The 72,089-nt window shown below is 37.9% G+C and overlaps 3 protein-coding genes across 4 annotated transcripts; 1 reads left to right on the forward strand and 2 right to left on the reverse strand.

Moving 5' to 3' along the window:
- Positions 1-1,295: 1,295 nt before the first annotated feature.
- Positions 1,296-4,703, reverse strand: LOC131661767 (triose phosphate/phosphate translocator, non-green plastid, chloroplastic-like). 2 transcript variants are annotated; one of them, XR_009301251.1, is made up of 10 exons: positions 4,128-4,703; positions 3,881-4,003; positions 3,634-3,786; positions 3,106-3,191; positions 2,914-2,998; positions 2,688-2,807; positions 2,509-2,577; positions 2,229-2,358; positions 1,993-2,143; positions 1,296-1,561 (listed from the first exon to the last, which is right to left on the reverse strand). XR_009301251.1 is itself a non-coding variant. In XM_058931383.1 (10 exons), the coding sequence occupies exons 1-9, from the start codon at positions 4,500-4,502 to the stop codon at positions 2,067-2,069; spliced, it is 1,218 nt and encodes a 405-aa protein (XP_058787366.1). In that variant the 5' UTR covers positions 4,503-4,702; the 3' UTR covers positions 1,296-1,561; positions 2,056-2,066. The 2 variants fall into 2 exon arrangements, 1 of the variants encoding a protein (XP_058787366.1); XM_058931383.1 differs by having other exon boundaries at positions 2,056-2,143; positions 4,128-4,702.
- A 16,974-nt stretch (positions 4,704-21,677) lies between these two features.
- LOC131661769 (uncharacterized) lies at positions 21,678-24,795 on the forward strand. Its single transcript, XM_058931385.1, has 8 exons — positions 21,678-22,523; positions 23,019-23,052; positions 23,140-23,376; positions 23,534-23,623; positions 23,711-23,776; positions 23,866-23,957; positions 24,060-24,107; positions 24,223-24,795. The coding sequence occupies exons 1-8, from the start codon at positions 22,138-22,140 to the stop codon at positions 24,338-24,340; spliced, it is 1,071 nt and encodes a 356-aa protein (XP_058787368.1). The 5' UTR covers positions 21,678-22,137; the 3' UTR covers positions 24,341-24,795.
- Positions 24,796-24,999: 204 nt separating this feature from the next.
- On the reverse strand, positions 25,000-32,189 carry LOC131661768 (uncharacterized). The gene is made up of 5 exons (XM_058931384.1): positions 30,753-32,189; positions 29,179-30,168; positions 28,334-28,559; positions 26,228-26,370; positions 25,000-25,458 (listed from the first exon to the last, which is right to left on the reverse strand). Exons 1-5 carry the CDS (start codon positions 31,941-31,943, stop codon positions 25,177-25,179), a joined length of 2,832 nt encoding a protein of 943 aa, XP_058787367.1. The 5' UTR covers positions 31,944-32,189; the 3' UTR covers positions 25,000-25,176.
- Between the last annotated feature and the right edge of the window lie 39,900 nt (positions 32,190-72,089).

Raw genomic sequence — 72,089 nt, forward strand, 5'->3', positions numbered from 1 at the left:
AGGTTTTCCTCATGCATTCTTTAAAACACAAACCACACTCTTTGATTTTCTTTTCTTAAGAGCTTGTTATTTCCGCTCCATTCCCAAGCATAAGTCTCCAAAGGTCGAGCATCGGAGTGTGAATGTAACTTGTTCACCTAAAAAACACAAAACAAACAGAAACTAGTTAGCCGAGCTACGGTAGCTCTGATTCTGCAAAACAGATACGTAGGCAGCGGGGTAGGGCCCGTGCGAGCATAATCCTTTCTTTTCCCTACATTCTGCATTCATTTTAGTCCAGATTAGCGTAGTTTTCTTACACACCCATAGTTTTAGACACAGGCGTGGATACCATCGAGTACGTTGGGCGCGAGGGGTGCTAATACCTTCCCCTCGCGTAACCGACTCCCTTACCCTTTTTCTCTGGTCGTGAGACCGTTGTTTTGTTTTGTGGTTTGCTGGCATTCCCTTCCTTTTCAGGATAAATATGTTAGTGGCGACTCTGTTAATTTTCGCGGTAGCGACATTGTCGAAGCGCCAACTTTTCCCTCTTTCTTTCTACTCGTTGAATTTTCCGAGTACCTTCTTGAATTCTCTTTAGAGAATAATGTTAATTTCTCCTCGTTTGAGTTGAGAAATTATAAGTATAATTTTTTCTTGGATTCTCTTTAGAGAATTATTGAAATTTCTCTTGGTTTGAGAAATTACTACGACTGGTCTTTATACCAGATACTAAGATGGTATTCATACCATATTTGAATGGTCCTAGTACCATTTGAGGGTGTATTTCTAGACCGATTATCTACCGTGCAAGTAGTAATCGTATAGTATAGAACTGGGCTGTTTTATCCTGGAGGCGTCGTGGTTATTAAGAGCTGTTTTGCATAATTTTGGCAGTACCGCGAAACGTCTTAAAGAAAGCGTACCGATCCGCGACTCGACCCGGTAATTTCTTTGGTGGCAAAATTGTTAAAATCGTGATCCAACAATAACTAACTTCAACCCAAAACATTTGCAAGTCTAAAATAAACTTTGAAGTTATAATTTTGAAGGGATATTATTGACATGTATCATTGATTTGAAAACAAGCATAACTTAGTACTAGAATTTAATTTGAATCCAAACAAACAAACACATAGCATTACACTCTACCAACAATTCTTAAAGGCTCTTTTTATCAAAAGTTTTTCTTTTAAATGAAGTCTGATAAGCAAAACAGGATCAGGCAGGTAGATCCTATATGTTGATCTTGTATCAACTTAATTCTTTATCTTTAATGTGACATACGTCTCATATCTGAAAATATTATTCCACGGTTACAGACTAACTTTCATTTCACATCCACTAATAAAACAAATTTGAAAACATTTCCGTTCAAAAAAGCAAATTACATGATCGATACAAAAATATGACATTAAATTCTATCCATAAAAAATGACACCAAAATAACAAATAAGGTCTCCGTTCTATTATCAAAATTAACATGCTTCTGTATATGAATTTTCGCCTAATATTGCAACCTTTTTGTTGGTTTGAGTCTAATTGTGAGCTGAGAGGTGGAAAAATGACCATGTAGGTAAATCTGTAACAAAGGGGATAAACAAAATTGAATATCGGTCAAACATGCAGAAATATTTGTAAACATAAGAGACTCGTTATTATTGCTCCCATAAGTCATGCTCTCTCGACTGAACAAAGTTCAAGACAGAAAATATTGGGCAAGTGAAATAACTGACAGATTTTCTAGAGTCCAATCACAAAGCAGAAAAGATTGAAGTGTCTACCAAAACTGTCCTGACATATATGCTTGTAATAAAAAGTTACATGGTTCAAAGTCACCCCTGGATATTGTTGGTATATAAGAAAAATTAAAAAGAGGACAACATTTTAAGGGAGCCTAATGAATAGGTACTTAGTCAGACATAAAATTTGAAATCCACGCAGTAACTACTTTTTAAGAAAAAAAACGTGGCATGGGTCAATAATGGTGTAATCCCCATATTCCTATCTCACCTAGGAAGGAATTCAGATTTTGCAGCTATTTGGCATTTTGTAATGCAACTAGCAAAAATTTACCATTGAAAAAGTTAAACTGCCTTTGGCTTTGACTTAATTCGCTTCACCCTTGAGTAGAGGAAAACACCAGCAAGACCAACAGCGGTTCCTATAAAAAAATAATGAAAAAACCTCAGCCATGAAAGTATGTGTCAAGAATCTCCAAATGTTTCAAAACAAGAAAGCAATCTTACCTAAAGCATTCACAGGAGAGACGGGTGTTTTGAAGATGATCACAGAGCTCACAATAACCACAACACGCTTCACACAATTACCGACGGAATGGGTAACAGGTGATACCCTCTGCAATATCATGTAAGAAACCTGCAAGCCCATTCACAGAAAAACGTTAATAGGTCATTAAGATACACAGGGCCATTTAAATATTACAAATGGAAACCATGTCAACAATTATAGTACAAGACCCTATTTAGTAGCAAAGTTGTGCATCGAAAATGAAAACAGAAAACTCACTTGTTGATATGCATGGAAACAGAGTGCAGCAAGAAGAGATCTGGTGTACACTTGTCTAACATTTAATCCCTGTCGAGAAAGATAATGCAATAACATATTAGCAAACCCAACACAAAAACAACTTCAAAGTGTACCTAGATGACAACAATTCTATCTGCTATAACCAACAAGTTACTCACAGCAGATTGCAGGTAAGCAGGGGTGAATTTGACACCCTCCATGAAGATAGCAGCAGGTGCTAACAAGAAGAAGGACATTATTGTAATTATAGAGAAGAGAGTTATGTTGTCCAAGGATTCCTGAGAAGAACAAAAGCATCGTTATAATCTTCTTTTTTAACATATAAGAGGTTCATAAAATGTCTTGTTGAACGCAAATATTATGAATGTTCACAGATCACATTACCTCTTGTTTAACCATGACCTTTTTGCTAAGAACATTACGTGATTGGTTTGTCACATTGGAAGCCATTGCACTCCAAAACCCAGCCCTATTCAATACCACCAAAGCTTATAAGAACTCAAATAAACCAAAAAATTTCTTTACATATCCCTTCTTCACTGCCCCATAGATGGAAGATTACACAGAAAATCTTACCAATTGAAAGACGCCTCCGTAACAGACGCCAGAGCAACTCCACCAACAATAGGAACAAGGGAACCAATCACCCAAGGTGTAGGTCTCTGTCAGAAAATGAAAATGAAACACGAGATTACTACTGGAAAAATCACCTCAGAATCCATTAAGTGTATTTAATTTTCTGTCACCAGATATAATATATAATATAAGCTACACAACTATTGTTTTCAAATCACGGCTATAGTGTAGCAAAACTTGAGCAAATCAGTATTTACTGCAATCCATGATTGACAGCACTGTACTAGAGAAACATACAGCCAACTTAAAAAAAAGGGACCGGTCACAATGGTAGCATGATGATACCAAAGTTTAATATGTCTCTGCCACCACAATACACCAGAATATCAAGGACCGCAAGGACCACGACCAAAATTTAAAATCCTATCAGTTTGATACATACTTATCAACTATCATCAAATTCATTGAAAATTAATCATAACAAGCAACGGCATGTTGCAGTAAAAACAAAAAAAGTTGCATTCTAACCTCTCCAAGAAACATGGCAGAAAGGATAACCGAAAAGAAAGGCTCCATAGCTTTAATGGTGTGAGTAAAAGACACAGCCACCTTTCCAAGACTCATATTAGTGAAAAGGTTCCCCAAAGTATGCACAATAGCTAGTGGAAATATAGCTGCAAGCTGAGAACAAAATAACACACATACATAATCAACAACACAGAACTCAATAATAGATTTATTAACTAAATAATCAATCAAACAGATAGCAAAATACCATGGCGCCATTGATTTTAGGCCTCTTGTAGAGATTAAGAGCCCACATAACTGATACGAGAACAGTCCCAACCGCAAATTGAACTACAGTAACAGTTACAGGGAAATGACACGCCTTCAAAACCTGCATAGAAACGAAAAGGATATTACTTTAAATACAAAATACTCCTCAGCATTGCAGAATACAATATTTTACGATACAAAAAGCATCGTAAGAAATAGATCTCGTGTAAAGAAATAGCAAGCACCTGTTTATTGTAGATATTGAAGTAGATGTTGAAGAGGTACCACAAACCGAACAAGGATCCAAGTTGAAGAGTTTTGAGCAAAGAACCGGAGTCAGCAGATTCAGCGGCGCTTTCGGAAGTGGCTTTAGGAGGAGAAAGATCGGAGGTGGAAAGGAGAGGGAGAGGTCTGAATTTGAAAGAAGATGAAGGAGAAAGAGACCATGATTTACGAGTGAAGGAGGAGGAAGAAGAGGAGGCGCCATTGAGATTTACGCCGTCGTTTAATTTGGCGGAGATACGGAGGTTAGTGGAGGAGCGAGTTAAACGGTTGGTGTTTTGGCGGTTGAGATTACGGAGAGGGAGAGAAGGGGAGAGAGTGAAAGCGGCGGACTGCATTTTGAAGATCTGAAACGGAAGAAGGCGGACGTTTGTATTGTGAAAGTGAGTATGTGTAAATATGTACTGAAGGAGAGAAGAATATCCCTCGTGGAATCCGCCACCAGCAACAACAATGTTGGGTTGGTGAGGGAGTAGGTAAAATACCTTAAGACAGAAAAAAAACTCTTTTACAAGTGAAGATACTTTAACAAGAGAAGATGCACGAATTAGTTTTAAAAAAAAAAAAAAGAAAAAGAGAATATGCACGAATGAATATTAGAAATTAGAATTCAAAGTAAATAGTATTATTTTATATTATTAAATAGAATATTCGGTATATTATATAATTTTGTTTATTTAGATTTTTGGAAATAATAATTTTTATGAAAATAGTAATTGTCACAAGAAAAAGAGGGGACGGGAGAAAATATGACAGAAGAGGAAATTTGTCAATAAAACAATGTGATTTTAGAATGCCGGATATTTATGTTTCTGGGTTGTTTTTTTGTTGTAGTTTTCTTTTTGGGAAAAATGTGTGAAATCTAAAATTTTGAAAAATATAGTGAGATGACCGTCCGTTTTTGTTTTATCTTGTTATAAATGAATTTGAGGGGAAAAATAGAAAACAAAGACAAAACACCAAGAATGAAGACTATCTAAAATGAGAAGTAACAAAATAAAATCATTTTAGAAGATAGAAAGGGGGACAATCCCGAAGAAAACAACAAATAAGCTAAAAAACGGTGGGTTTGTAGTTAGTAAAATGGGTAGAATAATAATTGAGATTATGAAGATATATGGATGTTATGAATAATGGATATAATTTTAATAAAAAAAATTATAAGTAACTTGAGATCTTTAAATGAGTATATTTTTAAGATCCGAGTCTTTACTATTAGGTTTTATTTTATTTAAAAATTTATTTATAATTTATTTTTATTTTATTTTCTAAAGTGTTTGTTCATTTTATGGAAGAATAATTCAAAAATATAGAGATAAAACATTTAGTCTCTGAGCAACTAATAATGGGAATATGTTAGACTTTATAATGAGAATATGTTAGACTAGATTTTATAAGGTTAGAGTTAAGAGATTTGAGAAATTAGTTGATCTTACCTGATTAGATGGATCTCAAGCCTGCAGGGTACTCCGATGCTAAAGTAAGAAGATGAGCAACAGAGCGCAAGTACAAGGTAAAGGATAGAAGAAGTGAATACCTGACCCTCTAGTGAAAGAGGATATTTATGACCCCCAGCGCTGGGCCACGATCTTGCTACTAGGCTGGATACCCAAGCCCGATTAGGAGACTGCTAGGATTCCTGGGCGGAAATATCGGAGACCAGTACGTGGTCTCCGTCCTAGTCATCCACTCCGAAATTTAGCGGAGACGCGGTCTTTTAGGAACTACCTGAACTCATTATTATTCGGAGGGTTGGATGTGAAGTAACCCTACGGGGAGGAGGGTCCTCTGCATAAGGCCGCGAGGAAGAGAGTCCTCGGTGGAAGGGACGCTCGCAGGAGCGTGCCTGGTAAGCTTGAGTCTAGACGAGGAGTGAAGTCCTCGTTAGAGGGGACGCTCGCGGGGAGCACCATACGCCGAGCACGCACTGCAGTGCTTCAATGTCGTTGGGTCGCCAAGGAGCCGAGCATTATTCGCTCCCTATGACTTAGAGATGATTTGGGCCTCCAAGTCCAATTGGGCCGAAAGTAGACTGGGTTGAATCTTGGCCCAGTCCATAACAGCAGCCCCCTAAGTCTGGGTTTCCGAGCAGGAAGTCGCGACTTCACAAATGCTCTGCCCAAGCTTCACCGGCTCTCGCTCACGTGTGGTGCTCGGGTGAAGTCGTTCTTGATGGGAAGGCATTAAGTCGCGCGTACACAACACTCGCTGACGTGGCAGCTAATAAATGAGGCAATAATTACCTAGGAGTAGGTGGCGGCGCCTAGGGGAGACGTGTTTAGCCGGTGCGACGTTTTGCATTCTGGGTATTTCCCTATAAAAAGGGCTTAATGCCCCTCATTTAGGGTTTTACGCTCCGCTCCTAGACTGACAGCTCTTAAATACCTCTGTTGCTCCTCCGATTTCTCGTGAAGAATCGAGTCTTAGCCGCTTGAATCATGTCAACTTCAGGTACTGTTCTGAATCTTAACTATGATTTCGCGTATGTTTGTTGCTTTTTCGGGATTTTGGGAAATACGTCCCCGGCCCCTTCGTCTAAATAGATCATCTAGGTCGGCAATTTCTCTTAGAGAAGTTAAGGGAGGTTTCTTTTTCCCCGGGTTATTCAAGTGATGCCCGGCATATCCTTCATTTATCGGTTATTTCCCAGAATTCGCCCGGTGAACTCGTTACTTAGGTCGACATATTCATGTTTTTGCTCGAGAGGTTCATGAGTTTGCTCGGGGTATTCGAGTATGTGAGAGTGTCTTAGACAAGGGTTTGGCCGGGGGCATCGTCGCCCGTTGCTCTACCCTTTCACTTGTGTTGCGGTGGAAGGGTGAATTTGATATATCGTTGAATTCACTTTTTCCCTTCTGCATGCAGGTGAATCTAGTTCGGGAGGTTCTTCTATGAGCTCCTCGGACCCCGAGATTGAAAGTCCACATGTTTCTGAAGAGGAAGAGAGTTTGCACGGGTCCGATGCTGGGGATGACGGTACCCCGATCTTTGACTACGAGTGTGAGACAGATATAGATTGGATCGCCGAGGAGCCTAGAGAGGTGGTCTCTCGGTATACAAAATCCTTGACGGGGGCCTTCAGGGAGATCGAGGACCGAGGACCCAGTGATCCTAGAAATTTCAATGTTAGGTGTCCCTCCGTAAACGATCGGGTCTGCTCTCGGTTTGACTGGGACAGTTTTTCCATGTACGAGTATGTTTTTAAGGAGATCGGTTTTCGGCTGCCCTTCTCCAGTTTCTAGATCTCTTTGCCCGCCAATCTTAGGCTGGCGCCTTCTCAATTACATCCGAACGCTTTTGCTTTCATGAGGGCCTTCGAGATAGTTTGCGACTATCTTAATATTGGCGCTACAACGGCCTTGTTCTGTCGTTGCTTCCGTGTCCAACGACAGGCGGTCGACGGGAAATATAGATGAGTTTCTTTCAAGAATGCCGACCAAAGGCTTTTCAAGATGTTTACCGATTACGTTAAGGATTTTAAAGATCAGTACTATGTAATTCGTATGGAGAGCGAGAGGTCGTACATTTTTCTGGCTAAGTTGGTGACGATTCGGGATGAGGACGGTAACCCGGAGCACGGCGAGGACGGGGAGGTGAGGACCAAGTTATGCAGCATGTTCCTCCTCTTTTGGTGGAAAGGCTATTTCAATGTCCCTCCGAAGCACTATTCCTGGGAGGACGAGGACATGGACGATCAGGACGCGGCGTCCTTCGCGATGTTGTGCAAGTATGTTGGTAGCTTTACCATGGCCCAATGGGTGACGAGGAGCGGGGAACCGATCCTCGATGATAAGGGAGAGGTGATCGTTGAGTCCCGAACAATAAACACGAAGGTCGTCCTTTCATGCCAAACACCCGCGGAGACCAGGGCTCTGCTAGGTTGTATTCAGTTTTGTCCTTTTTGACTTTCGTCTTTGTGTTTCTTGCTAATTTGTTTGTTCTATTTTGCAGCTGCCATGCCGACGAAAGATGATAAACTCACCAAGTTGACAAAAGACGCCAGGAGGCTCCGGATCAAAAATGCAAGTCGGCTTGGAAACCCGGGTGACACCTCTGGGTCGTCTAGGTCCCCTGTGATCAACCTAGATTAAGAGGCCCCGACTATCGTGAGGGTTGACCCGAGGAAGAGGCCGCGTCAGCGCGAGGAGGGTCGTGAGGAGCCCGTGAACTTGGGGGATGACCGAGCATTCGTGCTGCCTCCTTGTCTGACAGACGGGAACTACTTGGAGCGGTTCCCCCCTAGCTGTTTCTCCCGCCGATGCTCAGAGGGTCGAGGAGATGGACTCCACTGCTCGTCTAAAGCAGCTGGCTGACGATAGTGCCTCCGTCATCAGGGTCTTAGAGATGGCCCAAGTGCTTGCGAGAGGGGACACCACGTCTGCTGCCGCCCTGAAGAAGGCTGAATCGGGCAGGAAGGTTGCCGAGGAAAAGCTTAGCAAGGCGGAGTCCGCTCTTACGGCCTCTAAAGATAAGCTGAAAAAGAGAGCCGAAGAGTTGGCAAATAAGGGTGAGGAGCTGGAAGCGGAGAAGAAGAAACTGGAGAATCTACGTGTTGATTGGGAGCCGACCCCGGATGAATCTGAGGATGTTGCTGGGTTGAAGACTCGGCTTGAGATGGTCAAGAAGATTGAGTCTCTCAAGCTCAATTGTCTTGAGATGGCAGAGGCAAGTTTCGGCCGAGCAGTTGATCAGCTGAAGCTCCTGAACCCCGATATGAGAACGGATAATATCGGAATATCGTCGAAGATCGTTAGCGGGCAAGTGGTGCCCGGTACTCCAGTTGAGGAAGATAATCAGGGATTTTGTTAGTTTGGGCCTGTGTGCCCGTGTTTGTCTGGCCTGCGTGCCGTTTAATTTTCCTTTTGAACATGGGGCTCTGCCCGGTTAATTGTTGTGGTCTGCGTGCCCAGAATTTTTGTAATACTTGAATATTGTCGGCCTCGTTGGTCGGGGTTTTCAATGCATTTCTATTTGAAATTTTGCTGTGTTTATATTCGATTTTTCTTTGCCTGTCACATGTCTTCGGACTTCGTGTGATCGGGTGCTTATGCATGCTTGGATAGTTTGTACTTAGGAATATTTCTTTATTTTTTGATTATGCTCGTCCTCTGATGGTCGTCCGGCTGCGCGGGGAGGATTATACTTAGAAATATTTTTGTTATTTGATTACGCTCGACCTCGGGTGATTTTGTGTTCGTGTGGGGGACGAATCGGGCGCACATAAGAGATTTGTGCAGTCAACGAACACGAGACCGCGGTCGAGCCCAAGTGCTCGTGGCGTGAACGGTCCCATCGCGAGTTGGGGTTCTGCCGCGCAGGTACTGCCATGATGGAGCTAGGTGTAGATATCCCCGTGTGGTCGAATCTCTGCTATGGTAAGGAGTTCCGGCCTTCGTTGTCATGGGGCATTCGCGTCTGTACCACGACGCGTGTCCGCGGCCGGTCGTCAGAGGCCGGCGACCGAGTGGCTGTTGGCTATTTTAGCTGTAATATCGTTTGAGTTTTTCAGCATTCCATGGTCGAGCGAGTTTTTCCCCGAGTAAGTTCTCGAGGTAGTAGGCGCCGTTCTCGGTTTTTTCGTAAACTCGATATGGGCCTTCCCAATTGGGGGCGAGTTTGCCTTCGCGCGAGTCTTTCATGTTTCTGTGCAAGACTAAGGCTCCGATTTCAAACTTGCGTTTGATGACTTTGGCGTTGTGACGCAAAGCTATCTGTTGTTTCAACTTTGTTTCGCGGAGGGAGGCTCCCGCTCGTATTTCCTCGACCATGTCAAGTTCCTCCCTCATAGCTTAATCGTTGAGTTCTTCCTCGAGTGGTGAGTCGGTACGACAGGATGGTTCCCTGATTTCCACGGGGATGACGGCCTCGGTGCCGTAGGTTAGTCTAAATGGAGTTTCCCCTATGCTCGAGTGTGGCGTTGTTCTGTATGCCCATAACAAGCTGTGCAGCTCCTCGACCCAACCTCTTTTGGCTTCGCCGAGTCGCCTTTTCAGTCCTCGAAGGATGACTCGGTTCGCGGCTTCAGCTTGCTCATTGGTCTGAGGGTGTTAGACCGAGGTGAAATGTTGCTTGGTGCCGATTTTGGCCACAAATTCTTGGAATTTTCTATCTGTGAATTGAGTGTCGTTGTCGGTTACTATCGCTTGAGGCACCCCGAATCGGGCGAGCACGTTTCGTTTGTAGAAGCGGAGCACGTTTTAGGCGGTAATTTTGGCGAGCGCTTCGGCTTCTATCCATTTAGTAAAGTAATCCACGGCAACGATCAGATACTTGTTTTGGTACGATCCTACCGGAAAGGTCCGAGGAGGTCCATGCCCCAAGTGGATAATGGCCAGGGTGAAGAAAGGGATTTGAGCTCGTGTGGCGGAGCTAGGTGCATGTCGGCGTGACGCTGACATTTGTCACACTTTTGAACATGCTCTTTGGCATCTTGCTACATGGTCGGTCAGTGGTACCCGCCCCGTAAGGCTTTTCTTGCCAAAGAGCGACCGCCGAGGTGTTGGTCGTTGATTCCTTCGTGCAGTTTTTGTAATATTTCAAGCGCCTGGGTAGTGTCAACGCACTTGAGTAAAGGGATGGAAAATCCGCGTCGGTATAGTTTGTCCTCGAAGATGACGTGTGAGCAAGCTCGTCTTTTAACCGAGGAGGCCTCCTTTGCGTCGGTCGGTAGCTCACCTGTTGTGAGAAAATTGTATACTGGGGTCATCTAACAATGATTGTCCCCGATGGCGTGTATCTGTAGTAGAGTAGTGCTTTTGCCCACGCTTGGTTTCGGGAGGATTTCTTGGATAACTGGCTTGTTCCCGCCCTTTTCCTCGTGCTCGCGAGTTTGGAGAGGACATCTGCTCAGGAGTTATGTTCACGGGGTATGTGTTGGACCTCTGCTTGAGCGAAGTTTTTCATCTTTTGTTTGACTAATGTGAGATACTCAATGAGGGTGTAGTTTTTAGCTTGGTAGTCTCCATTGATTTGTGAAGCGACGAGTTGAGAATCTGTGTAGATCATAACTTCTCGGGCACCTATATCCTCGGCGATTCGCAGACCGGCGAGGAAAGCTTTGTATTCGGCTTAATTGTTCGATGTGGGGAAGGATAGGACTAAGGAGACTTCTATGATGAGGCCTTCCTCGTTCTCGAGGATAATGCCTGCTCCGCTTCCCGAAGTGCTCGAAGCGCCATCGACATAGATAGTCCACTTGTTTTCGGTTGAAGGAGGTGGTGTGATCGTCGTCATTTCGGCTACGAAATCGGCCAGCACTTGAGCTTTTAGGGTTTTCCTGTTTCGTACTGGATGTCAAACTCAGACAACTCTAGTGACCATTTTACATTTCACCGGCCATATCTGGTCGGCTGAGGAGCTGCTTGATGGGTTGGTCAGTTCTGACGATGATCGTGCGTGCGAGGAAGTAGTATCTCAATCTCCAGGCATCGGTTACCAGAGCTAAGGCGACCTTCTCGATTTGTTGATACCTCACTCGGGCCCTTGGAGTGCTTTACTGGTGAAGTATACAGGTTTTTGCCCGTCTTCGATTTCTCGAATGAGAGTTGCGCTGACGGCCTCGTCTGAGACAGCCAGGTAAAGGTACAGTATCTTCTCGCTCTCCAATCGGGTTAGGACGGGCGGCTCTGACAGGACTCGTTTGAGGTGGGAGAGGGCTTGTTCGCACTCTTCAGTCCATTTGAAGGTTGCTTCTTTTCGTAGGAGCTTGAAAAATGGGAGAGCGTGTTGTGCGGATTTTGCCATGAATCGAGATAATGTAGTGAGCATCTGGTTTACCACTTGGATGGATTTTTTATTGTTGGGTGTCGGGAGTTCAGAGAATGCTCGGCACTTGTCGGGATTGGCCTCGATTCCTCTTTCGGTTAAGTAGAATTCAAGGAATTTTCCTGCCCGGACGCCGAAGGTACATTTCTTTAGGTTGAATCGCATTTTGCAATTCCTTGCTCGTCGAACACGCGCTCAAGATGCTCGGTGTGATCGTGTTCTCCTCGAGACTTGACGATCATGTCGTCCATGTATACTTCGAGGGTGTCTACGATCTCTCCTCAGAATACCCTGTTCATCATTCATTGATAGGTGGAGCTGGCATTCTTGAGTCCGAAAAGCATTACGTTGTAGTAATAATTCTCTGACTCAGTCAAGAATGTCGTGCATTGTTTGTCGCATCTCGCCGTGGGAATTTTATTATAACCTGAGTAAGCATCCATAAAAGAAAACAGTTTATAGCCGGCCGAGTTGTCGATCAGTCAATCAATGTTAGGTAAAGGATAAGCATCTTTGGGATAAGCCCTATTAAGATCGGTATAATCAACGCACATTCTCATTAAAAGACAATATATAAATGGGGCATTACAGTAACCAGAATATTCTTGATAACTCAAAGGCTTGATTTCATCATAATTCGCAAAGGAATTAGGATTTAGGATGAATGTTCGAAGGTTTGCCCACTAAGGAATTAGGAGCAAACGTCCTTAAGAATCGGTAATTGATAAGTTAGAATTTGTTATTGAAATAAGGATTCAGAGTTGTTACATGTTAATGCACACACCTACCATGGCATGTTACTCATATTTGGCCAAGTCAATATTTTACGTTTATTTGCAATTTAATTCAGAATTTTCCAAACCAAAACCCCAAGACTTTTGTTTATTTGAATTGAAACATAACTCTATAACATCACGCAGTCCTTGAGATCGATACTTTGGGATTTTCCATTATTACTATATTGGCAAATTTGTACACTTGCTAATTTACCGATCACTTACCTTTTTCGTTTTGTCGTCTTTTGTCCCATTGGACGCTCCATTGGAGATTATGTCCCAGTGGATGCTCTCATCCATTTAGGTTCATCTTTTAAAAGCCACAATACATACTCGAGATTGAATGGTGCACCTTCATCTTGTTCAAAAAAAACATGTGCATTGACTAAGATATATTTCTCTGATGCCCCACTTTTTTTCTATGAACAACTTGTTTGTAACACCCAACAAATTTTTGAACAAGGCCATTTATTCGACGTCATCGAGATTTTAATTGGCCTTGCAGCTTTTCTCGTGACTGCCTACGATATTGGTTATAATTATCAGTGATTCTTAACCAAAAGCTATTGAATTTTTAATCAATTCCCACAATTGGATCCTTTGAAACATTGAGCCATGATTGCATAAGAAGTGTATCCTCTTCCCTTGTGAATACCTCACAAGTTTTTTTTAATAGAACACCTTTGTTCTTTTTCAATTGTAATATTTTCAATACCAACTTGAGTTAAAAATTATGGAACTTGGTGTTCAGACATAAACCCATTTGGTGTTTCGGACTCATGATGAAAAAAATTCATCCCATGAGTATTTATCTGTGGTCTAAAATACATGTTTGGGTTGTTTGGTAACGGAAAAAATACGGTAGAGTTTGTTGGCAGTGGAGGGAAATTGAGAATTTTGAGGATTAAAATTTTGCTGATTTTGCATGAGATGGAACATAGATTGTTGAAAATTATATTGATTAGGGTCCATTTGGCCTTAACAATAATAATTTGAACTAAAAAGATAAAAAAAATTGGTAAAATATATGATCAATTGAAGGCTAATAAGATGAAATTGTAAAAGAAAATTTTAAAATATTATGAGTAAGGAATAAATTTGTGAGATAAAATTTTATTATTATTTTAATCAAAGTACTGTTGCATTGCAATTACACACGCTTGCGTGTCAAACCATAGCTTTCAATTTTTTTTACAGCTAGTGAACGAAACACCAAATGATGACCGTTGGAGATGGTCTTAAGAGTTTCATAGAGTTCTTGAAGATACCGACGTCCGTAGGCGCAAGATTCTCCATAAGATTATGGTATTTATCTTGGAGGGATTCGTCCATAGGTGGAAGGTTCTCCGTAAGATTCTAACATAATATCCCGAGCCTTGAAGACATAGTCGATTCCTGTGCCCGATTCATACTACTTTTGAAATGAGTTTATTTTGGAGGCTATAGACATTCCTATTAATAAATATTAATTATGCTATACATTAATTCTGTTTTATTTTTCTCCACATTACTAGCACATTACCGTTACTGGTTTTACCACTATATAATGTGGTTTCCACACTTGTATAGTTATTAAGTTGAATAATGAAGTATTGACCAATGACATTTATTTAGAATTATGCACATCTAATAGCTATCGTGCCTTATTTTGCTCATAATTGTTCTTACAAGAGAGTTACGATAGAGTCGGTTGGTGAGATAGTGCTTCAAGCCATCCAAGAACTATTTGGAGGTCTTAGTTCATGATGTTATTAAAGGAATTAACTATAATTCCAAAGCTGGCACCTAAAAAACCAATGCCCCGTTATATATATATTCTCAAGCAGAGGATTCAATACTGTTGCAGATCTACTTTAATAAGAACAACTTTTTTTTCTTCTTTGATATGGAATCTTATCCGGTATTTATATTATGCCATCCATACTTGGTGATGGTGGTTGACGCAAGCTTATGCCACTGCATGTGATAAGTAGACCAGATCCGTATGAACCACATGTTGATGAAATTCATTCTCACATTATCACCAAGCATTTGTGCCCGCGCCCAAATCTTTATAAAGAACAAATCCTTGATTGGCAGCATGTAAAGTAATGTCATAAGTTAAACCATCTTTCAAATTATTGGAATATATTGTTAACCATATCACTCACCTTTTTTCCCTCTAAAAAAAGTATTATGAAGCGTATTTGGCAGAATGTTTGGTCAAACTCCAGCCTGAATGAATTGTGGTTAAACATATAATAAAGGTTATGCTTGAGCATTGTTCGGTTAAACATGTGGTAACGATATTCCTTTAACACGTGATTTCTCTAGTTATGGTACCTAAAATGTAAATGGTGTAACCACCGCCATGATTACAATGAGTGTGCCAATTGTTGTCTTCTTGTGAAATTTGGTGCATAGCCAACTCGAAGTTTAATCAGTTTATTAGTCTTTTTTGCTTGGTTTGTGGTATGCTCGACCAATAAGATAATATGTAGGTTATCTTGATCTTTTCACAATGATCCCCTTTTTCTTTATAAAGGGTTTACATTGAGAAATGTGTTTCTCATTTTGTAGCTTTCTAGATTACTCCAAAGAACATCTAATGTTGAAGGATGAACTATTACTCTACAATGCATTAAAAATAAATGAAACATGAAAGGGAAACAAACAAAATATGTAAATATACTTGTTTGATTGATTGTATATGTTGAATATAAGTTTTACATGAATATTTATAGACTTAGTATCTGTTTGGTTGAGCGTTTGGCCAAATAAACATGCATCTGCAATACATTACAAAACAAAATAACGTGAAAAAGCAGAAGCTCTAAATTAGAGTGTTAAAGAGACGCACGTTTATTAGAAGCAAGTGCTTAGAATATGCAAGAAACCTACCCTAACATTGATTTTTATGATTTTTACCCACTAGCTACCGCATTTCGTCACGTTGGATCATGGCTAACATCACTAATGTTGGTAATTACCACATAGTGTTATAAGACCATCTTCAATGGTAGTTTCTTCTATTGAGTTCTCCACCTGTACCATTAATTTAATAATTAAATATTTAAAAAATTTGCCATGTCATAATAGAGTTGCATTGCAATGCAACAACTAAAAGATTGTAGTACCCAATCAAATTAAGTTATGAGGTAAAGTTGTGGGATCCATATCAGATTTTTATTAAAGTTAAAATTAAATAAATTCTTTTAATATGATATGACTTATTGGGTCCCATAAAGAACTCAAATGTAAGTTGCACCATTGGAGATACTCTAAGTTATAACCCAAATCCACTTCACCAGCTAAGTTATAAACTTCCAGACTATTAACTTAATTAAGAGATTAAACCATGTCATCCATAACTAAGGGTGGAAATAGGCTAAGCTAGGCTAGGCTTTAGAAGGCCTGAGCCTGGCCTACGATAAACATAAAAGGCCTAAGCCTGGCCTAAGGCCTATCATAGTGTTAGGAGTGAATTAATGGTAAATTCATGTGTTAATATAAGTAATTTCTGGTCTAAACTAATGCAAATTGTGATAGATCCATAGGTTTTTAGTGAGAATTGAACTGAAAAGGTTTAGTTCATGTGTAAAGCAAATCGAATCACTTGTGGGTACTATTGATGCAGGTTTAGAGCTGAACTGGAGCTTTAGGAAAACATGAAGAGGAAAGGAAGCTGGAGGTCTCAAAGGCAAAGCAAAAAGATAAAGTTTGACAAGGGCGCGCCGCGGGAGTTCTAGCCAGCCCCGCGCTCATCCGTGCCGCGCCGCGGCCTCGGCGTTAAAAGCCCAAAACTTATAAATAGAAGCCCTAGCTTCCAAGTGAAAAACAGATCTTTTGTGAGCGAAATTAGGAGAGCATTCTGAGTTTGCAGTCAAGAACAACAATTGAAGGCCAATTCTTTACCAATCGAAGACATTCCATTGATGAAGATGAATCCCTCTATTAATTCTTGTGTGTTCTTCATGTCTATGGAGAGCTAAATTCCTCTTGTTGAGTTTAAGGTAGTAGTTAACCTATGAATACACAATGCCATTAATTATTTCCTATGAACAATTGTTTGAATTTATTATCAATAAGAAACCTTGTTTTTACTTTACACCATTGTTGAATCTTTGATCGAAAGAAAGGATTTTAACTTTTGCCCTAGGTTACTATATTGATTCAATCTCAATTTGCAGAGATGGAATTGTGATTGAGTTTTCATAATTATCGTTCCTTATTACTATTATCGATATTGATATTTGGAGAGATCGAATCTCATACCGGTAAAAGTTTATCTAATTTGATTTGCAGACATGGAATCATATTTGAGGATAAGTGAAGATAGTAATTCAAAAGATTGTTCAATTGTGAATTAATTGATAAGTTGTATAGGAATAGGTTGATGAACCCTAAAGCTCAACATACATCCTTAATCGTTAACAAACGTTCATTATTTGCATTTAAATTATTGTTTAAATTTGATAGTATCATAATCATAAAACAAATCCAATTACTTTTTCTAACTCAAAATAATTAACTATAGAACGGCAGTGATATTAACCAATTCCTGTGGATACGATATATTACCGAAAATATTTACCCACAAATACTTTCAACACATAGGCTCAGTTTTTTAGCCTGACCTTGCCTTTTTAAAAGTCTGGCCTGGCCTGAAAGCCTATTTAAAAAGCCTGTATCTTATTAGAATTTTCAATTAATCTGTATAACTTAAGAAGTCTTGTAGGTCGGCCTATATTTACATATATAAGTGAACCTATTTAGCTTTTGTTATATATATATATATATATATATATATATATATATATATAGGTAGCCTATTTAGCTTTTTTTCTAATATATATGCATACATGAACCAACTTATTTAACATATCTCTAATATATATGAAAATATAGGCCGACCTATAAGGCTTTATAGGCTTTTTTAATAGCCTAAACCTGGCCTATTAAATAAAATAGGCTTTTAAAAAAGCCTAAGCCTGACCTCTTTATAAAATAGGCCTGGCCTGGCCTAGGCCTATGTAGGTTGGGCCGTAGGCCCCTGTAGGCCGGTCTGGCCTATTCCCACCCCTATCCATAACCCTATTATTAAGAGATTAAACCTTCATACACGTTCCAAACTTAACTATCTAATAATATATCGTGTCCATATGGTTGAATTGGGAGGAGTGTGAGAAATCTACATGCCACCCCTAAAATTAAACATGCTATCTCCAGAGCTATGCTTTTATCATTATACCCTTATCTAAAGTCACTAATTTTAAAAAAATACACGCTTTTATCGAAAATTTGGGGGGTGTACCGAAAAATTCGAAAAAATACCGGATTTTTAAAAATTTTCGTGAGTTTTTACCGGAAATTTAAAAAAACACCAGAAATTTTAAAAAAATTATCAGATATTTCAAAATTTCCGCTATTTTTTGCAAAAAAAAAAAAAAAACTGTGATACCATAAATTTAAAATTTCTGGTATGTACCGGAAATTTCAAATTAACTAAAATTTCCGATACAATTATAACTGAAATTTATAGTATGTTGTTCTGGAAGTTTGACAGTGCATACTGAAAATTTCTTTCGAAATTTTTTTGTATCTCAGTATTTTTCAACAAGAATAATTAAATTAAAAAAATATGAGAAGGTGTCAAGTATAAAAAAATGGGTGGCATCTCGAGATGTGTAAATTGTTCAGTTTTTAACTACTAATTTTCTCCACATTTCTAGTTTAATTAATGAGTGAATATTTGACCATTAAGGTCACTTTTATCTTCTTTTCTCTCTTGTAGAAAAGTATATATATATATATATATATATATATATATATATATATATATATATATATATATATATATATATATATATATATATATATATATATATATATATATATATATATATATATATAGAGAGAGAGAGAGAGAGAGAGAGGAGGGTTATATTGACTCCAAGAGTAAGTTATAATAACTTACTCCACATCTTGACCATTAATTCTTTTCAATCTAATGGTTAAAAATAATAAGTCATTAAAAATAATATATATATATATATATATATATATATATATATATATATATATATATATATATATATATATATATATATATATATATATATATATATATATATATATATATATATATATATATATATATATATATATATATATATATATATATATATATATATATATATATATATATCTGTGTTGCATCCTTTTGAACATTAATTAAACATTACCATGCTTATTAAAGCTTAAAACATTCTTCAAAGTCATTTAATTTTGGTAACTACGTTTAGTTGTATGTTGATCATGTATCAATTAATTTCGTTGTTAGTTAGTTTGGATGCACTAATAGAAAAATACTTTCGATATAATTTTTAACCACCATCAAGCTTATTTGAACTTGGTATCATTTCAATCGTCAACTAATTCTATTTCGATTGATTGTATCTTAATTTATTCTACATTTTAAATTTATTGAATAAATAGTTGAAAAGAAAGTGTTGGTAGCACTCATCGATAAGAGGAATGCTAAGAACACTCTCTTTTCAACACTCACTCTTTTATTGGTTGAAACATCTGTGGGACCTATTTTCAAAATGAGAGACACACACATGTTTCAACCAATAGAAAAGTGAGTGTTTGGGAGAGTGTTGAGAAGAGAGTGTTGGTAGCACTCCTCAAGAGGAATGCTAAGAACACTCTCTTTTCAACACTCTCTTAAACACTCACTCTTTTATTGGTTGAAACATTTGTAGGTCCTACCACTTTATGTGGGACCTATTTTCAAAATGAGAGACCCACGCATGTTTCAACCAATAGAAAAGTGAATGTTTGGGAGATGAGGAATGCTAAGAACACTCTCTTTTCAACACTCTCTCAAACACTCACTCTTTTATTGGTTGGAATGGATTTGGAAAATGGCGGTTCCTTTTAAAATCAAAGCTTTTGGATGGAGACTATTTGTAAATAGGTTGCCAACTAAAGATCTTTTGTTAGCTAGAGGTATTATTTTGTCTCCCTCTTCTCCTAATATTAATTGTGTTTTTTGTGGTTTGTATAAGGAAGAGAGGGATCATTTGTTTTGTGGATGTATAGTGATAAGGATTGTTTGGAAAGAAATTGCTTTGTGGGTGGATTTTCCGGAAAGTCCGGGAGGGAATGCGGGGCAGTGTATCCCGTCTTTTATGGAATGGTACACTTGGAGCCGTGTAAAAAGAATTAAAAATGGCAAATTGGGGGTGTTATGGTTAGCAACTCCTTGGATCATTTGGTTGACTAGGAATGACTTTTGTTTTACAAATGAGGCATGGAACATAAACAATATTGTGTGGAACATTAAGATGTTGGTTTGGAGGTGGTCCTTTTTTGGTGTTATTGCTCATCCAAATGTTAGTTTTTACGATTTTACTAAAGATCCGTTGTCTTTTATGTCATCAGTATATTTGATTTGTAATATCATTTTGTCGATTTCGGACTGTTCTTGTGTATCAAAGTTGGAGAACCCGTTCTGCCGTTTACTGAATTTCTTGCTTAAAAAAAAACTACATGATTTGACTACTCTTGTTTTTTTGTTGTAAAGAGTACTAATTAGCTATCATTTGGAGGAATCCCAGTCACATATTTTGTTGCTTAAAAAAAAAATCACTAAAGTAGTAATTCAATTAAGAATTAGAATATAAATTGGATGTGATGTGGTGCCTTTATATTGTCGTTTGATGATATCCACTTGATGACCCATTGATTAGCATAAAGTCAATGAATGTTAAAAGCCATGAAATGTGGTTTTCATGCCACAGTCTGGTTTTTTACTTTAATGTTCAAACCCAACCCAAACATTAACCAGACTTCGAAGAGGGTAAATTCAGATTCCATTTTCACCTTTGCATTGGACCACTCTTGCTATTAGAAAAAGGAAAACTTTTGCTTTTTGTATCATTCATAAAAGTTAAACCGAATCTTTTTGGAATGGCTCCATTCACTATGTTATTTACCGTTTTTATGCTAAAAAAAATCATATATAAAAAACACCAGGACAAAACGCGGTTATTACCATGTCGTTAGCGCATTTTTATAGACGGAAAATTTCAGAACTAAAATATGAAAAATACAAGTCACATAAATATTTTTTATAAATATTATAGTTAATTCATAGCGCAACGATCACAATCAATAACACTATTTATATAGATCGAAATTGCGAAAACTATTATGCAATCGGAATTGCCACTCTTATTTCAAACCTTGATAATAAAAAATCATAAGAAAAAGTGCTGTCGAGATTTACTAATAACAGTTGGAAAAGTTGTCCTGGTTAGGAAACTTGAATTACCGTACGAAATTGTGTAAAACTGCGTGATATGCAGCAGCGGCAGTTGTGGTTGTAGCATTACATTTGAATGGACTCATAGCTGTCAATGTTGTTCAAACCCTACTCTACCTATGGTCTCCATGGTGGACCCATTTATGACCCAAAAAAACAACCAAACAACATTTTCATGCTTCCCCCGCAAGACACACTAACAAGAGACAACTGTTTTTTTTTTGTTTAACATTAACATTCTCATCAACCTTATTTCTTTCTATACAAAAAAATTATTTTACCCATTAATTCAAGAAAATTAATTTCACCGTCTACTAACAAAAACACAACTCATAAAATGCTTCAACACGAAAATTGTTAGTATTTAACTGAATTCGAACCTGAAATTTTAAGTAAAACACACTCTGACGATCAAATCTTCACCATTAAACCAACCCGTTAAAGAATTAATAACGATAACATTTTCATCACCCTTAAATTAATTAACAATAAATAACAACCAACAAGCATGTAATTTATCATTAATTTAAATTTTGCATGGCTATGTGGCAATCAAATATTTGACATCATATATATTAAAAAAAAGCAAACATAAGAAGAAGCTTGCGCCCAAAGCACACCATCCTTTTCTTTCTCTTCATCTCTATATACCCATATCTCACCTTCAACAGTTCAAAAAACAAAAGCAAAGCATCTTCTATTCCACTCTCTTTCTTTTTCGTGCAAGTTTCAACTTTTTTTCCTTGCTTAAGAGTTTTGCTTCCACTAATTAATCCACTATTACAATCTGTCGGTGTATCTTTATGTTCAAAAATCCATCCTAAGTTTCGTATATCTTGGATTAATGTAGTCAATATGTCTCAACAAGTGTTCCATCTTTTTGGTTCTTATTTGTCCCCCTAATATTGTTCCTATTTTCTCATGCATGTAAAACTCATGACATGTATATTTTAACATTGAGCTCCTCTTTTATAGCATGAAGTTCCTAAAACTTGGAGTTTGATTAAACCCATTTCAAATTTTCACTCTTTCTTTTCTTGGGTTGTTTTGTTTTGAGAAAAAGCATTCATTTTTATTCATTCTCTGAGAAAATAAAAAATAAAAAAGTGATTTTTATTCATCATGAGTTTTCTAACAGGCTCTCCAAAAGGTTCTTGGCAACCCATTATGACTGTGAAGACAAATACTCAGAGTTATTGGATTAATTGGAGGGTTTTGCTTTGTGGAATTTGGGTTCTGTTTTCAATCATTTTCTCATCACTGCTTATATGGAAATATGAAAAAGGTTTGAGAAATGTTGAAGCAAGAAATGGTAGTGATAGTGAAAGGGAAAGAGAAGAAGAGAATTCGGCAGTTTTGTATGAGGATGAAACTTGGAAGCCTTGTTTGAAAGGAATTCATCCTACTTGGCTTTTGGCATTTAGAGTTTTTGCTTTTTTTGTGCTTTTGGTTCTTCTTGCTGCTAATGCTGCTGTTGATGGTGGAAGCATTTTCTATTATTATACTCAGTAAGTGTTTTCATTCCTTTTTTGAATTTTTTTCAAAATCTGGTTCCTTTTTGAAGAACAAACACCCCTTCTCTACTCTTGGAGTTAAGGCCTTTGTGATTAGTGATTAGGGTCGTCTTAAGTTTTTCAGAGACCTAGGTTATTTACTTCTCAATCTAGATAAAATAACTAGGCATCTTATTTAGGTATAGTTTAACTGTGACAAATCTATTATGAGGTTCTATTTAATCACATTTTAATCTATACAAAATTTGAGGTTTTGTGCTGTATACTCTCAAAGACGAACATTTTTGTGATGAATGAATATGATGCTAATTAGTTAGTTAGAAGTCTATTTTAATATCCCTTTTAAGAAAGTTATTGTCTTACATGGTTTTTTATGCTAATTTCAGCAACTACCATTTATAGCCAGACAAATATTTCAATTCTTGATGTATTAATTAACCATATACAAGTTTCTTTTTTAACATTTTTTTTTATGGTTTCTCAAACTAGGTGGACATTTACTTCAATCACATTTTACTTTGGGGTAAGTATAAAAGCTTCAATATTTTATTACTTAATTATTTCTGTTATGTATTATGTAATCTCTTATATAGTTGTTTGATATTTTCAGTTAGGATCAATACTCTCCATGCATGGATGTTACCAACATCATAAGAAAGCCAGTGGCGATAATAAGGTTGATAATGTAGATGGAGATGGAGATGCAGAGCAAGGAATGTATAATGTTCATATACTTCCACAAAGTTCTTATGCATCAGACCAAGAGAAAAATTTGGGAGTAACCGAAGAAGTTTTCGTTCGCCGACATGCTGGTACTTGGGGTTATATTTTTCAAATTATATTCCAGGTACAATTTTTTAGAAATTTCTTACTTCACGTGTTGATTTTGCAAAAACAGTTTTATTTTATCTTTCGATATAGCTTATACGTAGACACTTATATGATAAATGTTTATGCTAACAAACAAGGCGTAATTGATTTTCTGTTTCTTTACTTGTGAACAGATAAATGCAGGTGCTGCATTGCTCACTGATTGTGTATTTTGGTTTGTATTTGTTCCGTTTCTAACCATCAAAGATTACAATTTAAATTTTGTAAGTTTCTTTTATGAACTCATTGATTAAAGAGACTTGAAAACTTGGGAAGTAAACAACTTATTTTATAGTATTATTTTGTTGCAGTTGATAATCATTATGCACTCAATCAATGCTGTTTTCCTCATTGGTGATACAGCTTTAAATTGCTTGGTGAGTTCTTGCATTTAATTCTTAACTTCCATTGTTTTTTTAACTGAAAATTCTTACCCTTCTATTTTTTTTTCTTTCTCTCTCTTCAGCCTTTTCCTTGGTTTCGAATGGGATACTTCTGCTTATGGACAGTCACATATGTGATTTTCCAATGGATTGTTCATGCTTGCATTAATCTCTGGTATAAGCCTTAGTTTTTGAACTTTAACTAAACTAAGAATTAAAAAAAAAACACATTATACATCATTGTGTAATTTTTTTTTCTTCTTTTCTTGAAAAATAGGTGGCCTTATCCATTTCTTGACTTATCATCCTCATTTGCTCCGCTATGGTATGAATTTATGATACTTAATTCCTATAAACTAGTGTTTGGATATTTAGCTGTGTATTATATACTTTAGTTCATTTGGTAACCCTTTTTTCCATGGCTTGTGGCTAATCTGTAGGTACTTTGCTGTGGCATTACTGCATATTCCTTGCTATGGTATTTTCACTTTGGTAATGAAGCTGAAACATTACGTCTTGTCAACTCGCTACCCCGACTCATATCAAGGTGCCAGATGATATTGACTTAGGACTAGCTTCAATTTTATGAATAACATCAACTTTACCATAGAAAGAAGGAGGGATAAGGAAGGAGGATGGAAGAGTTAAATAACACTGTTTAGCAAAATGAATTCACATATTGTCAAAATAAGTAGCAAAATATATTTTTTGGGGTGAAGATTAGCAGTTGAAAAAGAAATAAATACAATATGGCTCTTGCTTTCTGCTAATACTTCTTATAGAGATTTCATACATGTAATTAGTTATGAATTCTTATAAGAACTAATCTGACTAAGTACTGATATTTTTTATCATCTTTAAGTGTTGATTCTTAAATATCCATAGTTCTCAATGACTAAATGACCTAGTAGAATCTCTTTGCACTTTTACTACTTTTGGGTTGATGATTGCATGCAGATGATAAAGTAAGACTTCAAAATAGTTTATGAAATTATAAATCCTCATGGACCAGCACACATGGCTATCTATTTCATATTTATTTGGATAAACAACTTATTTATAGCTTATAGTACAGATGTTTATCATAATAAGCACTTATTATGAATAAGTTTGCATAAGCAATTTTGAAAATTTTATATGTGCTATACGTTCAAAAAAGAAATTATGAAAAATATCATAACTTGTTTTAATAAAGTCTCTCAAATAGAGGAAAAGAATGTGGAAAACAAACTTGATACTATACATCAATTTTTGTTACAAAGAATGACAACCAAAATATGACTACATAGCAGTACATACACAATTCTTCTGATTATTGAAGACACATCCTAAGGTGTGTAAAATAATGTATAATATAGTTTATACAACATTAAGATACATGTTCTGACTTCTGATCACAAAGAATTGCTTGGTAAGGAACCCATTAAGATGATATTTTCACCTTGATGCTCCCTTGTTTTCTCAGGCTTTTCTTTTGAAAATAATCCAGAAAGAAAATTAGGGGACAACCCTGAACTCAGTCCCTTGCCTAAACCTCCCCATTGGCTTGCTCTGTTACTTAAACTCCTTGTCCTGTTCAGTCTGAGCTGTTCCCCACAAGGACAACTTACAAGCTTTTTAAAGCAAGGCTTATGGAAAACAGACTGACAAGATTTGCACCTTTCAATATCGTCTTCCTGTTGATAATTTAGCTTTATATTAAGAGTAAATAAGTGGAGGCATTAGAGGATAGCAAAAATGTAATAGCCTCCAAATCTATAATGAATCCCAACTATGTGGACTGCAGGAAATTCAATTGATATGTGGCTGGATTGGTCATTTAAATGGATTTGTTGTACCATGAAATATCAAAAGGATTTGATAATTTTGGGAAAATAAACAAAAATAAATCAACAAATCACTAATTTTAATCCTGCATATCACTGAGAGTCCTTTAACATGACCATCTTAGTTAGCAACAAGTTATGTTACATTTGAAATTCGTGTGGTCAATTATTTTAATAGCAATTGGATGATAAAGTGGCACATGAGTTGATTTTTTTTTTCCGGAAATTGGGAGACTTGATTGCACATAGGTTGTGGAAGAGAGACCCATGAGTCAACTAAACCTAAATAATATACAAGTTTCTTTGTACTTGATAAAAATTCTGAAGTGGTGTAAAGATGAGCGTTATTAACTACTAGCTCACAAATAAATTATTACAATTTATTTTTAGGAAATCATTTCCACAGTTTTTAAAGTTTAAAAAAAAAAAAAGAGATGATGGTCCACAAAATAATTGAGAGATCTTTAAACCTCCTTTTTCTTTTTGCTTGTGTATGATCAATTTTTTACATTCGGAACCTGATTAAAATTCCAATAAATCATTCTTTTTTCATTTATATTCTCATTCTATTCCTTAAATAATTATATGCTACTGAATCTTAGTATTGGCTGATACAAACCTGAAATGGAAAAATGAGGGAAGATGGGTCACTGCAATCTTGTCGGGCACTACACGGGTTTCCCACATCACAACATACAAGGCATTGATCAGTAATGTGTTCAAGGATTTTCCTTGACACAGTTTCCACCATCACGGGAAGTGCTGCATAACAGTTGATATACATCAGACACACAGGATATAGGGAATTCCACATAACTTCAAAAGAAATCATCGATTGGTATTTTCTATTAGACTTCTTATTAGAAAACAATATAAGAAAAGAAGGCATAAATTAACTGGCAGTTATGTTTTTATTATGTCAGTTGTTGTTTAATTTTAGGAATAGAGAAAAGAAAGGACAAAGTGATTACTGGATAGTTATTGAGTGGTTATGGGAGGGAGAGACGCTCTCTAATTCTTGGAAGGAAGAAACCAAGAATCTCAAATTTCTTAGAGTATAATTGCCTTGCAACAGTAGACTATCTCTTAGTTTATGTGTTATTTCCTAATTTGTTGTACTGTAAAAGTCAGTTGCAACTTCCATTCCCATTTTCCTCTCTTTCATGGAAAAGAGAACTCTCTATTTTTAATGTTGTGTTCATTACTCTATGTTTTCTTGTAGCACTCCTGGTAATTCATCTGATAAATTATCATTATTCAGCGATACTATTATTATGTTATACCAGTTCTAACACTAGTCATTGGTCAAAAAGAGAGAAATGAAATTGGCAATAGAACATACAAGGCAATATGCATTGATAGGTACCAGGAAATGAGTAAAACAGAGCCCTGAAACTGTATCACTGGGAAATATCCAGACATGTATCGAGGTGATAACAAGTCCTGGATACTGAAACTACAGAACAGAAATTGCAAAAACCAGAAAAACAAATGGGCTAGGCAATTCGACACCTAAGTCTCTCCCAGAAGTCCCAACTAATAACAGCCTAATTTCGGTAAATAATGCTCCCTTGCTATTTACCCCCTTCAGCTGAATCGTACACCCCCAACCATCCCTACTGCCAACTTATCAGTAGGTTAGTTAGTGGAAACCTTTCCATTTTCTCTCTCTGGGCCATAATTCCCTGTATCACACCTCTTCTTTCTCTTTACACCTTAGTTATTCTACGGGTCCTATCATATCATGCATGAAGTTACTCCTCATATTGATACGAATCCATACTCGGTTAGACCTAGGATGAATAGGTATTGGGTACGAAATACTGCATTTAAAAAAGTCAGGGTACGGATACGTCAATAAAAAATACAAGTTACTTTATATAATGTAACATGATAGAGCTTAAGTGATCAATTCACAGCAAAACATCACAATAAAAGTTTTAAGAGTAAAAAATTGTGTTAAGTTACAACAACAAAAACAAAAATACATTAATAACATTATAATATTATATTAATTATATTAATATACGAGAAAACCACAAAATTTACTCGAAACAAAATAATGAGAAAAATGGTGTACCACAAGTACCGTACACTTACCGGCACCGGGTACTTACCTAGCACGGATACTTCACCATTTTAGAAGTATCCATGCTTCAAAGGACCACGATGTCCACACTATTAACAATGCATACTCCTCTGGTCTTATTTATAAGAAGCAAAAGACTAAATCAGAGACCAAGGAAGCGCATTCAAAGGAGTTAATGCAAACTATTTTTCAAAAATTCCCTGAACACTCTAAAAAAACCCACATGCATAAGGAAGGTGGATTTCAAGGTGAAATAAAACTTACAATAAAAGGAAATTCTATAATTAATACATTTAAAAAGTGTAGTATTTTACTTTATTTAGAACTGAATAATAATCTACTTAACTGTAACAAATAGGACTAGAGGTAGACTTTTGTAATAAAGGAAGACCATCAAATCAGGGGAAATGAGGAAATTTGGTAATAAAACCTGACTGATCAGAATGTAAGTTTTGAGTAATAAATGTCTGTGTCAGCGCGCATATAAAAACTGGGCTTAAGATATTATTCCATCAAACCCTAATTAATTTATCAAAGGAAATTTAGTGCGTCTGTGTGTAAGTGGATCTTAAATGGAAACCATTTTTCATTTAAAGCACAAAAATGCATTAGATTAAATCAAAAATAAATGCTAACCTGCAAAGACTCCTTTGGAAAGATCAATCAAATCTCTAAGAGCAAAAAAATCATTGCTTTCAAGCAGATATCTCCGATTTCCAACACCTCTGTTGATAGATCTCCGGAATGGGCAGCGAACATATGGAAGCATTGTTCCTATCCTTTTCCTAACATTCATAACATGAAGCAACGCAGGGACCTTTGACAAAAGGAAGGGATTAACGGCAGTGACACATAACATGGGCTGCAGGAAAAATTTCAAAACAAACAAGGTTAAAATAAGGGGAAGGAAAAGTATAAACATGTGTATTTTATGTTTGATTGATCCTCAACTAAGTAACAAAAAAGATCTGGTTAAACAACACATATATGATAAATTCATGTTCAATCCTCTAAGTTGTGCAATTGTTTTCCAGTCTGAAAACTTGATAGGGTTCCTTTATGATATTGGATCCAAACCCAAATTTACAAGTCAATAGAAGCTAAATCCTGAAAGCGAATATGTCAAGGAAAATTAAGCTACAGCCATAACCAATAAAAGCCATAAAATTCAATATGCACAAGGAGTTAGCCAATAAGAACTTAGCATGCATCAATTTGTATTCATTAATGTAGTTGCTTTGCATGACTTCACAATCTGTGTACCCAATGCTTACTTTAGTTGCAAATAAACAGCATTCCTTAAAACTTGTAATTACTATATCAGTGTGTTAGAATCTAGCAGATCCTAGCTTTTGAGCCCAACAAAGAGAAGAGATAGAAATATAACTTTCTAGTTAGCTTACACATAAGAGACTTTGAACATAAACCATCAGAAAGAATATTGGGAAAAAATAATGGGAAAGCATTAAATGCAAAATTACATGTTCATGAATAGAATCCAGATATGACTTAGCCAGCTGAGATACTGGATAATGAGTGAAATCCCAATGATGTAAAACCCTTGCTGGCAAGACTGCAGTCTCATTTGTATGGCAAGAAGAACAGAACAGTTGACCAGTATATTCACATAGTCGAGGCTTCCCCCATCCAAATGTTTGTACAAAATCCCAAATTGAGGTATTTCCATCATCAAAATGCTTATGGCATCCAGCGCATCTGTGATGTTGGGCTTCTAACAGCTGTCTCGTTGATTTATTTGATGGAATTTCAACAATAAGTGATATGGTCTTCCCCCAAGTGGAAAAGTTTTGAATGTTTTCTCCTCTTGTAAAAGAAGACAGAGACACTGGAGAGTTGGACACAGGTGAACTAAGATGTGAATCTTCAGGGGATAAAAACCAAACCAGTGCTCTTGGAGGACTTGAGAAGAACCTGGAAGAGAGAATAGACTGTAGACATTCTTGAATGAGAACACTTCTCTTCGCAATAATATCAAGAGATGCACTTCTAAATATCTTTGATTCCTTTTCAACAGAAGACCAAGGCAAAGGTAAAGTCCAGCCTTGCTCGTTAAATAAGGTTTTCATACAACGGTGAAGAGTCAAGAAATCACGGTACCGCTTTTCAACCTCCCACTGATCCTTGCCACTCCACACTTTTATTTTATAAACAGTGTATTCCTTCACCCCAACCAATCTTTCACTAAAAGAAACATCCCCTGTTTTCTGCCTTGCACCTACCACTTCAATCCTATCTATTCTTCTTGGGCGCTGAACAAGCAGATAAGCATCATCTGCACCAGAAGTAGAAGCGGTCAACCCACCATCTCTTGAAGGCATAGACACTAGTGGATCAAGCATTCTGTTACCCATGGAAAACCTAGCAGCGTTAGAATCCCTGGACTCAAGTAAAATTTCTTCCATGTCCTGAACAACCTCGTCATAGAATTCATTTAGCTCAGAGTCCTCTATCTGCAATATTTAGTGAAACATTAAACCCTGTATAGGTGGAATGATAATTGCTACAATGTCTCAAGTCAATCATCTACTACACTTTTTACGATCTTTTATATGAGGCAGAAAATAAAACAACCATTGTCAACAACATAGACAAGAAAACATTTTTTTTTTTACTTTTGAAAAACTAATAGTATAGATTACAAGCCCTGGTTTCAATTAAATACAACTTAGTGAATTGTGTAAATTAACAGTTTCAACAGTCAGCCAAATTGGTGTCTTCCTGAACATTATGTCAGTTAAGTTAACATCAAGTTAGAAATGCCATATTAATTTCAATGGGTCTATACAAGGCTTTAAATCACGAACTGCGTCATCTAATGCATCCATGACAAAACTCATTGAGCTGCAACTGCAAAATAATACTGCAATTGAATCCCAAATCAGACCAAATTAGCCATCATGCAACTACTGGCACTACTCAACTATAATTACAATTTAAAACCTTGAAATTACTAATTGAATTAGCACATATAATAATTGTAAGGTTTTGAGACAATAACTTGAAAGACAACAGGAGTACACGACTCACTGCTCACCTTAGATATCACATGACTTTTTTCTAATACATTTGTTGAAGTGGAAATCCTCTCTAATGTTTGCCTCCTTCCACCATTTGATGACAGCACAATTGGTTTAAGGTTCTCAATTGATTTTGCATTTACATTCCCTACATCAACAGATACATTTGAAGAACTTATATCAACTCTACTAAACAACTCCGGATTTTCCCTTTGAGCATCACCAGAGGTTCCAGTTTCATCACTATCAATATGTCGATTACCTTTTCCCTCACTTCCAAAATCGGCGATATTCAAACTCTCCTGAGGATCTTCTTCTGGCAACAGACCCAAATCATCCATTTTGAAACAATCAACCAATTCGTCAGCACCTTGAACTTCATTACAAGCAACTGGAATGTTCCTCTCCCTATCCCTTACCTCTTCTAAAGCTTCTCGATCACTAATATTTTTTGTTTCTTCAACTTCATTATCAACAATGACCTCGTTCTTTTCCTCTTTTTGACTGGAGCTTACCTCATTCTCTTGAACTCGATTATCATTTTCTCTCGGATTCTGAAACAGATCTTCCTCTACAGAAACCAAACCGTTTTCAATCAAAAAATCATCCAAATCGTGCGAACCAAAAGCAACAGAAGAATTCATAAACAACGGATTCTCATTTCGAACTTCCTTATCCTCATATAAATGAACCCTCCTTGAAGAATAAAACTCACTCTTCTCCTTCTCATTCTCATTATCACCCTCACATCCACTCCCATAATTGAACATAGAATCCTCACCGTCCGAAAACTCCTCATCCTCTTCCATCTCAATCCCAATCTCTCTTCTCCCAACTTCACCCTCATTTCCCTTCCCATCAGATTCCTCCCTCCGTTTATTCCCAATCAACTCCGACGAATCAATCCCTAGGTCATCACCGTCGTCACCGTACAATTCCAATCCACTCGAACCATACCTAAAATTCTTCCGACTATTTCCATCATCGAAGCTTCTAGAAGAACCAAAATCCATATCAGAGAAATCATGAAAAACGGTTACAGCACTGCACATGCTCATACTGGTGTTCGGTGTTCCCATCACCGAGTTAGCGCTACAGTACCGTTCCAACTCGGAATCGGCGCCGAAGGATGAACGGCGAGACGTGGCGTCCGATTGGCGAACACGGAGACGGGGAAAGGAATCCAACGGATCCGGAGATCCATTCATGATTTGAAGGTTACGTGAGGAAGTTGGATTGATGGAAGAGATATGAGGAAATTAACCTATGGTGAACGCGCGGGATTATCAAATTGAGCACACTAGTGTGCCCTTGTTTGATACACAGGGACAACGCGATGGAAAATGATGCACGGTTTGGGGGTAAAAGTGTCTTAAAAAATATTGAGGATTGCGTTTTTGGTTTTACTTATTGAAGAAAAAGAAAACAGAAATTGTGAAGGGAAAAGTAAAGTGCTAGGACTGTAACGACCGTATATCGGCGTATGTTATATGTGTGTTTAATTTTATCTACCTGTTTGACCTACCAATCAACTTTGCTGTGCGTTGGAAAACTTAGGTGTCTGTTCTGTTGGCATGAGACACCCTGTCAGCAAAAAATATAAACTTCTGCTATTTATTACTATGTTCTATTATTATAGCTAGAGTTGAAACTTTGGTCCAATTTAACAAAAATGAAAAAAACTTTACTCAGTATTTAACACTTGGTTACTTACTGCTAACATGTATGTTAAGAAGATAAGTTAGTGTTTGTTTGGTTTTGCATTAGATAAAATTGATTTTGATTGAATTGAATTTGACAAGTAGATAGAATTGAATTGAAATTAATTTAATTTAGGAATTTTTTTTAAAGACCCCATCTTTTTTCGAAAACACTTTTTTTATTTAAAAAAATTATTTCTGAAATACATTTTCGAAAACAACATTTTTAGAGATGCATTTTTTAAAAAATGCGTGTTTTGCTGTTTAAACAAAACAGTCTCCCCCATTTTCATTTTATTCTAAATTTCTCAAACCTTCCAAATTACTCAACATTTGCAGAAGCACCCTACAAACAAAGGCTACTTCAAAGAACATCAAATTGCTATTTAACAATCAAAGACCACTTCTAAAGCACCTCCAACAACACCTCAAATCTGTAAGTTTTCAAAACTTGAAATTTATGATTGAAATTGATATTAGGGGTGTTAGAAATTAGTATAATATAGTACATTTAAGTTATTATATGTCACTGGATATACTTAGATATACTTAGATAGGAAAAATTTGATTTTGATTCACTTAGGACGAGGATTGGAAGTTCTGCAAAAATGGAGTTCGCAAGGGGGGGTTTCGGAAGTGCATTTCCGAAAACACCTCCTTGGCCAGTTTCGGAAATGCACTTCCGAAATTAAGCCATAAACGTTTTTATTTTATTTTCTTGATTGTTTCGCATTCTTATGGATTTCAATTTTTTCAGGAAAATGACAGGCAACCTCGCACGACTTAGACAAGGCAGAGAGACTCAGACAGCGTCGGCTAGACGCGAGCAAGCGTCACAGTTGACATCGACACAGGGACAGGATAGAGTACGAGTCTTCGTCTAGATGGATGAGCCTGGTTCCTCATCTGGATCGAGGAGTCGGCTAGCTCGGGTGTTTTCTTCCCATCAGGAGGTACGGGAGGATGAGGAGGAGGTGATACCTGATGTTGATCCTCCGCACGGGGAGGAGGAGGAGCAGGGCTACCTGGGAGGGCCTAGAGACACTTCCTTGCTTATTTACTACCACGACCAAGTCGCTCGGCGTGTCTGGGAAGGACAGGTATTTTTTTAATTACACTTTATAATTTTACCGTTTTTTATTTAGGTTTTTTTAATTACACTTTATAATTTAACCGTTTTTTTAACTAACAATCTTTTTTGTTTTTTGTTTTTGTGGTAACAGGATAGGCCGACGATAAAATCTGTGAACCACGCACGGAAGATTTTTGATCTGTTTAAACCAGATGACCAGTGGTTTAATGATGTGGTATCTGGTTCCGGGCTCGACGGGTTGTGCATGACCGAGTATATCACTATCAGCCACGGCATGCATGGGGCTTTCGTGGAGCGATGGCACAAGGAGACGTCTTCTTTCCACTTTCCTGTTGGGGAGATGACGATCACCTTGCATGATGTTCGTTGTCTGCTCCACCTGCCGATCAGAGGGAGGCTGCTGCACCATTTTCGGATACAAAGGATCGATGTTATTGAGTGGATGGTCGACTATCTGGGTATGGACCCAAACATGGCAGATTTTGAGTGACGGACGACGAATGGGGCCCATATCCGGTTCTCCAGCTTGACAGAGCTGTATGAGAACCACTTGGTGGCGGCAGCTAGAGCTGTCAAAATGGACTAAGCCTATATGGGCCGGCCGAAAAATTCACAGGGCTTTTGCCTTCAAATTAGAGCCTATATGTTTAAGGGCTTTTTTAGCCTAACCCTAAAAAGCCCGCTACCCATTAAGGCTAGCCCATATGGGCCATGGGTAGCCCATAAGGCCCACACAACTATAAATTTTAAAAAATTATATTAGTTTTCTATTGGGTTATTCCAAAATAAAACATTGATTTTTCTCACTTCACTAAATTTTTTTCTATTATATTCAATCTTTCTCTTTTAAATATTATACATTAATATAATCAAAATTATTTCCTCGTATTCTAGTAGTTTCTCTTATATTAAATATTTGAGTATTATTTTCTACAATTTAAACATGTATTGTATCAAAAAACACATTATAGTATTTATAAAAGAGAAAATGGGTGATGCACTGACAGTGTAAAAAAGTTTTACACTGTCAACCAATCACGACCATGTATCTTACCAAGTCATACTATTATTTTTAAATTACTGAGATGACATGGCAGAATGATATATTTTCATTGGATGACAGTGTAAAACTTTTTTACACTGTCAGTGCATCACCATTAAACTCTTTATAAAATATAATATAGTACTTAAAAATTTATTATGTTTAAAATAATATAATTTTTTATTTAATCTATAATAAAATAATAGATTTTTTATTTTAATTTTATATTATTAAAAAACAGCCCGTTTAGGGCTAGGTAGCCCGAAGCCCATCTAGGGCCGGGCTCGGGTAGTAATTTTGAGGCCCATATACAATAAGGCTTTTTTGGCTCAGCCCTAAAAAGCCCAGGCCCATTAGGGCCGGCCCTAAATGGGTCGGGTAGCCCATTTTGACAGCTCTAGCGGCAGCAGAGTCCGAGCAGGAGGGTTACGAGCTTTTAACAGAGTATCACCATGCATGCGCTCTGAGGTGCTGATTCATGTTCTTGGTAGACACTGCACTCTTTGACATATTATCGTATTTGTGTTTCACGGCTGGATCATCTCCTACTTCCCCCGCATCCTCGGCTTCGCCATTGATTTTGCGTACGATGACGCAATACCCAGGACCGCCCGATACGTTCTCCAATGGGGGAATAACGCAGTGGGATCATATCGCGGGTACCTGGACCGCACTGCTCACGGTGATATCTGTTGGACACCATTCACCGACTACACTGTTGTTGTCCCATTCGACTGCATCACGTTATATTATGGATGGTTGGCATGGGAGGCCAACACTATGGTGAGGTATATGCCGGAGCGGTGCATGAGGCAGTTTGAACGTGTGCAGATGATACCGAGGTCATCGTTTGAGGCTGCTCCAGACACAATTACCCGAGTGAACTTCACTGCTATATTTGAGGACTGGGCGCATAATTTGGTCCCAGAGAAGTATCGGCGTATGGAGGCCACCCAAGAATGACACTGTGTAGAGGGGTACGTTGTAACACCCCATAATTTTAGTTTATTAATTTGATTTGGATTTAAATTAAATAAGTGGAATTTTAGTATTTTAATTGGATTTAATTGGAAAATGATGGAGTAAAGCTATTGGGCTTATAGTGTGATGTTAGTAAAAGAGGGGTGCTAATTAGTTAGGCCTTTTACTAAGTTGTGGTTAATTTATTTTATTTTATTTTTCATAAAATAAGAAAAAGGAACCATTTGGGGAAAAAAGGAAGAACACGTGAAAAGGGCAAGAGAAGAGAAAGAGGCAAGAACGTGGAACCGGAAGGAGAACATTCAAGAGATTCATCGAGGTAAGGGGGACTCTTCCTTTTAGTATCTCTTATGTGGTCTTAGGTAATAGGTAGATTGATGTATGGTTTGATTCAATTAGACATTGGGGTTGTTAGGTTAGGTTGTTATAATTGGATTGAATTGATGATAATTGTGTGAACTATTTGGTTAATAATGCGTTTAAATGATGTTTTGTGGTGTATAATTGAATATATGATAATTGTATGCTTGTATGTGATGTCTGGAATCGTTTTTGGGTGAAAAGGGTGTGAAATCGCAGGGTCTGTCGCAGACTTGGGGTTTGCTGAAATCGCAGGTCCGCTGAGCGGAGGGGGGGTCCGCTGAGCGGAGGTCCCAACGTAGTTCGCTTCTGTTGGACGTCACTAGTGGTCCGCTGAGCGGAGGTCTGAAGGATTCGCTTCTGTCTTGCTTCGCTGAGCGAACCTTGTTGTGTGTGAATATTTCTAAAACTTTAAAATAACGTATCTTTTGATCCGTGTATCATTTCTTAATGCCGTTTTGAGCGTTGTGCAAGTAATTAAATGTTTTATATGACGAATGATGAATATGGGCGGTGGCCGACTTTATTTCTTTAAAACTCGATTTAATTACTTGATGAGAATTGAACATTGTGTGCATATGAGATAGGTGTGACAATGTGTTTGATGTGATGATGAATTGGTTGTGATTATTATTATGATTGGGATGAATGCATGACTGTTTGAATGATGTTGAAAACATGTACATACTATTTCGGTGATGTGGTGTTGAGATGAATTGTTCATCGTGATTCGGTGATGTTTTAAGTATGTTATGTGTGTTTCATTCACTCATATGCATTTGATGTTGGATCCCGGTGATGTTTTGGATCGTTGGTGGACATATTTCCCATTGTGCGGAAATTGTGTCGGTGGGCCGTATCTCGATGAGGCGTAGATCGGTTAGGTGGATTGATTCCGCGGTTTATTGGTACCACATGCATAGTGTCGGTTGTGTCATTGCATTTCGTCATAACATGATTGTATGGATTTTTGTGTTATGTATTGTAATCCATTATTGTGTGAATCTGAATATGTATAATTGGGTGAACGGTATATTATGATGCTTGTTATTTATGAATTGCATAATATTTTCTAATTGAGAATGAGACTCACCCTTACATGTTGTCATTTTCAGATTGAGGAGTAGCGGCATTAGTGCTTGGTGAGGATGACTCGTAGAGTTTATCCATTTATGTTGGGTCGTGTCAGTCATGCTCTGGTCTTGTAACACTGGGGAACGAGAGAGTTTTAGAGTTTTATGAGATTATTCCATTTTATTGGTGCTGGATTATATTTCTGTTTGGTTGTAGTTGATGATGTTTCGTATTCCGCTGTAATAAACATGATTACGTTTTGGTGAACCGTTTCCTAACGAAGCATGACTTTGACCATGATTGATTTATTTATTTTAAATAATTGTGACACCCTTGTGTGTATGTTTTTACTCTGATTATTTGTTTAAATTGCCGCGGGGTTAGAAGGGTGTTACAATAGTGGTATCAGAGCATAGTCGGTCGTTGTGACCAGAGTCTTAGTGTTAGTCTTTCCCTTTTGTATGTGACAAGTGCGAGTTATCACTGTCGATACTTTGATTCTAATGGAATTATTTTGTGGATTAGCAGAACAGTGGCTGGAAGAGGTGGAAGAAACGACGATGCTATCGCTGAGGCTTTGGGCATGATTGCTGGTGTGCTGGGAGGGAATGTCAATGGAGCTGTGATTGGTGCTGACAGGCAGCTGAACAGTTTTCAGAGGAACAATCCTCCGTTGTTCAAGGGCACGCATGATCCTGAAGGTGCTCAGAAGTGGCTTAAGGAGATCAAGAGGATTTTCAAAGTCATCGATTGTGCTGAGAACCTGGAAGTGAGGTATGGTACTCATATGTTGTCCGAAGAGGCTGATGACTGGTGGATGGCTACTAGAGCTGAACTGGATGCTGACGGTGTAGCTATTTCCTGGGCTGTGTTCAAAAGAGAGTTTCTAAGGAGGTATTTTCCTGAAGACGTTCGAGGCAGGAAAGAAATCGAATTTTTGGAGCTGACTCAGGGTAATATGACGGTACCAGAGTATGCTTCGAAATTTGTTGAGTTGGCGAAGTACTACGTTCACTACAACAATGACGAAGCTAGTGAATTCTCAAAGTGCATCAAGTTTGAGAATGGTCTTCGCGATGAGATCAAGCAAGGAATCCGGTATCAGAGGATTCGGCGATTTGTTGATTTGGTGGACTGTAGTAGGATCTTCGAAGAGGATAACCTTAAACTGAAGTCATCTCACTCTTGCGAGTTATTTGACAAGAAAGGTAAGAAGCCTATGGATAGAGGTAAGCCATATGGTAGAGGAAATCCTAGAGCTAGGGATTGGAAGAGGCCTAGTGGGGGAGATTCTGGTGCTCCCGTTAGGTGCTATAACTGTGGTGAGACTGGGCATAGAAGGAATGAGTGCAAGAGTGGAGAAAAGAAATGCTTCAAGTGTGGTAAGACGGGTCATATTGCTTCTGATTGTAGGGTGAAGATCGTGACTTGCTACAATTGCAGCGAAGAGGGTCACATCAGTCCACACTGCACTAAACCGAAGAAGGATCAGGTTGGTGGAAAAGTCTTTGCCTTGTCTGGGTCAGAGACTACTCTGGAAGATCGTCTGATTAAAGGTACGTGTTTTATCCATGACACACCTTTAGTTGCCATTATTGATACTGGAGCGACTCATTCGTTCATTTCATTGGATTGTGCTAAACGATTGGGATTAGAAATATCTGTTATTCATGGAAGTATTGAAGGATAGAAAAACACTTAGAAAGGGGGGTTTGAATAAGTGTAGTCTAAAAACTTGAACGATAAAAACAATATGCACAGTTATTTTTATCCTGGTTCGTTGTTAACTAAACTACTCCAGTCCACCCCCACGGAGTGATTTACCTCACCTGAGGATTTAATCCACTAATCGCAACAGATTACAATGGTTTTCCACTTAGTCCGCGACTAAGTCTTCTAGAGTATCCTGATCACAACCTGATCACTCCAGGAACAAATGCTTAGACAAAAGCTAAGACTTTCTTAGAGTATCCTGACCACCACGTGATCACTCTAATTACAACTGCTTAGACACAAGCTAAGACTTCCTAGAGTATCCTGATCAACACTTGATCACTCTAGTTACTTACAAATTAATGTAATCAAATAAGAGTTTTACAATGCTTCTTAAAAGCTATAATCACAACAGTGATATTTCTCTTAACGTTTAAGCTTAATCTCACTAATATATTACAACAGCAATGTAGTGAGCTTTGATGAAGATGAAGTTTCTGAGTTTTGACTTGAACAGCGTTTCAGCAAGTTAATATTCACAGAATTTGGTTCAGAGTTGTTAACCTTGCTTCTCATTAGAACTTCATATTTATAGGCGTTGGAGAAGATGACCGTTGAGCGCATTTAATGCTTTGCGTGTTCCGTACAGCTTTGCATTTAATATTTCACGCTTTTGTCAACTACCTCGAGCCTTGTTCACGCTGTGTCTACTGACGTTGCCTTTAATAGCTTCCAACGTTCCTTTTGTCAGTCAGCGTAGCCTGCCACCTGTACTTTCTTCTGATCTGATGTTTGTGAATATAATATTTGAATATCATCAGAGTCAAACAGCTTGGTGCATAGCATCTTCTTGTCTTCTGACCTTGAAGTGCTTCTGAGCGTGATACCATGAGAACTTCAGTGCTTCTGCTTCTGACCTCAAGTTCTTCTGATGCTTTCATAGATCCATGTTCTGATTCTGCCTTGACCATCTTCTGATGTCTTGCCAGACCATGTTCTGATGTTGCATGCTGAACCTTCTGAGACAAAGCTTCTGAGCGCTGATTTGTGCATACTCTTTATATATTTCCTGAAATGGAAATTGCAATGTATTAGAGTACCACATTATCTCACACAAAATTCATATCCTTGTTATCATCAAAACTAAGAATATTGATCAGAACAAATCTTGTTCTAACAATCTCCCCCTTTTTGATGATGACAAAAACATATATAAATGATATGAATTTGCGATCAGAAAGAGCAGACGGCTTAAGACAAATTACACAGCTATAGCATAAGCATGTGAATATGTCTCCCCCTGAGATTAACAATCTCCCCCTGAGATGAATAATCTCCCCCTGAAATAAATACTCGAAGAACTTTAATAATAAAAGACTTCCCTGATTATTTCGGTAGAGACGATCACATAAGCTTCTTGCTTCTGATAATTTATAGCTTTTGACTTCTGCTTCCATTGGACAGCTTCAGAACTTGAATTTCTTTAGATCCCTAGAACACTCACAGCTTCTGATTCCTGCTTCCATTTAGGACAGCTTCAGAACTTGAATTTCTTTGATCTTCAGAACATTCACAGCTTCTGATTCCTGCTTCCATTTAGGACAGCTTCAGAACTTGAATTTCTTTGATCTTCAGAACATTCACAGCTTCTGATTCATGCTTCCATTTAGGACAGCTTCAGAACTTGAGTTTTCTGGATCTATAGAACATTCACAGCTTCTGATTTCTGCTTTCCTCGGATAGCTTCAGAGCTTTGAATTTCTTCTTACGTCACTTCATGCTAGATTGTATCAGAACATTGTTGAATGTACCAGAGCATCATCAGAGCATCTCTACATCCTGAAATGTTACAGAACAAAACTAAACGACAAAAGTCAGCATGAATGAATTAGAACATAAAATGTGTATCAGAACACAAAATATGTATCAGAGCCATATAAGCCATATAGAATATATCAGATCCAATAGACAATGTATCAGAGCAAATAGACAGTGATTTGGATCATATTCTATTATCAGAATTTTTGATCATTCTTCCTTCTTGCTTCTGATTCTGAAGTTTCCTAGCACTCAGCTTGCTTCAAGAATCCAAGAGCTATTTCTGATCATTCTTTCTTCTTGCTTCTGATTCTGAAGTTTCCTAGCACTCAGCTTGCTTCAAGAATCCAAGAGCTTGATTCATCTTGTTGCTTCTTATGTTGATCTTGAATCTTCGATTCCTGCAACAACACAACTTAAAAACACATGAAGCTTGCAGCTTCTGTTAGTAAATGTGGGGTTCTTTTTACTCGGTAACTGATAATATTAATCAGATCATTTATCATATATTTTCTCCCCCTTTTTGTCATAACATCAAAAAGCATAAAAGATTCAGATGTAAAGCAAGAGACAAAAGGAAAGAAACATAAATAACTTTTCATTGATTTCAACGAGAAAGATTACAAAAGAGGAATGCAGGAAAACAGATGCAGCAAGGAAAGAAAACTACAACGACACAAAGCCTAAGACTCTATCCTACGCAAAGACTGCGCAAACAACTCAAGAACCCTCTGGTCTTCAGTTTGTTCAGCCATGGAAGCTTGAAAAGCTCTTCATGCCTGTCCAGACTAGAACCTCCACTGTAGGAGAGATCCAAGAGACCAAAGAGGAAGTGAGGGACAGTTCATAGACAGGGAGCTAATGTTGCAAACGGGCTCCAGTGACTCAAGAAGGTCTTCTTCCTTTGGATAAATGTTGATAACAACATTGAAGAAGAGATCTGTCTTGAAAGAGACTTGGAGAGCCATCCCAAGATATGCTTCACATCCTGTAACTGATTTACCCTTCCATCCGTTCTCATTGAGTTGAAAGGATTCATGATGAACGCTAGGTTGAAGATGAATGAACTAGGGTTTATGCCAAAGAAAAACTTTGTTGGACAAGAGAGAAAAAGAAAGAGAAAGAGAACCAAGACTTATTGAAAAAAATGCAACGAAAAGACGGAATAAATAGAGGGAAAAAGAAGAGGGAAACGTTCGAGGAATATAAAAAGAAAAGAAGGACAATAAATGAAATGATGAATGGCATTTAATGTTATTTGACGTGAGGAGAGATAATAATGACAAAAGACGAGATTTGCACAGTTACCTAAGTAGACGTCCCCTCAACTGCACGCACGCTTGTCCAGGAATAGTGAACACGTGTTTACCATCTGGATAGCCAGTTACAGCTGTTTTGCTTTTAAAGAGATTCTGAATCAACTTAGACAATGAAACGTTAGTAATAACTGAATCACAATTTCTAATTGATTTCAATCAGAACTTCTTAAAAAAATAAATCCAATTTCATTTCAGAAGATACTCATACATAAGATCTTCTCATCTTCTCATTCTGGGCATAAATCCATACTGATATTCTTCAGAATGAACTTAAACCTATCTTCAGCAAGGGGTTTTGTAAAGATATCAGCCCATTGATGGTCTGTATCCACAAAGTTTAAAGATATAACACCCTTCTGAACATAGTCCCTTATGAAATGATGTTTAATCTCAATATGTTTAGCTTTTGAATGTAAAATAGGATTCTTAGATAAACATATAGCAGAAGTATTATCACAGAAAATAGGAATGTTACTCTCATATATCTGATAATCTTCTAGCTGACTTCTCATCCAGAGCATTTGTGCTCTACAACCAGCAGCAGCAACATATTCTGCTTCTGTTGTTGAGAGGGCAATAGTAGCTTGCTTCTTGCTGTACCATGAGATCAGATGACTTCCAAGAAATTGACAACTTCCAGAAGTGCTCTTTCTTTCTATTCTATCTCCAGCATAGTCAGCATCACAGAATCCTACTAAGTTGTAATCTTTAGATCTTCTGTAAACTAAACCAACATTAGTAGTACCTTTCAGATACCTTAGAATTCTCTTAACCGCTGTTAAATGAGATTCTCTTGGATCTGATTGGAATCGAGCAAACAAACAAACACTAAAGAGAATGTCAGGTCTAGAAGCAGTTAGATATAGAAGAGATCCAATCATACCTCTGTACAACTTCTGATCTACCTTCTTACTTACCTCATCCTTACCCAATACACATGTTGGATGCATAGGAGTTTTGGCTTCTTTGCTTTCAGAAAGATTAAACTTCTTCAGAAGTTCTTTCACATACTTCGTTTGATGAACATAGGTTCCATCGGAAGTTTGGTTGATTTGAATCCCAAGAAAATACTTGAGTTCTCCCATCATGCTCATTTCAAATTCAGCCTGCATAGACTCAGCAAACTCCTTTCCAAGTGTAGCATTAGATGTTCCAAAGATAATATCATCAACATATATTTGACAAATTAAAATATCCTTTTTAAATGTTTTACAAAAGAGAGTGGTGTCCACTTTTCCTCTAGTGAAACCATTTTCCAGAAGGAAAGAACTCAAACGTTCATACCAAGCTCTGGGAGCTTGTTTCAATCCGTATAATGATTTCTTTAATTTGAAAACATGATTTGGAGACATGGAGTCTTCAAAACCAGGAGGTTGGTGAACATAAACTTCTTCATCTATATAACCATTTAAGAAGGCACTCTTGACATCCATCTGATAGAGAGTGATGTTGTGTTGAGTGGCAAAAGAAATTAATAGACGAATAGATTCTAACCTGGCCACTGGTGCAAAGGTTTTTGTATAATCAATCCCTTCTTGCTGACTATAACCCTGAGCAACCAGTCTGGCTTTGTTTCTTACCACTTCACCTTCTCACTTAGCTTGTTTCTGAAAACCCACTTAGTACCGATGATGTTAAATCCTTTTGGTCTAGGAACCAAGTCCCATACATCATTCCTTGTAAACTGATTTAGTTCTTCTTGCATGGCAATTATCCAGTCTGGATCTTCTAGAGCTTGATCAACAGAAGTTGGCTCGATCAATGAAACAAGACCTAATTGACATTCTGCATTGTTCTTAAGGAATGCCCTTGTTCTAATGGGATCATCTTTCTTCCCAAGGATCACATCTTCTGAATGAGCTGAAGCAAGTCTAGGTGATCTTCTGATAGTTGGTTCTTCAGAAATCCTGAGATACTCTAAAGATGCAGCAACTTGATCTTCTGATCCATTGCTTCTGAGACTGCCATCTTCTGCAGCTTTGCTTCTTGGTTCTTCAACTTCTGATATCTCAATATCAAAATCTGCAAAATTCTCAAACTGCTTTGGTTTTTCAAGACCAAGCTTATCATCAAACCTGATATTGATTGATTCTTCTACAATCAATGTTTCAGTATTGTATACTCTGTAGCCTTTAGAGCGTTCAGAATATCCAAGAAGGAAACATTTTTGTGCTTTGGAATCAAACTTACCAAGATGATCTTTAGTATTCAGAATAAAACATACACATCCAAAAGGATGGAAATATGAAATGTTGGGCTTTCTGTTCTTCCACAATTCATAAGGAGTCTTATTTAGAATAGGTCTGATAGAGATTCTATTCTTAATATAACACGCAGTGTTAATTGCTTCTGCCCAGAAATGCTTGGCCATATTGGTTTCATTGATCATGGTTCTGGCCATTTCTTGTAGAGTCCTATTCTTTCGCTCTACAACTCCATTTTGCTGTGGAGTTCTAGGACAAGAGAAATCATGGGCAATACCATTTTCTTTGAAGAACTCCTCAAAGAATTTGTTCTCAAATTCGCCACCATGATCACTTCTGACCTTTATGATTTTACACTCTTTCTCAGATTGAATCTGAGTGCAGAATTCAAAGAACACTGAATGAGACTCATTCTTGTGTTTCAAGAACTTTACCCATGTCCAGCGGCTATAATCATCAACGATGACTAATCCATATTTCTTCCCTCTGACAGATGCTGTTTTGACTGGGCCAAACAGATCAATGCGCAAGAGTTCTAACGGCCTTGAGGTAGAAACAACATTTTTAGACTTGAATGCAGGTCTGGAGAACTTGCCCTTCTGACATGCTTCACAAAGAGCATCTGATTTGTATTTCAGATTTGGGAGTCCTCTGACCAGATTTAGTTTGTTAATCTGAGAAATCTTTCTCAAACTAGCATGTCCTAATCTTCTGTGCCAGACCCATTGCTCTTCAGAAACAGACATAAGACAAGTCACCTTCTGCTTCTCAAGATCAGAAAGATCAATCTTATAAATGTTGTTCTTCCTCTTGCCTGTAAATAGGATTGAGCCATCCTTCTGACTTACAGCCTTGCAAGACTTTTGATTGAAGATTATATCATAACCATTGTCACTTAATTGACTTATGGACAATAAGTTATGCGTTAATCCTTCAACAAGAAGTACATTAGTTATGGAAGGAGAGTTACCAAGACTTATGGTTCCAGAGCCAATGATTTTGCCCTTCTGATCTCCTCCAAACTTGACTTCTCCACCTGGTTTAAGCACCAGGTCTTGGAATGTAGACCTTCTTCCCGTCATGTGTCGCGAGCACCCAGAGTCCAGGTACCATGACATTTTGCTTTCTGTCCTCTTTGCCGCCAAGGATATCTGCAATAGGAATAATCTTTTCCTTAGGTACCCACATTTTCTTGGGTCCTTTCTTGTTAGTTCTCCTCAAGTTCTGATTGAACTTGGGTTTAGCAAAATATTTAACAGGAGGAACAGCATGATATTTCTTATTCTGAGTTCCATGATATTTCTTAGGTTGTGTCACATGCTTCTTGGTGTGTGTTATGTGAAAACTTTGTGCATGTGATGTGTGCTTAATATCATGGGAGTGGCCAAATTTAAATTGGTTATACAGAGGCTTGTATGATATTTTCATATCATCCACAGATTCAAGCTTGTATAGGATTTCACCCTCATAACCAATGCCAACTCTCTTGTTCCCAGACACAGCATATATCATAGAAGCTAGCTGACTTCTGCCAATACTTCTAGATAAGAACTTCCTGAAACATAAATCGTATTCTTTCAGAATATGATTCAGACTAGGAGTGGATTTTTCTGAATCAGAAGGAGATCCAACATTATTGGATAATTTTAAAACTTTTTCTTTTAATTCAGAATTTTCCAACTCAAGCTTCTTAGTTTCAAATTCAAATTGCTTTTTCAGCTTTTTGTATTTGATACTAAGATGAGCTTTTAATTCAAGAAGCTCTGTTAGACTGGAAACTAACTCTTCTCTAGATAGTTCAGAAAATACCTCTTCAGAATCTGATTCTGATGTAGATTCTGATCCATCATCTTCTGTCGCCATCAGCGCAAAGTTTGCCTGCTCTCCTTCAGAGTCTGATCCTGATTCTGATTCAGAATCATCCCATGTTGCCATAAGACCTTTCTTCTTATGAAACTTCTTCTTGGGATTCTCCTTCTGAAGTTTCGGACACTCGTTCTTGTAATGTCCAGGCTCATTGCACTCATAGCAGACAGCCTTCTTCTTGTCAGATCTTCTGTCACCAGAAGATTCTCCACGTTCAAATCTCTTTGAACTTCTGAAGCTTTTGAACTTCCTTTGTTTGCTCTTCCAGAGTTGGTTTACCCTTCTGGAGATCATGGACAGTTCATCTTCTTCTTCAGATTCTGATTCTTCAGGATCTTCTTCTCTAGCCTGAAAAGCGTTAGTGCATTTTTTAACATTAGATTTTAATGCAATAGACTTACCTTTCTTCTGAGGCTCGTTTGCGTCCAGCTCAATTTCATGGCTTCTCAAGGCACTGATCAGCTCTTCCAAAGAAACTTCATTCAGATTCTTCGCAATCTTGAATGCAGTCACCATTGGGCCCCATCTTCTGGGCAAGCTTTTGATGATCTTCTTTACATGATCAGCCTTGGTGTATGTAACACCCGTATATTTTAATTTTTAATTTAAATGGAAATTTAATTTAATAATTAGAATTATTGGTGATTTGTAGAATTTAATTGGAAAATGATGGTTTATGGTGTTGGGCCATGTGTGACGTTAAGGAATGAGGGGGTGTTATGTTAGTAAAGGTCTTATTCCAATTAAAGGTTATTTTATAAAATAATAAGGAATTGAGAATAAGAAAAGGAACGTGAAAAGCAGAGCAGAGGAGATGAGGGATTGGGAAGCTGGTACGTGAAGAGGAGCAATGGAGGGAGAGACCAATCAAGAATCTTTGGCTAAGGTAAGGGGGGACTCTCCGGTTATCATCTATTATCGTGTTCTTAGATAATAATATTGATTAGGGATGTTGTTGAGTCAATTGGATTATATGATAGATTTAGGGATTTAGTCGAATTGTATGATGTTTGATCCCTATGTTTGAATCCATGATACCTATGTTGTTTTGGTCCCAATTGATGCGTGATTGAGGTATTATGAGGTGTTCTTCGTGTTGTTTGTGCATTCGATTTTCCTAGGTTCGTACTGGTATGAATTGGGTGTGTTTGGAATGCATAGAATGCTGTTTTCTGCAGGTTGGGGTTTCTGAAATCGCCGGTTCGCGCCGCGTGCACAGGGTTGGCGCCGCGAACAGGTGGGCAGAATGCCAGGAAATTGTGATACGCACAGGTCGCGCCGCGTACCTGTGTTGGCGCCGCGAAGGCGTACTTGTTTTCTCGTTTCGCGCCGCGTGCATAGGTTGGCGCCGCGAACGTGTTTGTGTGGTTCAGGTCGCGCCGCGAACTTTGGTTGCGCCGCGTGCTGTAGCGATAGTTATCTCTTGGGAAAGTTAAATGATGTGTAACTTTCGAACCATAGGTCTGTTTTTAGTGCCGTTTCGAGCACGATGAATCTTATGAGATAGCCTATGTTTTAAATGATGAAATGAGGTGTGAATCCAATTATTTTTAAATATGATTTTATTTCTTGATGTATGATGTATTGTACATATATGTGATGAGATGTGTTAAATACATGATATGTTGAAATATTAATCATGTGACGATTTGTTTAATTGGATGATGTATTGTTGACATATAGGATGAAATGTGACAATATGAGATGTTGTTTTGAAAAACATTATGATGTGATGATTTGTTTAGAGTCGTATGATGATGACTGATTTGCTTTGAAATGATGTGAATACATGTGTGTCCTTATTTTTGATGATGATGATTGATGTGGACACTTGTATGTTCTTTAATGATGATGATGATGATGATCGATTATATTTGAATGATGCTAATGTATATAAACATACTTTGATGATGATGATGATGATGAAATGGGTATTTGATGATGTTACTCATTAGACTTGACGATGGTATAGTATGTTGTATATGTTGCATTCATTCATGTTCATTGATGATACTGTATCCATAAGGGTGTGTTGGATCAGTGAAGGGCATGATTCCCATTGTGTGGAATCTGTGCTGGCAGGGCCGTATCTTGATGATGTTGGATCGGTCATGGGTTATTCCCATTTGATGAGGTTGGTACCACATGCATAGTGTCAGTTCATACATATGCATACTTTTATAACATGATTGGAAGTATTCCAGTGTTATAAATATCGATGATGTGTTGGTTGTGTGTTTTGTTGAATTAATGTTGAGTATGATTGTCTGTTTGAAAGATGTGTTTTGTTGACGTTTGTGTAAATGATGGATGTTCCTGATAATCTGAATATGATGAAATTGGGTGAATGATATAACTATGATGTGTTGTTATTTAAGATGCAATAACATTTGTTAACTGTGATGAGACTCACCCTTACTGTTGACATTTTCAGATTGAGGATAGCTGCTTTCGACTTGGTGAGGATTAGCTCATAAGTCAGTGTTTAGTGTAGCGTCAGGTGTCATGCTCTGATATTGTAACACTGGGGGAACGCTAGTTTAGAGTTTATGATGATACTCTATCGTGTTGTTATTGTATTAGATTCTGTGGATTATTGCATAGATGATGTTATGCTTATCCGTATGATGAATTTTCCGCTGTGTAAACATGAGATTTTATGTATTATGGTGAATTGTTCCTTAGTGAAAGCATGACAATGAATATATGATGAATTTGTTTTAATTGGAATTGTGGCACCCTTGTTTTCATGTTTTACTCTGAAAATTAATTATTAATTCCCGTGGGGTTTAGAAGGGTGTTACAGTGTAGCCTTTATCCATAACTCTCAATCCAGCAGTCAGAGTTTGAAATCTTGAAAACATCTTCTCAATGTCTTCATCATCCTCCATCTTGAAGGCTTCATATTTCTGGATTAGAGCAAGAGCTTTGGTCTCCTTGACTTGAGCATTTCCTTCATGAATCATCTTCAAGGACTCATATATGTCATGGGCCGTTTCCCTGTTAGATATCTTCTCATACTCAGCATGAGAGATAACATTCAGCAAAACAGTCCTGCATTTGTGATGATTCTTGAAATCTTTCTTTTGATCATCATTCATTTCGCTTCTCATGAGCCTTACACCAGTAGCTTTAACAGGATGTTTGTAACCATCCAACAGAAGATCCCATAGATCAGCATCCAGACCAAGAAAGTAACTTTCCAGTTTATCTTTCCAGTATTCAAAGTTTTCACCATCAAATACTGGTGGTCTAGTATAACCATTGTTACCATTGTATTGCTCAGCAGAGCCAGATGTAGATGGAGTTGGATTTGTTGGAATTTCACCAGCCATCTTTTACTGAAGCGTTTTTCTCTTCCTGAATCTTTTCTAAACACGGTTAAGTACTTGCACCTTAGAACCGACGCTCTGATACCAATTGAAGGATAGAAAAACACTTAGAAAGGGGGGGTTGAATAAGTGTAGTCTAAAAACTTGAACGATAAAAACAATATGCACAGTTATTTTTAACCTGGTTCGTTGTTAACTAAACTACTCCAGTCCACCCCCACGGAGTGATTTACCTCACCTGAGGATTTAATCCACTAATCGCAACATATTACAATGGTTTTCCACTTAGTCCGCGACTAAGTCTTCTACATTATCCTGATCACAACCTGATCACTCCAGGAACAAATGCTTAGACACAAGCTAAGACTTTCTTAGAGTATCCTGACCACCACGTGATCACTCTAATTACAACTGCTTAGACACAAGCTAAGACTTCCTAGAGTATCCAGATCAACACTTGATCACTCTAGTTACTTACAAATTAATGTAATCAAATAAGAGTTTTATAATGCTTCTTAAAAGCTATAATCACAATAGTGATATTTCTCTTAACGTTTAAGCTTAATCTCACTAATATATTACAACAGCAATGTAGTGAGCTTTGATGAAGATGAAGTTTCTGAGTTTTGACTTGAACAGCGTTTCAGCAAGTTAATATTCACAGAATTTGGTTCAGAGTTGTTAACCTTGCTTCTCATCAGAACTTCATATTTATAGGCGTTGGAGAAGATGACCGTTGAGCGCATTTAATGCTTTGCGTGTTCCGTACAGCTTTGCATTTAATGTTTCACGCTTTTGTCAACTACCTCGAGCCTTGTTCACGCTGTGTCTACTGACGTTGCCTTTAATAGCTTCCAACATTCCTTTTGTCAGTCAGCGTAGCCTGCCACCTGTACTTTCTTCTGATCTGATGTTTGTGAATATAATATTTGAATATCATCAGAGTCAAACAGCTTGGTGCATAGCATCTTCTTGTCTTCTGACCTTGAAGTGCTTCTGAGCGTGATACCATGAGAACTTCAGTGCTTCTGCTTCTGACCTCAAGTTCTTCTGATGCTTTCATAGATCCATGTTCTGATTCTGCCTTGACCATCTTCTGATGTCTTGCCAGACCATGTTCTGATGTTGCATGCTGAACCTTCTGAGACAAAGCTTCTGAGCGCTGATTTGTGCATACTCTTTATATATTTCCTGAAATGGAAATTGCAATGTATTAGAGTACCACATTATCTCACACAAAATTCATATCCTTGTTATCATCAAAACTAAGAATATTGATCAGAACAAATCTTGTTCTAACAAGTATGGTTATTGACACTCCTGCGTCAGTGTCAGTAACTACTTCTTCTGCTTGTTTAAACTGTCCTATTGACATATTTGGTTGAAAGTTTGGAATGGACTTAGTGTGCCTTCCTCTTGAACAACTTGACGTCATTTTGGGGATGAACTGGTTGCAATTTAATCGAGTTCATATCAATTGTTTTACGAAGACGGTTATCTTTCCTGAAGAGGTTAGTGTTGAGGATTTGACTATGTCGGCCAAACAGATGAATTTAGCTGTCAATGATGGAGCAGTGGTATTTATGTTGTGCTCTTCGATGGAAGCGAAAGGGGGCGATAATACTGGTGAACTACGAGTAGTGAATGAGTATCCGGAAGTATTTCCAGGAGATGTTAATGAGATGCCACCTGAAAGAGAAGTGGAGTTCACTATAGAATTGATTCCTGGAACTAGTCCTGTGTCGATGGCACCGTATCGCATGTCGGCATCAGAATTGACTGAACTGAAGAAACAATTAGAGGAATTGTTGGAAAAGAAGTTTATTCGTCCTAGTGTGTCACCGTGGGGTGCACCGGTACTGTTGGTTAAGAAGAAAGAAGGTTCAATGAGACTATGTGTTGATTATAGACAACTGAACAAGGTGACAATCAAGAATCGATACCCGTTGCCGAGGATTGATGATTTGATGGATCAGCTGGTTGGAGCTTGTGTGTTTAGAAAAATTGATCTGAGGTCTGGATATCACCAAATTCGTGTGAAGGCGGAAGATATTCAGAAAACGGCATTCCGAACGAGGTATGGACACTATGCATATTTTGTTATGCCATTTGGTGTTACTAATGCACCTGGTGTTTTCATGGAGTATATGAACAGGATATTTCACCCGTATCTTGACAAGTTTGTGGTAGTGTTCATTGATGACATTCTAATTTACTCGAAGAGTGATGAAGAACATGCAGAGCATTTGAGAGTGGTATTGGAGCTATTGAAGGAGAAGAAGTTGTATGCGAAATTGTCTAAATGTGAATTCTGGTTGAAGAAAGTAAGTTTTCTTGGCCATGTAATTTCAAAGAATGGTATCGCAGTGGATCCTATGAAGGTAGAAGCAGTATCTCAGTGGGTAATGCCGAAGAATGCTTCAGAGATTCGTAGTTTTCTTGGTCTGGCAGGTTACTATAGAAAGTTCATTGAAGGATTTTCAAAGTTGGTGTTACCAATGACTAAGTTAACAAGAAAAGGACAGGTATTTGTATGGGATTCAGAATGTGAAAAAGGTTTTCAAGAATTGAAGAAAAGATTGACAAGTGCTCCGATCTTAATCTTGCCTAATCCAGCAAAGTCTTTCAATGTGTACTGTGATGCTTCACTGATGGGTTTAGGTGGTGTTTTGATGCAAGATAAGCAGGTAGTAGCTTATGCTTCAAGACAGTTGAAAATTCATGAAAGGAATTATCCGACTCATGATTTGGAATTGGCGGTTGTGGTGTTTGTGTTGAAATTGTGGAGACATTATCTTTATGGTTCTCGATTTGAAGTATTCAGCGATCATAAGAGTTTGAAGTATCTCTTTAATCAGAAGGAACTTAATATGAGGCAGAGGAGATAATTAGAATTTCTAAAAGATTATGATTTCGGTTTGAATTACCATCCTGGTAAAGCAAACGTGGTTGCTGATGCATTAAGCAGGAAGTCATTGCATATGTCTATGTTAATGGTGCGAGAATTGGATTTAATCGAGCAATTTCGAGATTTGAGTTTAGTATGCGAAAGTACTTCCAATAGTGTTAAGTTGGGAATGTTGAAGTTGACTAATAGAATCCTTGAGGAGATTAGAAATGGGCAGAAATCTGACGTTGTCTTGGTAGATAAGTTGACATTGATTAACCAAGGTCGAGGAGGTGAATTTCGAGTCGATGAGAATGGTGTTATAAGGTTTGGAGACCGAGTGTGTGTACCCGATGTTGCTGAGATCAGAAAGAGTATTCTGGAAGAAGGACACTGAAGTGGATTGAGTATTCATCCTGGTGCTACCAAGATGTATCATGTCTTGAAGAAGTTGTTTTGGTGGCCTCGAATGAAGAAGGAAATTGCTGAGTTTGTTTATGCTTGCTTAATTTGTCCGAATTCGAAAATTGAGCATCAGAAACCGTCTGGATTGATGGAACCGTTGTTTGTTCCAGATTGGAAGTGGGATGGAATTTCTATGGACTTTGTATCTGGTTTACCTAGAACGAGCAAGAATTGTGATTCTATCTGGGTTATTGTGGACAAGTTAACGAAATCTGCTCATTTTATTCCAATAAGAATGGATTATCCGATGGAGAAGTTGGCTCAGTTGTATGTTGAGAAAATAGTGAGTTTGCATGGTGTTCCGGATAGTATTGTGTCAGATAGAGACCCGAGGTTTACTTCTAAGTTCTGGGCAGGATTGCAAGAAGCCTTAGGTACTAAGTTGAGATTGAGTTCTGCTTATCATCCGCAGACAGATGGTCAGACTGAGAGAACGATTCAATCGTTAGAGGATTTGTTGCGAGCATGTGTATTGGAAAAAGTGGTGCTTGGGATAGTTACTTACCTTTGATTGAGTTTACCTACAACAATAGTTATCATTCGAGTATTGGTATGGCTCCGTTTGAAGCATTGTATGGTAGGAGATGTAGAACGCCGTTGTGTTGGTACGAATCTGGAGAGAATGTGGTGGTTGGACCGGAGATTGTGCAACAAACTACAGAAAAGATCAAGATGATTCAGGAGAAGATGAGAGCTTCTCAGAGTCATCAGAAAAGTTACCATGACAAAAGAAGGAAGGATATTGAATTCAAGGAGGGGGATCATGTGTTCATGCGAGTTACTCTGATGACTGGCATTGGGAGAGCCTTGAAGTCGAAGAAGTTAACTCTGCATTTCATTGGTCCATTTCAGATTACTAAGAAGATTGGAAAGGTTGCTTATCAGATTGCTTTACCGCCTGCACTCGCTAATTTGCATGATGTGTTCCATGTATCTCAGTTGAGGAAATACATTGCGGATCCGTCTCATGAGATTCAGGTAGATGATGTACAGGTGCGAGATAATCTGACTGTAGAGACATTACCTATGAGGATTGAGGATCGTAAAGTGAAGCAGTTGCGGGGTAAAGAGATAGCAACGGTGAAAGTGGTTTGGGGAGGACCAGCCGGTGGAAATGTTACATGGGAGTTAGAGAGCCAGATGAAGGACTCTTACCCGGAACTTTTCGTCTAAGGTATGTTTTCGAGGACGAAAACTCTTTTAGTGGGGGAGAGTTGTAACACCCCATAATTTCAGTTTATTAATTTGATTTGGATTTAAATTAAATAAGTGGACTTTTAGTATTTTAATTGGATTTAATTGGAAAATGATGGAGTAAAGCTATTGGGCTTATGGTGTGATGTTAGTAAAAGAGGGGTGCTAATTAGTTAGGCCTTTTACTAAGTTGTGGTTAATTTATTTTATTTTATTTTTCATAAAATAAGAAAAAGGAACCATTTGGGGAAAAAGGAAGAACACGTGAAAAGGGCAAGAGAAGAGAAAGAGGCAAGAACGTGGAACCGGAAGGAGAACATTCAAGAGATTCATCGAGGTAAGGGGGGACTATTCCTTTTAGTATCTCTTATGTGGTCTTAGGTAATAGGTAGATTGATGTATGGTTTGATTCAATTAGACATTGGGGTTGTTAGGTTAGGTTGTTATAATTGGATTGAATTGATGATAATTGTGTGAACTATTTGGTTAATAATGCGTTTAAATGATGTTTTGTGGTGTATAATTGAATATATGATAATTGTATGCTTGTATGTGATGTCTGGAATCGTTTTTGGGTGAAAAGGGTGTGAAATCGCAGGGTCTGTCGCAGACTTGGGGTTTGCTGAAATCGCAGGTCCGCTGAGCGGAGGGGGGGTCCGCTGAGCGGAGGTCCCAACGTAGTTCGCTTCTGTTGGACGTCACTAGTGGTCCGCTGAGCGGAGGTCTGAAGGATTCGCTTCTGTCTTGCTTCGCTGAGCGAACCTTGCTGTGTGTGAATATTTCTAAAACTTTAAAATAACGTATCTTTTGATCCGTGTACCATTTCTTAGTGCCGTTTTGAGCGTTGTGCAAGTAATTAAATGTTTTATATGACGAATGATGAATATGGGCGGTGGCCGACTTTATTTCTTTAAAACTCGATTTAATTACTTGATGAGAATTGAACATTGTGTGCATATAAGATAGGTGTGACAATGTGTTTGATGTGATGATGAATTGGTTGTGATTATTATTATGATTGTGATGAATGCATGACTATTTGAATGATGTTGAAAACATGTACATACTATTTCGGTGATGTGGTGTTGAGATGAATTGTTCATCGTGATTCGGTGATGTTTTAAGTATGTTATGTGTGTTTCATTCACTCATATGCATTTGATGTTGGATCCCGGTGATGTTTTGGATCGTTGGTGGACATATTTCCCATTGTGCGGAAATTGTGTCGGTGGGCCGTATCTCGATGAGGCGTAGATCGGTTAGGTGGATTGATTCCGCGGTTTATTGGTACCACATGCATAGTGTCGGTCGTGTCATTGCATTTCGTCATAACATGATTGTATGGATTTTTGTGTTATGTATTGTAATCCATTATTGTGTGAATCTGAATATGTATAATTGGGTGAACGGTATATTATGATGCTTGTTATTTATGAATTGCATAATATTTTCTAATTGAGAATGAGACTCACCCTTACATGTTGTCATTTTCAGATTGAGGAGTAGCGGCATTAGTGCTTGGTGAGGATGACTCGTAGAGTTTATCCATTTATGTTGGGTCGTGTCAGTCATGCTCTGGTCTTGTAACACTGGGGAACGAGAGAGTTTTAGAGTTTTATGAGATTATTCCATTTTATTGGTGCTGGATTATATTTCTGTTTGGTTGTAGTTGATGATGTTTCGTATTCCGCTGTAATAAACATGATTACGTTTTGGTGAACCGTTTCCTAACGAAGCATGACTTTGACCATGATTGATTTATTTATTTTAAATAATTGTGACACCCTTGTGTGTATGTTTTTACTCTGATTATTTGTTTAAATTGCCGCGGGGTTAGAAGGGTGTTACAATAGTGGTATCAGAGCATAGTCGGTCGTTGTGACCAGAGTCTTAGTGTTAGTCTTTCCCTTTTGTATGTGACAAGTGCGAGTTATCACTGTCGATACTTTGATTCTAATGGAATTATTTTGTGGATTAGCAGAATAGTGGCTGGAAGAGGTGGAAGAAACGACGATGCTATCGCTGAGGCTTTGGGCATGATTGCTGGTGTGCTGGGAGGGAATGTCAATGGAGCTGTGATTGGTGCTGACAGGCAGCTGAACAGTTTTCAGAGGAACAATCCTCCGTTGTTCAAGGGCACGCATGATCCTGAAGGTGATCAGAAGTGGCTTAAGGAGATCAAGAGGATTTTCAGAGTCATCGATTGTGCTGAGAACCTAAAAGTGAGGTATGGTACTCATATGTTGTCCGAAGAGGCTGATGACTGGTGGATGGCTATTAGAGCTGAACTGGATGCTGACGGTGTAGCTATTTCCTAGGCTGTGTTCAAAAGAGAGTTTCTAAGGAGGTATTTTCCTGAAGACGTTCGAGGCAGGAAAGAAATCGAATTTTTGGAGCTGACTCAGGGTAATATGACGGTACCAGAGTATGCTTCGAAATTTGTTGAGTTGGCGAAGTACTACGTTCACTACAACAATGACGAAGCTAGTGAATTCTCAAAGTGCATCAAGTTTGAGAATGGTCTTCGCGATGAGATCAAGCAAGGAATCCGGTATCAGAGGATTCGGCGATTTGTTGATTTGGTGGACTGTAGTAGGATCTCCGAAGAGGATAACCTTAAGCTAAAGTCATCTCACTCTCGCGAGTTGTTTGACAAGAAAGGTAAGAAGCCTATGGATAGAGGTAAGCCATATGGTAGAGGAAATCCTAGAGCTGGGGATTGGAAGAGGCCTAGTGGGGGAGATTCTGGTGCTCCCGTTAGGTGCTATAACTGTGGTGAGACTGGGCATAGAAGGAATGAGTGCAAGAGTGGAGAAAAGAAATGCTTCAAGTGTGGTAAGACGGGTCATATTGCTTCTGATTGTAGGGTGAAGATCGTGACTTGCTACAATTGCGGCGAAGAGGGTGACATCAGTCCACACTGCACTAAACCGAAGAAGGATCAGGTTGGTGGAAAAGTCTTTGCCTTGTCTGGGTCAGAGACTACTCCGGAAGATCGTCTGATTAAAGGTACGTGTTTTATCCATGACACACCTTTAGTTGCCATTATTGATACTGGAGCGACTCATTCGTTCATTTCATTGGATTGTGCTAAACGATTGGGATTAGAAATATCTGTTATTCATGGAAGTATGGTTATTGACACTCCTGCGTCAGGTTCAGTAACTACTTCTTCTGCTTGTTTAAACTGTCCTATTGACATATTTGGTTGAAAGTTTGGAATGGACTTAGTGTGCCTTCCTCTTGAACAACTTGACGTCATTTTAGGGATGAACTGGTTGCAATTTAATCGAGTTCATATCAATTGTTTTACGAAGACGGTTATCTTTCCTGAAGAGGTTAGTGTTGAGGATTTGACTATGTCGGCCAAACAGATGAATTTAGCTGTCAATGATGGAGCAGTGGTATTTATGTTGTGCTCTTCGATGGAAGCGAAAGGGGGCGATAATACTGGTGAACTACGAGTAGTGAATGAGTATCCGGAAGTATTTCCAGGAGATGTTAATGAGATGCCACCTGAAAGAGAAGTGGAGTTCGCTATAGAATTGACTCCTGGAATTAGTCCTGTGTCGATGGCACCGTATCGCATGTCGGCATCAGAATTGACTGAACTGAAGAAACAATTGGAGGAATTTTTGGAAAAGAAGTTTATTCGTCCTAGTGTGTCACCGTGGGGTGCACCGGTACTGTTGGTTAAGAAGAAAGAAGGTTCAATGAGACTATGTGTTGATTATAGACAACTGAACAAGGTGACAATCAAGAACCGATACCCGTTGCCGAGGATTGATGATTTGATGGATCAGCTGGTTGGAGCTTGTGTGTTTAGAAAAATTGATCTGAGGTCTGGATATCACCAAATTCGTGTGAAGGCGGAAGATATTCAGAAAACGGCATTCCGAACGAGGTATGGACACTATGAATATTTTGTTATGCCATTTGGTGTTACTAATGCACCTGGTGTTTTCATGGAGTATATGAACATGATATTTCACCCGTATCTTGACAAGTTTGTGGTAGTGTTCATTGATGACATTCTAATTTACTCGAAGAGTGATGAAGAACATGCAGAGCATTTGAGAGTGGTATTGGAGCTATTGAAGGAGGAGAAGTTGTATGCGAAATTGTCTAAATGTGAATTCTGGTTGAAGAAAGTAAGTTTTCTTGGCCATGTAATTTCGAAGAATGGTATCGCGGTGGATCCTATGAAGGTAGAAGCAGTATCTCAGTGGGTAACGCCGAAGAATGCTTCAGAGATTCGTAGTTTTCTTGGTCTGGCAGGTTACTATAGAAAGTTCATTGAAGGATTTTCAAAGTTGGTGTTACCAATGACTAAGTTAACAAGAAAAGGATAGGTATTTGTATGGGATTCAGAATGTGAAAAAGGTTTTCAAGAATTGAAGAAAAGATTGACAAGTGCTCCGATCTTAATCTTGCCTAATCCAGCAAAGTCTTTCAATGTGTACTGTGATGCTTCACTGATGGGTTTAGGTGGTGTTTTGATGCAAGATAAGCAGGTAGTAGCTTATGCTTCAAGACAGTTGAAAATTCATGAAAGGAATTATCCGACTCATGATTTGGAATTGGCGGCTGTGGTGTTTGTTTTGAAATTGTGGAGACATTATCTTTATGGTTCTCGATTTGAAGTATTCAGCGATCATAAGAGTTTGAAGTATCTCTTTAATCAGAAGGAACTTAATATGAGGCAGAGGAGATAATTAGAATTTCTAAAAGATTATGATTTCGGTTTGAATTACCATCCTGGTAAAGCAAACGTGGTTGCTGATGCATTAAGCAGGAAGTCATTGCATATGTCTATGTTAATGGTGCGAGAATTGGATTTAATCGAGCAATTTCGAGATTTGAGTTTAGTATGCGAAAGTACTTCCAATAGTGTTAAGTTGGGAATGTTGAAGTTGACTAATAGCATCCTTGAGGAGATTAGAAATGGGCAGAAATCTGACGTTGTCTTGGTAGATAAGTTGACATTGATTAACCAAGGTCGAGGAGGTGAATTTCGAGTCGATGAGAATGGTGTTATAAGGTTTGGAGACCGAGTGTGTGTACCCGATGTTGCTGAGATCAGAAAGAGTATTCTGGAAGAAGGACACCGAAGTGGATTGAGTATTCATCCTGGTGCTACCAAGATGTATCATGTCTTGAAGAAGTTGTTTTGGTGGCCTCGAATGAAGAAGGAAATTGCTGAGTTTGTTTATGCTTGCTTAATTTGTCCGAATTCGAAAATTGAGCATCAGAAACTGTCTGGATTGATGGAACTGTTGTTTGTTCCAGATTGGAAGTGGGATGGAATTTCTATGGACTTTGTATCTGGTTTACCTAGAACGAGCAAGAATTGTGATTCTATCTGGGTTATTGTGGACAGGTTAACGAAATCTGCTCACTTTATTCCAATAAGAATGGATTATCCGATGGAGAAGTTGGCTCAGTTGTATGTTGAGAAAATAGTGAGTTTGCATGGTGTTCCGGATAGTATTATGTCAGATAGAGACCCGAGGTTTACTTCTAAGTTCTGGACAGGATTGCAAGAAGCCTTAGGTACTAAGTTGAGATTGAGTTCTGCTTATCATCCGCAGACAGATGGTCAGACGGAGAGAACGATTCAATCGTTAGAGGATTTGTTGCGAGCATGTGTATTGGAAAAAAGTGGTGCTTGGGATAGTTACTTACCTTTGATTGAGTTTACCTACAACAATAGTTATCATTCGAGTATTGGTATGGCTCCGTTTGAAGCATTGTATGGTAGGAGATGTAGAACGCCGTTGTGTTGGTACGAATCTGGAGAGAATGTGGTGGTTGGACCGGAGATTGTGCAACAAACTACAGAAAAGATCAAGATGATTCAGGAGAAGATGAGAGCTTCTCAGAGTCGTCAGAAAAGTTACCATGACAAAAGAAGGAAGGATATTGAATTCAAGGAGGGGGATCATGTGTTCATGCGAGTTACTCCGATGACTGGCATTGGGAGAGCCTTGAAGTCGAAGAAGTTAACTCCGCATTTCATTGGTCCATTTCAGATTACTAAGAAGATTGGAAAGGTTGCTTATCAGATTGCTTTACCGCCTGCACTCGCTAATTTGCATGATGTGTTCCATGTATCTCAGTTGAGGAAATACATTGCGGATCCGTCTCATGAGATTCAGGTAGATGATGTACAAGTGCGAGATAATCTGACTGTAGAGACATTACCTATGAGGATTGAGGAGCGTAAAGTGAAGCAGTTGCGGGGTAAAGAGATAGCAACGGTGAAAGTGGTTTGGGGAGGACCAGCCGGTGGAAATGTTACATGGGAGTTAGAGAGCCAGATGAAGGACTCTTACCCGGAACTTTTCGTCTAAGGTATGTTTTCGAGGACGAAAACTCTTTTAGTGGGGGAGAGTTGTAACACCTCATAATTTCAGTTTATTAATTTGATTTGGATTTAAATTAAATAAGTGGAATTTTAGTATTTTAATTGGATTTAATTGGAAAATGATGGAGTAAAGCTATTGGGCTTATGGTGTGATGTTAGTAAAAGAGGGGTGCTAATTAGTTAGGCCTTTTACTAAGTTGTGGTTAATTTATTTTATTTTATTTTTCATAAAATAAGAAAAAGGAACCATTTGGGGAAAAAGGAAGAACACGTGAAAATGGCAAGAGAAGAGAAAGAGGCAAGAACGTGGAACCGGAAGGAGAACATTCAAGAGATTCATCGAGGTAAGGGGGGACTCTTCCTTTTAGTATCTCTTATGTGGTCTTAGGTAATAGGTAGATTGATGTATGGTTTGATTCAATTAGACATTGGGGTTGTTAGGTTAGGTTGTTATAATTGGATTGAATTGATGATAATTGTGTGAACTATTTGGTTAATAATGCGTTTAAATGATGTTTTGTGGTGTATAATTGAATATATGATAATTGTATGCTTGTATGTGATGTCTGGAATCGTTTTTGGGTGAAAAGGGTGTGAAATCGCAGGGTCTGTCGCAGACTTGGGGTTTGCTGAAATCGCAGGTCCGCTGAGCGGAGGGGGGGTCCGCTGAGCGGAGGTCCCAACGTAGTTCGCTTCTGTTGGACGTCACTAGTGGTCCGCTGAGCGGAGGTCTGAAGGATTCGCTTCTGTCTTGCTTCGCTGAGCGAACCTTGTTGTGTGTGAATATTTCTAAAACTTTAAAATAACGTATCTTTTGATCCGTGTATCATTTCTTAGTGCCGTTTTGAGCGTTGTGCAAGTAATTAAATGTTTTATATGACGAATGATGAATATGGGCAGTGGCCGACTTTATTTCTTTAAAACTCGATTTAATTACTTGGTGAGAATTGAATATTGTGTGCATATAAGATAGGTGTGACAATGTGTTTGATGTGATGATGAATTGGTTGTGATTATTATTATGATTGTGATGAATGCATGACTATTTGAATGATGTTGAAAACATGTACATACTATTTCGGTGATGTGGTGTTGAGATGAATTGTTCATCGTGATTCGGTGATGTTTTAAGTATGTTATGTGTGTTTCATTCACTCATATGCATTTGATGTTGGATCCCGGTGATGTTTTGGATCGTTGGTGGACATATTTTCCATTGTGCGGAAATTGTGTCGGTGGGCCGTATCTCGATGAGGCGTAGATCGGTTAGGTGGATTGATTCCGCGGTTTATTGGTACCACATGCATAGTGTCAGTTGTGTCATTGCATTTCGTCATAACAAGATTGTATGGATTTTTGTGTTATGTATTGTAATCCATTATTGTGTGAATCTGAATATGTATAATTGGGTGAACGGTATATTATGATGCTTGTTATTTATGAATTGCATAATATTTTCTAATTGAGAATGAGACTCACCCTTACATGTTGTCATTTTCAGATTGAGGAGTAGCGGCATTAGTGCTTGGTGAGGATGACTCGTAGAGTTTATCCATTTATGTTGGGTCGTGTCAGTCATGCTCTGGTCTTGTAACACTGGGGAACGAGAGAGTTTTAGAGTTTTATGAGATTATTCCATTTTATTGGTGCTGGATTATATTTCTGTTTGGTTGTAGTTGATGATGTTTCGTATTCCGCTGTAATAAACATGATTACGTTTTGGTGAACCGTTTCCTAACGAAGCATGACTTTGACCATGATTGATTTATTTATTTTAAATAATTGTGACACCCTTGTGTGTATGTTTTTACTCTGATTATTTGTTTAAATTGCCGCGGGATTAGAAGGGTGTTACATACGTGACATGGTTCAATCGGGTGTCACATCCTCTGATGACACCCGACGCTCCCGGAGCTCCTAGGCCAACATATAAGGAGATCTTGGAGAACCAGCAGACTGAGGATGAACATGTCACTAATCTCCTATTGATATGCCAGCGGATAGAGATGCTTGGGCGGAATGCATTCGACCGAGGAATCATCGCACACGGCGGTCCAGAGGCAGTTGCCATCGTGGAGAGGATGGTCAGTGATGCGGGAGGTGCAACGACATATACCTGGCAGAGGAGGTCCCAGGGAGTTAGGGTTAGTGATACTCAGTAGTTGTTACCTATTTATTTTGGAAATTTCTTTATCCACCTCTCTATGGGGGTGAGCCCAGCGAAAACCCCAAGATGCCCCTGCTTCGGAGATGTATCTCCGAAGTATTTTTTTTTAATTTTTCCAGACTTCGGAGATGTATCTCCAAAAATCTCAAAAATTAGGATTTTGATTAATTCGGAGATGCATCTCCGAAAAAATCAAAAAAATTTAAAAATCCCAAAAATTAAAAATTTTGGGATATTAATTAATTCACATATCATATTTTAAAATTTAAAATAATTTTAATTAAAAAAATTAAAACAATTTCAATTACAAAAAATTTAAATAATTCCAATTATTAAAATGTAGTTATGAATAATTTCAATTCGTGTTTCTACGGTTGGTAATAATATTAAAAGAGATCAAGTAAGACTAATGATAATAATAATAAAATTATTTTTTATAATGAATTATGATAAAAAAAATATTTTTCATAATTAAAAATGAATTATATTTTTTCATCTAGTTTAAAAAAATTAAATTTTTTTTTTGTAAAATTAATGAATAAATTTTTTATTTAATTCCATATAATTCAAAATTTACGTATGAAATTAAAATGTTTTTAATTTATATAAGTTAGTAAAATAATTTTTAACTTTAAAATTGTTTAGGAAATTTTGATTCACCTTCATTTTATTGATTCACCTTGATTTTGTACCTATTAATTGTATTGATTCACTTTGATTTTAATTTTTTTAATAATTATTGAATTTTTTCGGAAGTGTGTATCGGAAACATTCCAAGACCAATTTGGTCTTGGAATATTTCGGATATGCATGACACCCCTCTCCCAAAAAAAAGGGGGTGTTTTCGGAAATGCATCTTCGAAAACACATTTTTTTTCGTGTTTTCGGAAGTGCACTTCCGAAATCAAGTTTTTTTCAGAAAAAATGATTTCGGAGATATATCTCCGAAATATAGGGGCATTCTGGGAAATTCGCCGCGGGTGACCAAGAGGGTTAGGGGGTGAATAAAGAAATTTCCTTTATTTTTTAGTCTTGACTTTTTTGTATTCGTGTTATTATTTTATTCCAACTTGCGTGTTATATTTAGTTTATATCAAGCACTATTTACATTAAGCATTGTCGTTTGCATTTTCGTTTAATATAGAATACGGGACTAAACATTGTTTAGAAAAAAAAGGTTTCTGCATACTTCGGAGATGCATTTTTGAAACATAAAAAAAATGTGAAATTGGTGTTTTCGGAAATGCATCTCCAGAAACACCCCCTAATTGATGTTTTCGGAGATACATCTCCAAATTCTGGGAAAATTTGGAAGAAAAAAAACTTCGGAGATGCATCTCCATAATAGGGGTATTATGGAGTTTTTGCTGGAGATTCTCCCCATAGGGGTTCTACAAAAAATTTCCTTTAATTTATATTTGGATACCATAATGAATGATTGATTTATGGAGATTCATGTTGTGTAAATAAATTTAAACAAAAATAATTTTGAGTGACTAATTAATCTATTTAATATATAAAAATCAATTGCCACAAAAAATACTTTATTATCCTAATCAAAACAGTTTTAAGGGAGTTTTTTATGCCGCTAAACATAATTATATCTTAATCCTACTCATTTAACTATAACCCTAATTAATGATAATCTTCTTATTGGAATATGCAGTCCATTACTACACTACTTTTAACCATTCTAGCATTGGGAAATATACCACTTTAAACCACAACCCCTTCCAATTCCTTCCCTCCATCTATAAATTCATTCTCTTAATCAAATCTATCAAACACTCTCTTTTCTATTATTCAGTAGCATTCTATCAAGCAAAAGGTTTCCTTTCATCTTCCTTAGCTCCGTCGTTTTTTCATCTCCAGTTTTTTAATCAATAATCTTCTTTCTTCCGCATATATCATATATGTTTCATCTTTCTTCCCTTAATATTTGAAATCATTTTCTTTATGCTTTTAATATATTCATCGTATTTTTTTTAGGTTTTATGTTCTTTTTTCGATCTCACTGTTGTTAGAACCAGATTTGTTCTGATCAATATTCTTAGTTTTGATGATAACAAGGATATGAATTTTGTGTGAGATAATGTGGTACTCTAATACATTGCAATTTCCCTTTCAGGAAATATATAAAGAGTATGCACAAATCAGCGCTCAGAAGCTTTGTCTCAGAAGGTTCAGCATGCAACATCAGAACATGGTCTGGCAAGACATCAGAAGATGGTCAAGGCAGAATCAGAACATGGGTCTATGGAAGCATCAGAAGAACTTGAGATCAGAAGCAGAAGCACTGAAGTTCTCATGGTATCACGCTCAGAAGCACTTCAAGGTCAGAAGACAAGAAGATGCTTTGCACCAAGCTGTTTGACTCTGATGATATTCAAATATTATATTCACAAACATCAGATCAGAAGAAAGTACAGGTGGCAGGCTACGCTGACTGACAAAAGGAACGTTGGAAGCTATTAAAGGCAACGTCAGTAGACACAGCGTGAACAAGGCTCGATGTAGTTGACAAAAGCGTGAAACATTAAATTCAAAGCTGTACGGAACACGCAAAGCATTAAATGCGCTCAACGGTCATATTCTCAAACGCCTATAAATATGAAGTTCTGATGAGAAGCAAGGTTGACGATTTCGCTAAAAACTCTGAACCAAATTCTGTGAATATTAACTTGCTGAAACGCTGTTCAAATCAAAGCTCAGAAACTTCATCTTCATCAAAGCTCACTACATTGCTGTTGTAATATATTAGTGAGATTAAGCTTAAACGTTAAGAGAAATATCACGGTTGTGATTATAGCTTTTAAGAAGCATTGTAAAACTCTTATTTGATTACATTAATTTGTAAGTAACTAGAGTGATCAAGTGTTGATCAGGATACTCTAGGAAGTCTTAGCTTGTGTCTAAGCAGTTGTAATTAGAGTGATCACGTGGTGGTCAGGATACTCTAAGAAAGTCTTAGCTTGTGTCTAAGCAGTTGTTCCTGGAGTGATCAGGTTGTGATCAGGATACTCTAGAAGACTTAGTCGCGGACTAAGTGGAAAACCATTGTAATCTGTTGCGATTAGTGGATTAAATCCTCAGGTGAGGTAAATCACTCTGTGGGGGTGGACTGGAGTAGTTTAGTTAACAACGAACCAGGATAAAAATAACTGTGCATATTGTTTTTATCATTCAAGTTTTTTAGACTACACTTATTCAAACCCCCCCTTTCTAAGTGTTTTTCTATCCTTCAATTGGCATCAGAGCGCTGGTTCTAAGGTGCAAGCACTTAACCGTGTTTAGAAAAGATTCAGGAAGAGAAAAACGCTTCAGTAAAAGATGGCTGGTGAAATCCCAACAAATCCAGCTGCATCTACATCTGGCTCTGCTGAGCAATACAATGGTAACAATGGTTATACTAGACCACCAGTATTTGATGGTGAAAACTTTGAATACTGGAAAGATAAACTGGAAAGTTACTTTCTTGGTCTAGATGCTGATCTATGGGATCTTCTGTTGGATGGTTACAAACATCCTGTTAAAGCTACTGGTGTAAGGCTCACGAGAAGCGAAATGAATGATGATCAAAAGAAAGATTTCAAGAATCATCACAAATGCAGGACTGTTTTGCTGAATGCTATCTCTCATGCTGAGTATGAGAAGATATCTAACAGGGAAACAGCCCATGACATATATGAGTCCTTGAAGATGACTCATGAAGGAAATGCTCAAGTCAAGGAGACCAAAGCTCTTGCACTAATCCAGAAGTATGAAGCCTTCAAGATGGAGGATGATGAAGACATTGAAAAGATGTTTTCAATATTTCAAACTCTGACTGCTGGATTGAGAGTTCTCGACAAAGGCTACACCAAGGCTGATCATGTAAAGAAGATCATCAGAAGTTTGCCCAGAAGACGGGCCCAATGGTGACTGCTTTCAAGATTGCGAAGAATCTGAATGAAGTTTCCTTGGAAGAGCTGATCAGTGCCCTGAGGAGTCATGAGATTGAACTTGACGCTAATGAACCTCAGAAGAAAGGTAAGTCTATTACTTTAAAATCTAATGTTAAAAAATGCACTAACACTTTTCAGGCTAGAGAAGAAGATCCTGAAGAATCAGAATCTGAAGAAGAAGATGAACTGTCCATGATCTCCAGAAGGGTAAACCAACTCTGGAAGAGCAAGCAAAGGAAGTTCAGAAGCTTCGGAAGTTCAAAGAGATTTGAACGTGGAGAATCTTCTGGTGACAGAAGATCTGACAAGAAGAAGGCTGTCTGCTATGAGTGCAACGAGCCTGGACATTACAAGAATGAGTGTCCGAAACTTCAGAAGGAGAATCCCAAGAAGAAGTTTCATAAGAAGAAAGGTCTTATGGCAACATGGGATGATTCTGAATCAGAATCAGGATCAGACTCTGAAGGAGAGCAGGCAAACTTTGCGCTGATGGCGACAGAAGATGATGGATCAGAATCTACATCAGAATCAGATTCTGAAGAGGTATTTTCTGAACTATCTAGAGAAGAGTTAGTTTCCAGTCTAACAGAGCTTCTTGAATTAAAAGCTCATCTTAGTATCAAATACAAAAAGCTGAAAAAGCAATTTGAATTTGAAACTAAGAAGCTTGAGTTGGAAAATTCTGAATTAAAAGAAAAAGTTTTAAAATTATCCAATAATGTTGGATCTCCTTCTGATTCAGAAAAATCCACTCCCAGTCTGAATCATATTCTGAAAGAATATGATTTAAGTTTCAGGAAGTTCTTATCTAGAAGTATTGGCAGAAGTCAGCTAGCTTCTATGATATATGCTGTGTCTGGGAACAAGAGAGTTGGCATTGGTTATGAGGGTGAAATCCCATACAAGCTTGAATCTGTGGATGATATGAAAATATCATACAAGCCTCTGTATAACCAATTTAAATTTGGCCACTCCCATGATATTAAGCACACATCACATGCACAAAGTTTTCACATAACACACACCAAGAAGCATGTGACACAACCTAAGAAATATCATGAAACTCAGAACAAGAAGTATCATACTGTTCCTCCTGTTAAATATTTTGCTAAACCCAAGTTCAATCAGAACTTGAGGAGAACTAACAAGAAAGGACCCAAGAAATTGTGGGTGCCTAAGGAGAAGATAATTTCTGTTGCAGATATCCTTGGCGGCAAAGAGGACAGAAAGCAAAATGTCATGGTACCTGGACTCTGGGTGCTCGCGACACATGACGGGAAGAAGGTCTACATTCCAAGACCTGGTGCTTAAACCAGGTGGAGAAGTCAAGTTTGGAGGAGATCAGAAGGGCAAAATCATTGGCTCTGGAACCATAAGTCTTGGTAACTCTCCTTCCATAACTAATGTACTTCTTGTAGAAGGATTAACGCATAACTTATTGTCCATAAGTCAATTAAGTGACAATGGTTATGATATAATCTTCAATCAAAAGTCTTGCAAGGCTGTAAGTCAGAAGGATGGCTCAATCCTATTTACAGGCAAGAGGAAGAACAACATTTATAAGATTGATCTTTCTGATCTTAAGAAGCAGAAGGTGACTTATCTTATGTCTGTTTCTGAAGAGCAATGGGTCTGGCACAGAAGATTAGGAGATGCTAGTTTGAGAAAGATTTCTCAGATTAACAAACTAAATCTGGTCAGAGGACTCCCAAATCTGAAATACAAATCAGATGCTCTTTGTGAAGCATGTCAGAAGGGCAAGTTCTCCAGACCTGCATTCAAGTCTAAGAATGTTGTTTCTACCTCAAGGCCGTTAGAACTCTTGCACATTGATCTGTTTGGCCCAGTCAAAACAGCATCTGTCAGAGGGAAGAAATATGGATTAGTCATCGTTGATGATTATAGCCGCTGGACATGGGTAAAGTTCTTGAAACACAAGGATGAGTCTCATTCAGTGTTCTTTGAATTCTGCACTCAGATTCAATCTGAGAAAGAGTGCAAAATCATAAAGGTCAGAAGTGATCATGGTGGCGAATTTGAGAACAGATTCTTTGAGGAATTCTTCAAAGGAAATGGTATTGCCTATGATTTCTCTTGCCCCAGAAATCCACAGCAAAATGGAGTTGTAGAGCGAAAGAATAGGACTCTACAAGAAATGGCCAGAACCATGATCAATGAAACCAATATGGCTAAGCATTTCTGGGCAGAAGCAATAAACACTGCGTGTTATATTCAGAATAGAATCTCTATAAGACCTATTCTAAATAAGACTCCTTATGAATTGTGGAAGAACAGAAAGCCCAACATTTCTTATTTCCATCCTTTTGGATGTGTATGTTTCATTCTGAATACTAAAGATCATCTTGGTAAGTTTGATTCCAAAGCACAAAAATGTTTCCTTCTTGGATATTCTGAACGCTCTAAAGGCTACAGAGTATACAATACTGAAACATTGATTGTAGAAGAATCAATCAATATCAGGTTTGATGATAAGCTTGGTCTTGAAAAACCAAAGCAGTTTGAGAATTTTGCAGATTTTGATATTGATATATCAAAAGTTGAAGTATCAAGAAGCAAAGCTGCAGAAGCTGGCAGTCTCAGAAGCAATGGATCAGAAGATCAAGTTGCTGCATCTTTAGAGAATCTCATGATTTCTGAAGAACCAACTATCAGAAGATCACCTAGACTTGCTTCAGCTCATTCAGAAGATGTGATCCTTGGAAAGAAAGATGATCCCATCAGAACAAGGGCATTCCTTAAGAACAATGCAGAATGTCAATTAGGTCTTGTTTCTTTGATCGAGCCAACTTCTGTTGATCAAGCTCTAGAAGATCCAGACTGGATAATTGCCATGCAAGAAGAACTAAATCAGTTTACGAGGAATGATGTATGGGACTTGGTTCCTAGACCAAAAGGATTTAACATCATCGGTACTAAGTGGGTTTTCAGAAACAAGCTAAGTGAGAAAGGTGAAGTGGTATGAAACAAAGCCAGACTGGTTGCTCAGGGTTATAGTCAGCAAGAAGGGATTGATTATACAGAAACCTTTGCACCAGTGGCCAGGTTAGAATCTATTCGTCTATTAATTTCTTTTGCCACTCAACACAACATCACTCTTTATCAGATGGATGTCAAGAGTGCCTTCTTAAATGGTTATATAGATGAAGAAGTTTATGTTCACCAACCTCCTGGTTTTGAAGACTCCATGTCTCCAAATCATGTTTTCAAATTAAAGAAATCATTATACGGATTGAAACAAGCTCCCAGAGCTTGGTATGAACGTTTGAGTTCTTTCCTTCTGGAAAATGGTTTCACTAGAGGAAAAGTGAACACTACTCTCTTTTGTAAAACATTTAAAAAGGATATTTTAATTTGTCAAATATATGTTGATGATATTATCTTTGGAACATCTAATGCTACACTTGGAAAGGAGTTTGTTGAGTCTATGCAGGCTGAATTTGAAATGAGCATGATGGGAGAACTCAAGTACTTCCTTGGGATTCAAATCAACCAAACTTCCGATGGAACCTATGTTCATCAAACGAAGTATGTGAAAGAACTTCTGAAGAAGTTTAATCTTTCTGAAAGCAAAGAAGCCAAAACTCCTATGCATCCAACTTGTATACTGGGTAAGGATGAGGTAAGTAAGAAGGTAGATCAGAAGTTGTACAGAGGTATGATTGGATCTCTTCTATATCTAACTGCTTCTAGACCTGACATTCTCTTTAGTGTCTGTTTGTGTGCTCGATTCCAATCAGATCCAAGAGAATCTCATTTAACAGCGGTTAAGAGAATTCTAAGGTATCTGAAAGGTACTACTAATGTTGGTTTAGTTTACAGAAGATCTAAAGATTACAACTTAGTAGGATTCTGTGATGCTGACTATGCTGGAGATAGAATAGAAAGAAAGAGCACTTCTGGAAGTTGTCAATTTCTTGGAAGTCATCTGATCTCATGGTACAGCAAGAAGCAAGCTACTATTGCCCTCTCAACAACAGAAGCAGAATATGTTGCTGCTGCTGGTTGTAGCACACAAATGCTCTGGATGAGAAGTCAGCTGGAAGATTATCAGATATCTGAGAGTAACATTCCTATTTTCTGTGATAATACTTCTGCTATATGTTTATCTAAGAATCCTATTTTACATTCAAAAGCTAAACATATTGAGATTAAACATCATTTCATAAGGGACTATGCTCAGAAGGGTGTTATATCTTTAAACTTTGTGGATACAGACCATCAATGGGCTGATATCTTTACAAAACCCCTTGCTGAAGATAGGTTTAAGTTCATTCTGAAGAATATCAGTATGGATTTATGCCCAGAATGAGAAGATGAGAAGATCTTATGTATGAGTATCTTCTGAAATGAAATTGGATTTTTGTTTATAAGAAGTACTGATTGAAATCAATTAGAAATTGTGATTCAGTTATTACTAACGTTTCATTGTCTAAGTTGATTCAGAATCTCTTTAAAAGCAAAACAGCTGTAACTGGCTATCCAGATGGTAAACACGTGTTCACTATTTCTGGACAAGCGTGCGTGCAGTTGAGGGGACGTCTACTTAGGTAACTGTGCAAATCACGTCTTTTGTCATTATTATCTCTCCTCACGTCACGTAACATTAAATGCTATCCATCATTTACTCTCTTTCAGTTTTCTTTTTATACTCTTCAAACGTTTCTTTTCCCTCTTATATTTCTCTCACTTTGCATTCAGTTTCTTTTTCGTTCTCTCTCTTTGCATTCATATCATAAACCCTAGCAGTTTCCAATATCTGCAACTTCATCATGAATCCATCGTCAAGCTCTGGAAATCAAGAAAATGATCGAAAACAAAAGAGAAAGGCAACTGCTGAACAAGAAACCAAACCAAAAAGAGTAAGGATCACCTATGACCCTCTCAAAGTGAACTCGTTTGAAGCTATGATGTCTGGAAACTACTCTAGACGTGTGTATCAACCCCTCGACGGTACCCCTCAATCACCTCCCTCTTCACAGACCTCCACCACCTCTTCCTCCTCATTCATCCTCTCGGAACCACCTTCTTCACCATCTGATATCTCCTCTCCTTCAACCCATCCCTCAGATATCTCTTCATCTCTCTCACACCCTTTTCCCACCAGAACACCTAACCCCTACAATGTTGTTTTTCCCGACTCCAGGTTCACTGTCAACCCTCCAACCCCTACCTCTCAATCATTTCTGGAGCTTTTACATTCTGATGTAAATAGCTGGTTGGAGATTCTGGGTGCTGCTCACCTTAACCATTTGGATGAGTATGCTACATGCAACCTTTGGGATACCTTTCGTCAGGATTTTCTGGTTAGGGCTACAGACACTCAGAGAAGGATCATGTCTGAAGCACCTGGTGTTCGTGGTCTTCGGTTGGAAGTTGGTGAAAGCAGCTATCACCATCTCATCAGGAACAGAAGAGTTCTTGAAGAGAGGATACCTGCAGATGAGTTGGAAGAAGAAAATCCCTGCAGAGACATCGTGGTGTGGAGACCATGGTATCCTGTGCTGGCTGGAGATTTTCAGTGGCTGTTTAACTGGTTCATAATGAACCCTTCTGAAAAAGCACCTCACATGGTCTTTCCAGTAGTGGTTTATCCTGCTGAAGTTGCTGGTCCCACTCCTCCAACAAACCTAGCAGCTATTCTTCAAGCGTTGGAAGTTGGAACTTCTGAGCTGCCTGAACCAGAATATGCTGAAGCTACTTCTGAGTCAGACTCAGATGAGGAGATGGAAGATGCACAAGCTGAAGACCTTCCAAAAGATCGCCCTGCTGAGATTGCTGCCCCTATTGGCAGAAATTCTGGTGCCTCT

Source organism: Vicia villosa, linkage group LG3 (assembly GCF_029867415.1).
Source record: "Vicia villosa cultivar HV-30 ecotype Madison, WI linkage group LG3, Vvil1.0, whole genome shotgun sequence".
Classification (NCBI taxonomy): Eukaryota; Viridiplantae; Streptophyta; class Magnoliopsida; order Fabales; family Fabaceae; genus Vicia; species Vicia villosa.

Bases quoted from the DNA above. Each gene is read 5' to 3' on its own strand.
- LOC131661767 (XM_058931383.1), bottom strand. From the start codon at position 4,502: ATGCAGTCCGCCGCTTTCACTCTCTCCCCTTCTCTCCCTCTCCGTAAT. The intron at 4,004-4,127 runs GTGCTTGCTATT...GTTTCTATGCAG, and splicing joins TCAATATCTACAATAAACAG to GTTTTGAAGGCGTGTCATTT. The intron at 2,359-2,508 runs GTGAGTTTTCTG...ATGGGCTTGCAG, and splicing joins GTTTCCATGCATATCAACAA to GTTTCTTACATGATATTGCA.
- LOC131661769 (XM_058931385.1), top strand. From the start codon at position 22,138: ATGAGTTTTCTAACAGGCTCTCCAAAAGGTTCTTGGCAACCCATTATG. The intron at 23,624-23,710 runs GTAAGTTTCTTT...ATTTTGTTGCAG, and splicing joins AAGATTACAATTTAAATTTT to TTGATAATCATTATGCACTC. The intron at 23,777-23,865 runs GTGAGTTCTTGC...CTCTCTCTTCAG, and splicing joins ATACAGCTTTAAATTGCTTG to CCTTTTCCTTGGTTTCGAAT.
- LOC131661768 (XM_058931384.1), bottom strand. From the start codon at position 31,943: ATGAATGGATCTCCGGATCCGTTGGATTCCTTTCCCCGTCTCCGTGTT. The intron at 30,169-30,752 runs GTGAGCAGTGAG...TAAATATTGCAG, and splicing joins AAAGTCATGTGATATCTAAG to ATAGAGGACTCTGAGCTAAA. The intron at 26,371-28,333 runs GTTAGCATTTAT...ACTGTTATGCAG, and splicing joins TTCCAAAGGAGTCTTTGCAG to CACTTCCCGTGATGGTGGAA.